Below are 72,089 nucleotides of genomic sequence, written 5' to 3' on the forward strand. Positions count from 1 at the left end.
CAATCAGTTTAATTGTAAGAAATCTCTCACTTTTTCTATTTATTAGTTTATAATAATATATTTAATTTCAACTTGATATCTTGGTAGGTACCACAATATTAATTGTTTTTATGTTTGACGGAGGTAGAACGATCTAATTTTCGTTTTTATTTTTGAATGACATGTCTCATTTTTAATATCTTCGCGTAATGAGTTAAACAATTCAGGAATTTTATGTCTTTTTGTTCTATCTCCGTATACATTTTGCGATATTTTAATATTAAACATTTGTGCTTCTCTATGCCTAGTAGGGTAGTTATGGTTTACAGGTTTTTTGAATTCTGTATTCCAGAATTCATCTAGCGTTAGTTGGTAATCTATCCTACTATGTATAGAGAGCACATTACACAAAGAAAACATTTTTTTATAATCGCCTTCACATAATTGTTTTTTTTTTTTGCCTGATATCAATTTTAGGAAACGGATTTGTAATTGTTCTATTTTATTTAAGTACGTTTTAAACGTTAATCCGTAACTATTTACTCCGTATCCTATAATTGATTCCGCTAATGCATTATATATACAGTATAATATATTTTTATTAACAAAGTTTTTTAGTTGATAAAATTTCCCTAATATGGATCTTAATCTATTACATACATTTTCAATGTGATTTGACCAGTTAAAATTGACATCTATTGTAAGACCAAGGTATGTATATTGGTAAACTTTTTCTATGTTTGGGCATTTATATGGCAGAGATCGGTTTTTTGTGTGAAAACAATCGTATGAATGACTTTTTATATGCAGTTCTTTATCCTGACAACTTGCATATGGAGAGTGTATAAGCATATATTTTGTTTTTTTTTTTGCGTTAATAATAATTCCATTGTCGTGGGACCATTTAATTATGTTATTTAGGTCTGTTTGTAAAAATTCCTCAATTTTCTGTAGATTTCTGTCAGCACATATAATGCAAGTATCATCTGCAAACATGTAACATTTACAACGTTTTATTACGTTAGGTAAACTGTTTACTTGCATTATATAACACGTAGGTCCCGATATCGACCCTGTTGCTACTCCAGTGTCTGTTAACATTTCATCACTGAAAATTCAGTCAATTTAAACTTTAATTTTTCTATTTAACAGATAATTTTTAAACATTTTATTTAAAGGACCTCTAATACCACATTCTTCCATTGCCTTTAGTAATGTTTGATGGTCCAATGTGTCAAAGGCCTTTTTAAAGTCTATAAAAATTATACCAACGTAATATTTTTCATTTAAATGACAATTTATGTGGTCAGTGAAATTAGAAAGTAATTGTGTAGTACTTTTTTCTTTTTGAAATCCGTACTGTATGGGATTTATGATTCTGTTTTTTTCTATAAAAAATTGTATTTGGTTAAAAATAGCTCTTTCAATAATTTTATCAATACACGAGAGAATCGCAATTGGTCGATAGTTTGTGAAATCTTTGTGATTTCCTGATTTATAAATAGGTCTGATGATGGATGTTTTAAGTTCGTCAGGCATGATGCTTTTATTTACACAAAGGTTAATTAATTTAGTAAGGACTGGAATTATATTATCAGCAATTAACTTCAGGTCTTTAATTCTTATTTGGTCGTTGCCTTCTGACTTTTTAACATCCATATCATTAATTATTATTTTTTAAATCTTTTTCTGTTACAGGTCTAAATCTCATTGACATAATAGCAGGAGTTGTATACATGTTACGATCTAAGAATTTTGTAGTACAATTGTGTCTAATGTCTTTTATTTCATTTACGAATGTTGTAGCAAATTTATCGCATAAAAATTTTGTGTCTCCTTGATTTCCCATATGTTGAAGGATTATTTTATCTAAATTTTGTTTAGGTTTTCCTATTAGTTTGTTTATTTCGTCCCAGAGTTTCCTCGGGTTTCCGTTTAAGCTATTTATTACATTTTTGTGGAATGCGTTTTTAGTAATATTAATATGTTTGTTTGTTTTGTTTCTATGTCTAGTATATTCTAAACGAAATACCGGGTTATTTGGGCTATTCTTACATTTTCGGTAAAGATAATCTCTTTTTTAATCATGTTCTTGATTTCTTCAGTAACCCACGGATTGCTGTGCCTAAGATTATTTACAAATGATATTTCTTTCTTCGAGGACGAATAAATATTATCAAATATATTTTTCAAACTATAGTACAGTTCTGAGGGACATTCAGTTTGTAATAGTTTTCCCCAATTTACTAGTTTTAATTTAGAATATACCATTTTACTATCAATGATTTCCCTTTTTTTATTTAAATCCTTTGTAAGTACCTCTTTCCCGATTGCTACTCCTGTTATATAATGGTCGGATATTTTGTTAGTTACAATACATGAAAATACAGTGTTACAACGGTTACGTATTGCAATATGGTCGATACATGAATAAACATTTTTACCGTTTAATATTTCATCCCGGGTCACATCTAATATTACACTTTCTAAACCATTTTCACTGAGTAGATTTTGATATTCTGTAATTACACTATTTTTGGTATCCAATAAGTTCAGGTTAATATCACCACAGTACAAGTAATTTGAATCAGATGAGGTCATTTGTAATATTTGCTTTAGTTCCTTCAGATATATATTCTTGTTGCTGCTCGGCGGACGATATATTGCAAGGATGTTTATGATATCTTGACAAACAGTGGTTATTTCCCCGCAGATTGTCTCGCAGCTTTTAAAAGAATTGTTTGTTTCTTTAAAAGTATGATGGTTTTTTAAGTACATGATAAGTCCTCCTCCTCTTCTTTTTTCTCGAGTATTTGCAATCGCGATGAAGTTTGGAATATTGAACATAGATATTGTTTCTTTTTTAGTATTTATTTCCGTTAGAAAGATTACGTCAATAAATTGCAGAACGTCATTAATTTGTGCAATAAATGAATTAAAATTCTTTTTTAGTGATCTTATATTTAGGTGAATAGCCACAAATCTCATTTTGATCTTTGTATCATTTATCCAGCTATCCAAATTATAGCATTTTATAAATTTAAGAGTTTGAAATAGTGTTGAATCTTCCATGACGTGAATTTATAACTGATAAAATAAGTGTTCCGGGTCATAAGGTGTTTTTATTTTATTGTTAAATATATCTGTTTATATCACTCTCATTTTTGATGTGGATGATTTTGCCTTCACCTTCACTTCTTACTAATATTTTTGCATTTTGAACCCATATATATTTAAATTTTGTTTTCATTTTTTGTTTTGTGATGTACAGGAGGTCTTTTTTTCTTTAGTGAGATTTTCGTTGATGTAAATTCGGCCATTATTTCCATTTTCGTATATATCATTGTTTGTCAGTATGATTTTCTTTTTTTGTAACCACTCGTCTCGGTATTTTTGACGTAAGAACTTCACTATTACATTAGCCGGTTTGGAGTCTGTTCTATTCGGAAGTCTCCAAATTTTTTCAATGTTGTCGCAATTGGTGTTTAGTTTTTCCGCAATTTTTTTAATGGGTATTTCAATGTTTTCATTTTTTTCATTTCCAGACCAAACAATTCAATATTACAGTTTTTTTCTGCTTGTTCAATCTCTTGAATCCTATATTCCAGTGCTTTGTTACATTTTTCTAGGTATGTATTTTTGTTTATAACTTCATTAAGTTTGTTCTCGTTTTCTTTTAGTTTTTTACCCAATTCCAAGTGTAGCGATATTAGCTCGTCGTATTTTTTGGATAGAAATTCAGTAGACTGTGTGAGGGTCTCCATATCTTTTTTCATACTGTACATAATACTAATTTTTTGATTTATTTCATTTAAAATATTCTTCATTTCTGGGATATTTTCTTGGTTTGAACCTTGTGACCCGCTGCCCTCGGCTCGTATGTTCACGACTGCGTTATCACCTGCGTTCATGTTTATCGATCGTTGTGTTTCACATATTTCGCAAATAAATTCCCTACCGACAGTGGTGTTATTTGAATTTATACATAATTTATGAAATTTTCCACTGCAGACGTTGCACTTACTTGATTCACTGTCTTTAGCGAGATATTTTTTGCATTTTTTGCACTGCACCATTTTTGATCACTTTGAGCGCTGCCCGTTTATTTATTTTACTTTTACAAGTTTTATTGTTCTCACTATGGTTTACACCGTACGTGTTCGCTGAGAGACGCGAGACATATTGACATATACATATATTCAGATGGCCCCTTTGAGAAAATGCATAGTTGCACTCAGAACATGAAAAATGTTTTTCTCCACTGTGAGTCAGCATGTGTATCGTCAGATTGCCCTTTTGAGAAAATGAGTATTTGCACTCGGAACATGAAAAAGGTTTTTCTCCACTGTGATTCAGTATGTGTATCGTCAGATGGCCCTTTCGAGAACATGAATAGTTGCACTCAGAACATGAAAAAGGTTTTTCTCCACTGTGAGTCAACATGTGTCTCGTCAGATGGACCTTTCGAGAACATGAGTAATTGCATATGGAACATGAAAAAGGTTTTTCTCCACTGTGAGTCAGCATGTGTATCGTCAGATGGCCCTTTCGAGAACATGAATAGTAGCACTCGGATCATGAAAAAGGTTTTTCTCCACTGTGAGTTAGCATGTGCCTCGTTAGAGAGCCCTTTTGAGAACATGAGTATTTGCACTCGGAACATGAAAAAGGTTTTTCTCCACTGTGAGTCAGCATGTGTATCGTCAGATGGCCCTTTCGAGAACATGAATAGTTGCACTCGGAACATGAAAAAGGTTTTTCACCACTGTGAGTCAGCATGTGGATCGTCAGATAGCCCTTTTGAGAACATGAGTATTTGCACTCGGAACATGAAAAAGGTTTTACTCGACTGTGAGTTAGTATGTGTCTCGTCAGATGGCCCCTTCGAGAACATGAATAGTTGCACTCGGAACATGAATAAAGTTTTTCACCACTGTGAGTCAGCATGTGCCTCTCTAGATCGACCTTTCGAGAAAATGAATAGTTGCACTCCGAACATGAAAAATGTTTTTTCCTGTAGGGTTGCATAGGGTCTTGATATCTGCCGAAAAAAAATTAATACGATTATAATAGCTTTATTCGACAAAATATCTACACTTACCATAATAAAGCACTAAAATTGATAAAAAATTTAACAAATTACGATGGCAGAAATTGTAAAATTTTAGGAAGCAAATTGTTTTTACCGGACTGGTAGATTCTTTATTTATTTATTTATTTACGGACAAATAGTCCATTAACAACATATTAATTACACGAATAAGTTTTATAAACAGAGATGACAGTGAAAGGAGAGCATATATAAATGAGGAGCGAAGACAATAACAATGACAATAATAATATAAAAGTAAGAATGGGAGATAATAATAAGTCAAAGCATGAAGATGGTTCAAAGGGCATTAGAAATTAGACATTGCGTATTGACTGTCGAAAGTCATTTAGGCATATACCACAAAATTCAATGCTTTGACTTGACAGTGAGTTGACAAGTCTCGACATTCTGGACAAAGGAGAATGGTATCCATAATTGGTAGAATGTTGATTGACAAACAGCAATTCATTATTTCGGAGTCTACGGGAAGGGATGTTGAATTGGATAAGTTGCAACAAAGCAGGTGAGTCTGTAATACCATTGATAATCTTAAATATGCAAATCAGATCAGTGTCCCTTCTACGTTTCTCCAAAGAAGAAATGTTTAAAGTTTGTTCAACTTCATCATATGAGTACTCTCCTCTTTCAAGACCCAACCTCCAAGCGATTCCTCGTAGGAAGCGATGTTGTACGGATTCTATGTTACAAATGTGGACAGCATAGAAAGGAGACCAAATAACACTAGCGTATTCAAGGTGAGGGCGAACTAACGAGCAGTAAAGAGTTTTAAGGGTACTTATATGTTTAAAGTCAGAGGTTATTCTATGAACGAAGCCAAGTAGTTTAAGTGATTTGTTAACAATGTTGTTAATGTGCTCACGGAAAGAAAGTTTGCAGTCTAGAGTGACCCCAAGATCCTTGATAGATGTTACAGTAGATAAACAAACATTGTTTAATTTATAATCAAACTGAATAGGTTTTTTGGTTCTATAAAAGGACAAAATTTTACATTTATCAACATTAAGTTCCATGCAGTTTATTTTGCACCAATTATTAAACGTGTCAATATCACGTTGAAAATGTAAGCAGTCAAGGTAGGATTTAATTATCTGAAGAATCTTATTATCATCCGCAAAAAGCCAGAAGCGTGTATGAGAAAAAACTTTGGTGATATCGTTAATAAAAAGGTTGAAGAGAAGCGGGGCCAAATGAGCTCCTTGGGGAACGCCGGACGTTACGTCAATGTTAAAGGATTCAAAGTTGTTTATTTTAACCCTTTGTTTTCTTTCTAAGCGTTCTTAGCATTCCTTTTTCACATCCGGCAAGTGTATGTCAATTTCCATACAATGAAGTCCCCCATTAATATCTTCTCGGCATCCGGGTTCCGCCTTAACGGTAACAGTCTGCACATTAATGCAAGCTATAAAACAACATGTACGTACATTGATAATCGATGATAAACAACACAAGTTTTCAAATTACAATATTTACGATAAAATACATCATTGATTAATCCTGCAGAATTGAAAATTAGATGAAGAGAGTTCAAGTTTAATTTAATCAAATCAATAAGGACAACCCCAGATGTCCGCTTCAGGAAGGAATAAACATTTGCTTTAGAGCACCTGAATTATGGAGTTGTTATAAGCCGACGAAATGTTGTTTTCTTCCAATAATATGTATTTTTAACTCATGAGGATAAAATGGAAAATTTGAGGAATCGAGCACTTATTGTGAGCATTGGCGGCTTCTGTGATCAAAGGGTATGGCTCTCGACTTGTAATCTGGAGGTCCCGGGATAAAATCCAAGCGTGCGCAAACAATTTTTTTGATTGATACATGATATTTCACAATATATTCTTGTGGCACGTTCCAGAGTAAGAGATACTATCGGTATCGCCTTGGTGTAATGTTAACAATTTTTCCATTTAAACATTGATTGAAATGATAATATATGAATAGACAGGAACTTCCCACCTTTCACCACTCTATATCCATTCCCTCCTTTTGACTTCTAGCCACACAACATACTATTACGCCAAGAGCTTGAGAGCAGTTGGAACACGCGTGGAGTATTCACAAAACTAAATAAAAATTATTTAGTTTAACTAATGTCGTAGATTGGCTGTTTCTGGCAAAGATAAAAACTAAAATAACTACGGCAAAAGAGGGCAGCGTTAAAAAACATGTTATGTTCTGTCGCCATGGCAATCCAAAATGGACTCGAATTAATAACATACAATTTATTTTACAAAAGCAATGCAACTAACTGGCTGTCTGAGTACTCTCCGCATATTGCGAACATTCCTTCTTTACATCTGGGAGATCTAAATCCATTTCACCTCCGCCTTCTTCCTGGGGCCCTGGTTCCGTCTTGATGGAAACAGTTTTTGGATTTACTAGATCCATGGCACCGCTGTCATAGGCTGCGGTAATTGGTACAAGCCCAAACAAATAAGTATACCTGAAACAGAATATAATTGTTACGGAACCCTATTTTAAATGAGCTTTTCATTTTGTTTGGTTAAATATTTTGTCAAAACAATGATACCTTATGCGAAACTTATATTGGGAAATAGGGATATACATATTGTGAATATCTTGACCTTGGAGTTGACATTTGAAATCTGTTGAAAGATTCGTCGGATAACTCAATATAACTATAACCATAAGTAATGTAAAGACCGGTAAAGCTTTTATTAAGTCCGCTAATGCGCTTTGAACAGAATATTTAAAACTAATTTTTAAAATATTTTAACTAAAATAAACAGACGTCTTGACAGGTTGAACGTTCCGCAAACAAAATGCCTATAGATTAGTTAAATTAGGTGTACCTACCGATAACGGCCGCTACCAAAATGATTATCGTGATTCATAAAAGCATTAGTACTTACTAATAAATATCACAAGCACGGGAAGATAAATTTAACTTCGTGGGTTCAACAGTGTTAGCGATATAAAGTAGAATTAGAGAGTAAAAACCGGGGGATGCGACTGGCCAACTGGCGATGAAAAAAGGATGAGTCATAAAATTAAGTTAGTTTTACACAGACAATCAGTGTTCCCGAACTCAAAAATTCAAAATCGGGAGAATTTACGCCTAAAAATCGGGAGAAATCGTGAGAAATCGGGAGATTTTCTTAGAAATCGGGAGATCACTAGAATTATTTTAACAAAATTTCTCCTTTGTCAATAATACGAATCCCTTTTATTATTCCGAAGCATAACCTTAACAACTAACGAAAAAACCCATAAGCAGCGCCGTCAATATGATTATTGTAGATGTTGCCCGTGGAATAACGCAATTTGCCCTAACGTTTAACGGGGACTTATTTTACGTCTGGCAACTCGGCGCAAATTTTTGTGAAACATCGACCTTGGACTGTCACCTGTCACTTTGCGAGACGTCAAAAATCGTCATCAAAAACGTCAAAATGAGTAGAAGATTTAAAACAAGAAAATTTGGATTATCCCTTTTCTTTATTATACCAACGTGTTTTAGACATAATAGACATCATATTTTTTTCAACGTCAAAGTCATAGCAGGTGTTTTTATTAATATGGCGTTTGCAATGCAAGAGGCCTTCAATGGACTTGGAAGATAGCCTATTCCTTTGATTGGTTTTAAGCAAATTAATTGCTGAAAAAATCCTTTCTACATTTGCAGATGAATGCGGTAATGTAAAAATGTGATAAACAAATTTTATTAGAGTTGGAAACATTTTGGAACCATCGCCATATTTCATATTACTTATGCTTTCCCAAAATAAATCTGACTTATCACTTAAATTTTCAAAATCGACATTGCGCAATAACCTCCATTCTGTGTCTACTGTTTGCAAATCACTAATGGCAATTAAATTTGGAAACGCCCTGCATATTGGGACAATAGACACTACTTCGCCAGTTTTTACCAGAGCTGGATGGAATGCACGTAAATCCTTTAAAATATTATTTTTTAGCGGGAATCGTTCAATAATTTGTTTGCAGGATTCAATATAAAAGTCTAAACACCTGACACGGAATAAATGAATGTGTTCATTTGTCAATTCTTCATTTAAATCTAATAGGGTATTTGTGACTAATGCCCCGTAATAAATATCATTTAGCTCTAAAAAATTTCTTGGGTTTTTATAATCAACATCCTCAATAGGAATACTTGCAATGTAAGTTCTCTTTAAATAACAATCGAATAAAGTCTTGAGAGTCCGTGTTATTTCGGAGTACAAGACATGAATTCTTGGATATTCCGCCTGCATCTCTTTATTGAGATTGTTAAAAATAGGTAGGACGAAATCCAAAAATTCTAAAAAGAGTTTAGTGACCGGATAATTAATTTTTTGAAGGATATTATCTGCAGCTAGAATATCATTATTTTGTGTAGCATCTATGAAAAAAAGTTTTAATGCTGAATATTGTTCCAGTACACGTTTTACAGCAGCGTGTACTGAAAGCCATCGGGTTTGGGAAGGGTGTAGAATTTTACTGACCTTTAAATGACAGAATGTCTGGAAATCTTTGTACTCCACTATCCTTTTTGGACTAGACGAAAAATAATTATAAATGTCCCTAACAAAGTCCTCTACAAAACGAGGCAATTTCTCACACGCATATGATGCGCACAAATGAAATGTATGGCAAATACATTTCATAACAAATAAATTTGGTATTTCTAATTTTAAAAGAGTCATGACAGAATGTTGATGACCCATCATGACGTTGGCCCCATCAGATGCAAAACCGATCATATTTAATTTATATGGTATCTCGTGTTTTAGAAAAAAATTATCAATAACTTCAAATAAAGTGGTGGCGTTTGCAGACGATAGTGGAATCAAGGCTAGAAAGTTATCTCTGTTGCAGCTCTTGCAGAATTCAAAAGTTGCGTTTTTTTTGCTAGGAGCAAGCCAACCTGCATAATCGGGAAAAATTTCCCACTCCTTTTTATATAATTGGGAATATTTATTTTTTTTAGCAATGCTCCTACTCGTACCTTCTCCTGCATCAGAGTCTGAGCTCGTCATAATTAAAGAAAAACGTTCGTAGAACAAAGCACTGAAAAACGCAAACGGAGAGGCAAGAGGAGTTGGCGTTACGTAATAAATTATAAATCACAGCACAGCTCGTAACTCGTAATTGATCGGTTCGTATTGGTCTATAATGGCGCGTTCTGACGTTTCGACTTTTGTTGGCCGACTTTTATTTTACGAAAAAAGTTGAACAAGATTTGGTTCACACGGATCGATTTAAGTTGAAGCGATTTTGACATTCAAAATGGCGTCAACTGAAAATTATAATTAATTAAATTAATTAATTAACCCATTCTAATCGGAACTATAGAATAAATGCCTAATTAATAACGTTCATAGCTTCTTTCAATTTGTTCCTCCTGTTATATTTTATTAGATTAAATTTAATTACAATAAAAATACTCCTCGCCGAAGGAGGTCCGTTTCAAATTTTACTTTTTCCCGCGAGTAACTAAAAAAGACAAGCGAGTTGAAACATGTGTTCACACGGGGCGATTCGGTGAAAAACTCGAACGACAAGTAAAACCAAAATGGCGATGGTCGTACTCGAACGTCAAAAGTAGACGGGCTTTCAACTTTTGCTAGGCAACAAAAAAAGTTGATAACTTTGTTGACAGAGTGTTCACACGTGGCGATTAGCTTTCAATTGTCCAACCAACAAAAGATGACCGACAAAAGTCGCCCCGTGTGAACCGCGTATAATAGAGATATGCTTAGATTGCAGTATTTTGTAAATATTCTGGTCAATTCCCGAATCCGGGGAATTTTTTAGTTTTTTTTTTTTAACCATAGACAATTATTTGCCTGTTGTGCGGACCATAAACAAAGAATGGACGAGAAACGATAAATCGCTGAGAACACCGAAAAATCGGTAGATTTTGGTGCCATTTCGGTAGATCGGGAGATGAAGTGAAAAATCGGTAGATCTCCCGAAAAATCGGGAGCTTCGGTAACACTGCAGACAATAATGAAGTCATAGACAAGTTTTATGCCATCATCAGTAATGCATGCATATTTAAATTGATAAAAAAAACGATACATGCAAAAGTTTCAAACGGGTAAAATAATTATTCCTCTTTGGCGGCCAAAATACGCATTTTTTTTAGATTTTGGTTAAGGTGGTTATCTCCAGCCATAGCCTGAAGAACAGTAAACATTGCGAATGTAGAATAAACGGTCGAATAAATGGTTCGATGCCAATAACTTATCATTAAACTCGGGAAAAACTTATTACTTAATATTAACACTGACACTAATATTAACACTTGCAACAACTATCGCAAAGTTTATCTTAAATATTATTTAACTAAACGAATTTAAGACCCTAAATACATTTAACTAAAATGCGTTTAGTTGCGTCCTGCACCACGGAGTTCGGTGGCAATTTTAGTTAAACATCATTAACGCGTCGGTTAAACAGTTAACGCCACAAATAAACCAATCACCGCCTAACTACCACCATTAGCGAGTTAATAAAACAGCTACGATGTTTCATTTTACTTGAAGTGTCAAAATATTTTGTGTGTGTGTGTTGTTTAAGAAAAAGTTAAAGCAAATAGACATAATGGTGAAATAAGACAAAAAAAGCTTCTGTTGTTGGAATTAACAATAAAACAATTATCTAAGTAATTCTGTTTTTTATTTATTTTGCATATTATATTGTTTTATAGTAATTATAAGAATGCTGTAGGTATGATAAGAAGTTTACAACCTTGCAAAGTACTCCTCGATAAGGAGTGTTCGCTCCAAGTAACGAGCAGCTCGCTGATGTTTTTATTGGTGTGGAATTTTAACTGAGGTTCAATAATGATGACGTTTCTTTACTGAGACGAAATCTTCTTTAAAACTTCTTGGCACCAAGTTACGAGCACCACGCTGTTTTTTTTATTGGTGTGGAATTTTAACTGAGGTTCAATAATGATGACGTTTCTTTACTGAGACGAAATCTTCTTTAAAACTTCTTGGCACCAAGTTACGACCACGCTGTTGTTTTTATTGGTGTGGAATTCTAACTGAGGTTCAATAATGATGACGTTTCTTTACTGAGACGAAATCTTCTTTAAAACTTCTTGGCACCAAGTTACGAGCACCACGCTGTTGTTTTTATTGGTGTGGAATTTTAACTGAGGTTCAATAATGATGACGTTTCTTTACTGAGACGAAATCTTCTTTAAAACTTCTTGGCACCAAGTTACGAGCACCACGCTGTTGTTTTTATTGGTGTGGAATTTTAACTGAGGTTCAATAATGATGACGTTTCTTTACTGAGACGAAATCTTCTTTAAAACTTCTTGGCACCAAGGTACGAGCACCACGCTGTTGTTTTTATTGGTATGGAATTTTAACTGAGGTTCAATAATGATGTCGTTTCTTTACTGAGACGAAATCTTCTTTGAAACTTCTTGGCACTGAATGTTTCAAATAAATTTGTTCTTGTGTATACTTCTCTTACTATAAACGGTCTACTTATATATATATTTTATAAAAAGAAAGACAAATAATCCCGGGTTACGAATAACCTGACAATATTTGAAAATCTCCTACTACCACCACAGTAAGCTGAAAATGTTGCTTTTGTTGTGATGGAGTGTCATAATAATATGGTGTCAAAAGTAAGTTTCAATATTCTCCTGACAAGGGAAGGGTGCTATCGTAACCGGTAGAGTGTGATTAAAATTAAAATAGTCATAAAATTATTAATTTTTATTGTAAATTATGGGCGAGCAAAAAAGTTTATGCTTATTAAAAATATGATTTAAATATTATTAAAGTATTGGTAGAAAAAGATTTCGTCTTAAAGCAAGACACAATTTTAAATTAAAAAAGTTTATTATTAGTCCCCTTCGGAAAATAATTATTCCTCACTAAGATCAGAAATTTTTAAATGTTGTTTGACTTTTGTAGAAATAAACCGGTACGTGAAACCGAATCCTGTGATGAGGAAGAGGGAGTCGAGAATTTCGCTGAGGAACTGGTTCCTCGCAGAAATTATTACGACGGTTCCAGTGACAACTATGGAACAGGTTCCTAATAACCGGGATTAAAATATCGATCACCTCTGGTGACGTTTCCATTTCTTTGTTCAGAGGCATATAACTCCGACCTGTCCTTGAAAGCCATTTGAAACCGACACGCCTATCTCAGTTTTCTTTTAGATAAAATAATTGTGGCAGAATGCTGAGATCTCATTGGCTTAGAGTTTGACATCTCGCTAGAGGCCACGTGGGACGTGAAAAACTATCATTTCGTGTCTAAAATATTGCTTGAATGTTTTTCGTGATAAAAATATAAAGCCAGTGTAGAATTAGCGAGTTACAAACATATATTTAAATCACCTAATTATACTACCTACGTAAGTTCAAGTTTAAAATGAATTGACAGTTCTAACGTTATTCCAACGTAAATTACGCGTCAGGTTTTTGCAATCGCAAAATACATTAAATGCCTTGTTAAAAGTGCTTCTTACCTACATATTTACATTATTACATATACATTCTTGGAAAATATGTCTACCTTCACATTGACTAAATTATTCACAATAAACTAATAATAAAATTTGGGTGATCACCTAAAGGGCGCTGTTATAGATCAATGATAATCCGGTTCTATCTTACTGTTATGGTGAAATTATTTTTTTTTGTAGATGTCACCATGAGTTTACTAATTTTTCTATTCAAAATAATAAAAAAAAGAATTCGACTGTCATAGATAAGCACAATCATATTTTGCAAATTCTTTTCGTTATTCATTTATTCAATTTTTTTTTTAACTTTTGGGTTTTTTGTATAAGATTAACAAGTTCCTCTGACAAAGTTTCCGATTGCGAAAGTTTGCTGTGAAAGTTAATTTACTTACGAAAATGCTTTGTCAGGTGAACCTCACCCTCAGGTAACATCATGGTATTATTCTGCTTCAAGGACGTTTCTATTTTGTGTTAAAATAGTTTTATGGACCACAGGACGAATGACTGTCACTGTTGTATTGTCTGTGGCCGCAGCTTTTTTTAAACGGGCTTGAGCTTTTCTACCGTGTCTATCATCACCGCTCCGTCAGTTTTATCTGTGGTTAAGTGGTGCATAAAACTTTTTCCATACAAAAAGCCCGACGGTATCGATCTAGTGCGTGGTTTATTTATCTCTTCGTGCATCTTGCATAGTAACACAAAACCATTGTTGTTCCTTTTTTCTGAAGTAGTATTGTATTCTGAATAATATTTGTGTTCCATTTATACAGTTTTGTATCACTTCAGTGAACATCACATTTCTATTCCGAAGTAAATCACCTTCTTGCACTTCTAATTTTCTAGTGACGTTTCTTCAATACATTCGAACTGTTGCCTTGAACTCGTGTAAGTAGGTTCATGTTATATTGACTATATAAGTCCTGAACAACAGAATTGATGCATGTTTATTGTAAGAATATATTTGGCAACATTCACAATATAATATATTGAGCTACCAAATACCAGACGAACGACGGACACCACTCGCGACAGACGGTACATGGGGTTGTTTACACTGAGTGGAAAACTTAAAATTATCCTAATTAGTCAATTTCATCAGGTATTATATTACATATTTTGTCTTGCGTGTACTCTTTGTCAGTAATAGACATCACCAAGTTTGTTTTACTTAGCACCCTGAAATTGAAACTAATAGCAAACATTTTGCTTTATACCGAATCTGGTCGCAAAACACGTCTAAAGCCATTAAAAAAAACCTCTCTTATCTGTATGGGGATTTAGGGTGATACTGAGAGTATCTACTACTTAGATAACATTAAAGCAACTGGTTCGACTTTTGCAAAACTATACCATAGTTAATTTGGCAGTTCTACACTTACGGTGACTATAATAACGCATTTACATCGGTTATATTAATCCAGTAAAGTATATTTACTGCCAGTCATGTTTGTAAAGTCAACACCGCTTTTAGTTCTCTGAATGGTCTCTCTTTTGTCGTGTTATTGGTGAAAGCAGATATTAAAAATTTATTAAAATTAAAAGTTTAATTTGTTGATGATTTTAAACATGAATCGAGTTTAAATTTAAATCGTGGTGACAAGTGTATCCATGAAATATATTTATTTTGATTTTGTTTCATTCCATGTTAGACTTATATACTAGGCGTAATAAACAAACTGTTAACAGGACACCTGTGATAAAAACGTTTCCTTGAAAGCATTCTTTACTTTATGCGATAAAAATTTACCTTAATCGTATAGCAGGCAAAATGTTTAGACATCTGCTCTCCATATTGAAATTGGACATCTTTGATGCTAGAGGTCAAAAAACGGTATATATTATTTATTATATGTGGTCCATTTCACCTTCGAGGTTTTGAGTATTTTGTTCGAACTGAAGGTGATCACTTTAAACTAATTATAACCTTCGTAAATATGATTAATTCATATTCCGTTTCAGCTCTAACATATTTTGAGTTTGGACCATTTACCAGAAGGCCATGGATCTTCCCGAAACAGAGAGTATTTCCATCAAGGTGGAACCAGGGTCGCAGGATCAGGACGGAGGTGAAATGCCGTATACTGACATAGATATCTACCTCCCGGATGTAAAGAAGGAATGTTTGCAGTATGCAGCGAGTAGTAAGTTGCATTGTAATGGTTAGGTTTTCAAAAAACTGCTCGTATTGTACAGGGCTAGCAGATTCTTCAATGTTGACCAGCTGCTAACCCTTTACAGATCTCAATAATGCCGAAATACTTGATTAACCTACATGACTGTGCAAATGAGGACGAAGCGTCAGACAATCCAATTTTATGTACCTGCTCTCTCGATATTTTACATCTTCGATGCATGAGGTCAAATAATCGTCCGTGATATTTACTGTAGGTGGTCCAGCTTACATCCGAGATCTTACATATTTCTTTCCAACTGAATGTGATCATTATGTTATTTATTTTTAGCTGGGACCATTTACCAGGAGGCAATGGGTCTTCCCAACAGTGTTTCCATCAAGGTGGAACCAGGGTCCCAGGAAGAGGTTGGATGTGAAATGTCGTATTCAAATATAGATATCTATCTCCCGGATGTAAAGACTGAGTGTTTGCAGTATGCGGAGAGTACTCCGAACACCTCCAAGTTGGGTTACAAAGGTATGTTGGTTTCAGATGTTCAGAATTCCTGCCTGTTTCATAGACAAGACGTTTATTCTTGTTAATTCAATCCTTGCCGTTCATTAGTTATTCTGTTGTCAAAAGACCTCTTCTTTTTAGTGATTTAAGTTACATACATATTTATTATATACTAGCTATACCCCGCCACGCATTGTTGTAGCTCATTATTTTTGTGCAGATAGAGAAACATTAGCGCGTGTTTCTTTTACGTCCAACAGATTGTTATGATGCAGGGCTAGACTCCTTTTGTTTTAATATTTAATTCATTAATTTATTCTGCATCATCACATTTATCCTCGCCGATTCTCTAACCTAGTTAGGAACTGGGCGATTGTCGCGGGTATTGGTTTTGGTAAAATTTCGAATCATAATTTAAAATTTAAAATCTGTACCGGGCGGAAACAAAAGAAAAAAAGAAAAACACTTGCTTGCCTGCAGAGAAACCGGGGAGTGGGCCTGATCTCTCGGCAGACGACAGTTTTCCGGAGTGAAATTGTTTGGGAATGGTTTCCCTTTAATCGGAGTGGCGAAGTCTAGTTTTATAGAGTCGTATAAATGGAGTAAAATACGAGGTTCCATAGTGGAATTGGTTCCGTGGCTCGTTCGGATATTGTAACCACGCGGCATCATGAATCGCAAACGGAGTCAGACGTATGATCTGCTTGAATCCGACCCATCCTTTATGGGATGAAGAAGCCAGTGGCTTAAAATATTGTGCCCGGTTACCGGAAACCTAAGGATAGTATTCTTTCTCGCGGTTTGGCACTACGCCAACCGTATTTTCACCAGGGCCGTAGGGAGGCCTATTTTTCCTTGCATAAAGGGAATCCTCGCCAGGATACACGGATGCGACCGCGGGCACCAGATTCCTCTTCCTCAGTCGCCAGATTGCCAGTTTCCTGCCACGAACAGTCGCCAGGAGGCGGAACTGACTCTTCCTCTTGCTCCGTCTGGAGCCCCCTGGAGCTCAGCCTGATGAGGTGCTGCTCCAGCTCGAGTGGGATGTTACTTAATTAGCTAGATAGATAAAGCGTGGTCGGAACCTTGGGGGTAAGCTTGTATCTGGCTTTTATTATATTGTTTTCATTATAACTCACACGGTAGAGTGTATAGACTTGTATAGTATTCGAAATAATATACATTAATGTTACTTTAAACCTTCTTTCCTTGACTCTAAATTACACATTGTAACCTGACACATTTCTGGTTTCGAACCCAACCCCCTGAGAACCCTGGGATCACAAACATTCTTGTGGGTATCTGACCCTCAAGAATTGGCGCTTCCAGTAATGGATAAAGTTTGTGATTCCACATTCATTATTATAACCTGAAATGTCTGGTGAGTATTGTAGGTTGCACGTAGCAGGTAACCATAGCAACTACTCTACGTAGCAAGATGGCACTATTAATGAAACAAGTTTGTCTAACGGACGGCTCTGGTTTTCAAAAAAACGTTTTTACCTGTCACAGGTGACATCTATATAAAATAGGTTTATAAAAACACCCGAGTATTCGAGTACAACGTTGTGTCAAAATATTAAAGCTATCGGTGAAGAACTTTCGGGGATTTAAGATTTTAAACAAACGATCATTTACATTTTTATTTATATAGGTTGTTACATATAGCGCTGTGAAAAAATTAAACAGACCACCGACACAGCCGATTTTTGTTTGTTAAATTTAACCATTTATGCTCATCTTATTTAAAAAATATATATTTACTGTACTTCACTAATTAAGCTTTATCCCCATTCTTTTCAGACATATTGGCGAACCTTAAGACGCATCCTGGGGAAAAACGATACTCTTATCCCAATTGTAACTATTCTTGCATTCGAAATTCTTCGTTAAAACAGCACTTGCGCACCCATACTGAAGAAAAACCCTTTTCATGTTCCGAATGTCGTTATTCATCTTTTCGAAAGAGTGATTTAAAAATTCACTTCTTTTCACACAGTGGTGAAAAACCCTTTTCATGTCCAGACTGCAACTATTCATGTTCAACAAAGGGACAACTAAAAATTCACATGTTTACCCACGGTGGAGAAAAACCTTTTTCATGTTCCGACTGCAACTATTCATGTTCAAAAAAGCAAAATCTGAAAGTTCACATGTTTACCCACAGTAGAGTAAAGCCTTTTCCATGTCCCGACTGCAATTATTCAAGTTCGACAAAGGGACAACTACAAATTCACATGTTTAACCACAGTGGAGAAAAACCTTTTCCATGTCCCGACTGCAATTATTCATGTTCAACAAAGGGACACCTAAAAATTCACATGTTTACTCACGGTGGAGAAAAACCTTTTTCATGTTCCGACTGCAACTATTCGTGTTCTACTAAGGGAAAACTAAATATTCACATGTTTACCCACAGTAGAGTAAAGCCTTTTCCATGTCCCGACTGCAATTATTCCTGTTCAACAAAGGGACAACTAAAAATTCACATGTTTACCCACAGTGGAGAAAAACCTTTTTCATGTTCCAAGTGCAACTATTCATTTTCTCGAAGTGGTACTCTGACGAGCCACATGCTGACTCACAGTGGAGAAAAACCTTTTTCATGTTCTGAGTGCAATTATTCATGTTCTCGAAGGGGCAATCTTACGAGCCACATGCTTACCCACAGTGGAGAAAAACCTTTTTCATGTCCCAACTGCAACTATTCATCTTCAACAAAGAAACGTCTAAAAGTTCACATGTTTACCCACAGTTGAGAAAAACCTTTTTCATGTTCCAAGTGCAACTATTCATTTTCTCGAAAGGATCATCTAAAGAGTCACATGCGGACTCACAGTGGAGAAAACCTTTTTTTTGTTCCGAGTGCAATTTTTCATGTTCTCAAAGTGGTACTCTGACGAGGCACAAGCTGACTCACAGTGGAAAAAAACATTTTTCATGTCCCGACTGCAACTATTCAAGTTATGAAAGGGGAAATTTAAATACTCACATACGCAAAACTCATCAGAGGCGGTTCTAGGGGCCCGGAATAATAAGTCGTTTGAAAACTATTATGTGCGACATGTTAAAAATATCCAGAGATCTTCCTCAGCTCAGGGAATATTTACTACCATTTAGCTATTCTATTTATCCAGATGCCTCTTCTTTATCTCGCTTCCGTGGTTTAATCTTGCTTCACCGTTGCTTTGATATTTATTTCAACTTATTAATTCAATGTTGAATTATTGTTAACTTTAATTTTATTCAAGTTCTTTACGTAAAATGTAATTTAGATCAAAATTAATCCATTGAATTTGCGTGAGACCTATTTAACGTCTAGAAATTTATAAGTAAAAATATCTAGCCTTGTATTACATGAATTTGATGTTTCTAGTGGGGAATTTCAAGTTTCTCATGTAGGTCCGATTCTGTGCTTACCATTTATCAATGATATATTTTCTTTTTTTTATAAGAATGTTTATCTTTCAAAAGTATCACTAATAAATAGATAGTGGAGCAGGAAAGTGGAGCTCCCATAAACAAATAAACTATTTTTTTAATGTTTGTATAATTATTATATCAACGTGCCTTTCTGAATGGAATTTTTCGATGAGGAATTACACAACCAAAACCTGTCTTACGCAACTTCAGATACTTATAAATGTAAACGCCTGATTGGAAACTCTGCCAATACAAAAATTATGCACCAAAACATAAGATCTATAAATAAAAACATTGACGAACTCTTAATACAACTTCACCATATAGATGTTGTTTTCGACATTATCATCCTGACCGAGTGCTGGTTGTCAAACACATACACACCTAAAATCATCAAAAATTACACATCACACAATTCAACTATGTTTGATAATCAGAACGATGGGATTGTTGTTTACACAAAAAATAATCAAAACTTCACAGTAACCGAACTATAAATTCAGGATGCAAGTTGCACACAAATAGAATACAACAATGATACAGTTATCCTCGCTATATACCGCTCGCCATCGACTCGTAACATCACGCCATTTCTAAACAGTAATGTGTGAATGAAAGAGTATGTGTGCAAGCGAGATGGAATGCTTGCATAGTTAATAAATACGTATGAAAGGTAGTTCTCGTCCTCTTTTACCTGTGACAATTCCCCGATTAAAAACCACAAGATACCAACCAAAGTGTTCTCCCTTCATACCCAACTTTGGCCTACACTTAAAGATATCACATTGGCGCAGCTGGTATTGGAAGTAAATATCAAGATCAAGGAGAAGCAAAATTGAAGACGTCAGATTGTAAGATCCAAGACGCAGAAATCGGGAGAAAAAAAAATCCGGAAGAAAGTACAACATACAACATATCGTACATTCTGGAGAATATTGTTGCAGAAATACGCAATAATCACAAACGTACAATCCGTGGAGGAGTTCAAGAAGAGAAGAGAAATCAAGGCAAGGGTTTGATTTCTGACGCCGCAACCAGTTCAAGAAAGCGGGAATCAAGGCAAGGGCTTTGTTTCTGCCAGTTCGAGAAAGCCGGTAATCAAGGCAAGGGCTTGGTTTTTGTCGCTGCAGCCAGTGGAGCTTGGACAAAAGGGCTAAGGATCCGCAAGCTGCAGGGAGACGGACGCGTGAGATCAGCGGTCGGACGGGGCTAGCTGGACGCGCGAAATCTGTTGCTGTCGCTGTACTGTCGCTGTGAGGCTTCGGTGTGGCGTGGTCGTCGGCCGTATCCTGAGATAAGTTCATTAATAAAATTTGTTTCAGCTTTTCTCCCATGGAGGGTTTGTGTAAAAACCTGGGGACGTTCTGCCATAGGATGGGAGATTGGTCTCTGTTCAGAGAGAGATTGGACCAGGCACTCATTTTATATGATGAGAAAATATTGTCACCGGAACGCAAAAGAGCGTTTTTGTTAAATAACCTAACAGAAGAAACTTTTTCTTTGTTAACTGATCTATGTTTTCCTGAGAAAGTTTCCGAAACTACTTTCGAGGAGCTATGTAAATTCTTAACCTCACATTGCAAACCTATTCATAATGTGTACGAGATATTTTATAGATGCAAGCAGTTTGCTTGCGAAACAGTTAAAGAATTCGCCGCAAAGTTAAAGAAAAATAGTTTACTATGTAATTTTGAACAACGATTAGAATCTTGTCTGAAAGATATTTTTGTTATTGGATTATTTAACGAGAAAATGAACCATAAATTATTTATGGAGGCTTTAAATAAACCTTTTTTAGAGTGTGTAAATTTGGCATCTACTTGGGAGTACGTATCAGCGATAGATAATTCAAATTCTAATTTAAACATTGTGCAAAAATTTAATACGAGTAAAAATAGATGTGAAAATCGATCAAGTGATAGAAACTCGCGTACTAAATCACCTTTTAAAAATAACAGTAATAAAGCATGTTTTATTTGTAATAAATCTAACCATTTTCAGAAAGATTGTTGGTATAAAAAGTTAAAACGTAACTTATGTAAAAAGTGGGGTCACCTCAGTAAAAATTGTGAAAATAAAAATATGCCAGGCATGACAAATCATAAAGAGCGTGTGAATACGATATACGCGGTAAATGAATTCTCTGATAGCGAGCCTATATACGTGAATTTATTTATAGACAACATTACGCTACGTTTTGTGGTCGACACAGGAGCTAGTGTAAATGCTATTTCTTACGAAACTTATATGGAAAACTTTGCTCATAATGTATTAGTGAATTACGAAAAAAAATTATTAAGCCATGATAATAATATTTTAAATGTTGTAGGTAAAATGTCGGTTAAGGTCGCGTTTAATTATAAATGTGTTGACACGGAATTCATCGTAATTAAAAACGGTAGTACAAGCATCGTAGGTAGAAATTTTTTGAAATGTTTTGGTGTTAAATTAAGTGGAATAAATCTAGTGAATAATGAGGAAGTTGATCATAATATTCCAAGTGTTTTAAAGTTAAAATTTCCTAAAGTTTTTTCTGATAAGCCGGGACGTTTCAAAAACTACGAGGCAAATATTGAGGTTAGGTCAGACTTCAGGCCAAAGTTTATTAACCCCAGACCGATTCCATATAGTTAACGTGATAAAGTCGAATGTGAATTATTAAAAATGTTAAAGGAGGGTATTATTGAAAAGTAGAAATTAGTGATATAGGTAGTCCGATTGTTAAAAAAAGGACGGTTCAATAAGAATATGTACTGATTTTAAAAATACGTTAAATCCAATGTTAGCACCTTTGAAATATCCTTTACCCAGAATTGAAGATTTAATCTCATCGGGCGAAATATTTTGCAAAGATTGATTTGCGTAATGCTTTTACACAGATTTCGTTGATCGAAAAGTCGAGAAAACTGTGTGTAATTTCAACTCATATTGGTTTGTTTGCATATAAGGTGTTACCTTTCGGACTAACAACAAGTCCGGCTATTTTTATGCAGATAATAGCATCTATTATGGGTGGTTTAAAAAATGTTCGTGTATTTCTAGACGATATATTGTTATTCGGTAACTCGAAAGAGGAATTAAATTCTGTTTGCGAAACGGTGCTAAAAAAATTAAATGGTTGTGGTTTGACCGTTAATGAACGTAAATGTTATTTTTATGAAACGGAAATTGAATATTTAGGCTTTAGAATTTATCAGGAAGGAATTATGCCGTTGGATAACAAAATCAAGGCGATTAAGCATTTAGCCGTGCCGAGAAATATCTCGGAACTACGAAGTCTATTAGGGGCAATATCATACTATAGACGGAATATCTCAGATATTTTGTCACCTCTCTACAGTTTGTTAAAGAAAGGAACCGAATTCATATGGTCGGAGGAATGTAATATTGCTTTTAATTTAGTGAAAGAACATTTAATGTCAGATAACATTTTAGTACATTTTAATCCTAATTTACCTATCAAACTTATTACTGACGCCAGCAATATAGGTATTTCAGCTATGCTCTGTCATGTTTATGAGAACGGGATAGAACGCTCTATTGCTTTTGCTAGTAGGACACTATCGGATACGGAGCGAAAGTATTCGATATTAGACAGAGAAGCGTGTGCCATCATATTTGGTTTAAGGAAATTTTTCCAATTCCTATATGGATAGAAATTTATTTTGTCATGCGACAATAAATCGTTGGTACATATTTTAGATACTAACAAGCAAGTACCTGTTTTGGCGGCTAACCGTTTGCAACGTTATGCGTTGATTTTACAGACATTTCATTAAACTATTGAGTACATTAGTTCGGGCGATAACAAAGCCTATTTTCTATCAAGATTGCCAATGCAGGGTAATGACCCCACGGTGGGGGAAGATTGTAGCAATTATTTTTTAGATTTAATTAGTGATTTAAATACTGAATGTATAGAATCTGATCATTTAAATACTATATCTACAGAAATGGAAATAAATGCGGAAGCCATTAAGATTAGTTCGGAAAAGGATATAATTATTTCAAGTATTATAAATTATTTAAATACAGGATGGCCAGAAAAGAAAAATTTAAATGCTGACTTATTAAAATTTTGGTATATGAGAGATAAATTGTCGGTTCATAATGCGTGTTTGTTTTATAATAACAAACTAGTGATTCCAGTGGAATTGAAGGAATCAGTTTTGAAATTTATTCATCAGTCGCATTTAGGTATAGTAAAATCGAAATGTTTGGCGAGAAATTATTTTTTCTGGTTAGGTATGAATGCGGATATAGAGGTAGTAGTCAGGCAATGTATGCGCTGTGCGGAATGTTTACCTACACCTACTAAAGTACAGTTAGCAAGTTGGCCGGTAAATAATTTAATATTTAACCGCGTACATATATATTTTCTAGGTCCTTTTGGAAATCAAAATTTTTTAATAGTGGTCGATGCTACCACAAAATGGATTGATTTTGTAATTGTACCGAAAGTTGATTCAGATTGTACAATTAAGGCGCTGAAAAAAATGTTCTCTATTTTTGGTATTCCAGAGAAGATTGTAAGTGATAATGGGACAGCTTTTACGTCAGCTACGTTTCAAAAATTTTGCCGTGATTTGAATATCGAGTCCGTGACTTCAGCAGTCCATCATCCAGCATCGAACGGTTTAGCGGAAAATGCCGTTAAAACAGTTAAAAATTTTTTGAAAAAGATATTATTAAATAATAAATTTCCTATTGATTTGGAAGATAGATTTTTTTTTTTTTTTTTTGTTATTAGTTTTTGTATACATACATATGTAACATAATCATGAGTAATTAAGCCTGCAACATTGATTAAAAAACTGTAAAACACATATATGTATACAATATATAACCTTTACGAGAGTTAAATTACTCGTGTGCAAAGGCGGGAACATAGAGAAGTTCATTAAAAATTAAAATTAAAAATTATAACACAATATATACGTGCATAGATAAAAAATAATTATATTTATAAATATATATAATAAAAAATAAATTAAAAAAAGAAACTGTCAATTAAGTATTCTTAATCAATTGCCAATGCGATTCTAGGTAGCCAAACTATTTAAGATATCATTGTTTAGTCTATTTTTGAATTTATTATAGTCAGATTCCAACCTCAGTTCCATTTCCAATTGATTAAACCACATCACTCCATTGTATGTGTAGAAGTGTTTAGTAAAACTGGTATGCATTAATGGTGTACTTAAGCGACCCACTGTGTTATGTCTATTGCTCTCTCTACGCGTACCATGGCGCGGTGTGACTTCTTAGAATCTTTGCGTATTTGAAGGAGCGTATTTTTTATATATGTTTTTTTTAGAGGTGGGACTTGAAAGTCTTGAAAAAGTTGAGAGGTTGAATAATCTGATGGTTTCCTAGTAATAATTTTGTATTTGCTTTTTGGCTACCTTTTCGAAAATTTTTGAGATATTTGATAGTACTGATATGGGTCGGTAGTTATTAATTTCTTTTGAGTCACCTGATTTATAAATCGGGGAAATAATAGTTTTTTTGTATATTGATGGAAAGATTCCCTTTTTAAGACTATTGTTTATAATATATGTAATAGGTTTTTTCAAAAAGTTAAGATGTGTTATTAGAATTTCAACAGTGATCCCATCAAAACCTGGTGCTGACTCAGTTTTTAGGTTTTTATTATATCAACAATTTCATGTTCAGTTACCATTTCGAATTTTCCTATTGTTTTTTTTGATGATGCCACTTCATTCTCTACGGCAGATGTGATATTAACTACGTTATTAGTTATTTTGTTTGCCAGATTTTTTCCGACATTATAAAAAAAATTATTGAAAGCATTTGCACATTGTTTAGGGTTATCCGAAACTTGTACCAAATTATTATTAATATGTAGCTTTAAAATGTCATTGGTTTTCCTTTTTTTATCAATATTCTCATTTATTGTTTTCCAAATTTGTTTATTGTTGTTTCCTGAATTCAATACCTTTTGTTTATAAAATTCCTCTTTAGTGGTTTTAATTAGTGCCGTTAGTTTGTTTCTGTATTTTTTGAAGTGTGAGATGATCGGATTATTTAGTGGATATTTTTTTGTTAGTTTAAATAATGTTTCTTTTTCTCTTATAGAAACCACGATGCCATGAGTGATCCATGGCTTAAGTTTACGAAATTTATTTTTATATGTTTTGTTCGGTATTTCATAGCTTGAATCTTTTATATGTTTTTGAAAGGTGTCATGAAATTGTGATGCACTTATATTCACATCTTCTGTGGTAAGTACAGATTCCCACATTTCGTGAGACAGTTTTTCATATAGTTCTTGGTGATTTATTTTTATTTTAGGAATGGCAGAGTCATTATTATTATTATTTATTTTTTGTTTTTCTATGTTGAGGTTTAGTATACATGTATGATGATCCGTTATGTTGTTTTTCCATATTATTGTTTGGAGATTATCAGTATAGTTGGAATTACACCATATATGATCAATACATAATGGCATCTGATTGTTAAATTCTCTAGTATAACTAGTTATACAGGGTTTAAAGTTTAAAGCGGTCATCATGTTGATATAATTTTCTTTTTCAATAGTATGGTTATTTTCAGCAATGTTTATATTAATATCACCAATCAGAAATTTTTTTGCACATTTATGGTTTAGGATAATATTATTCAGTTCTGTTATAAATGTTGGTATTATAGCTGAGTGTGTCCTGTAGACTGTCATTATTTGAATAGGTATTTTATTATTAATATTCATGTTTATAATAATACAGTTTGCTTTTGTCATATTTATTTCAGTAAAGCGTACGTCTTTATATATTGTTTTAGTGTATACTACAATACCACTATTCTGATTAATATAATGTGAGCTTTAATTGTTGATGTAATTGGGGAGAGTTGGAATGGTTGAGTTAATGTTTAAATAGGCTTCAGTAAGTATGATTACGTCCGGATTTTTTTTAATAAATTTAGATTTACTAGAAAATGGTCAAAATTTTTTTTTATAGATCGTTTGTTTAAATGTATTACGGTAAATGAATTTGGAGTCATTTCAAGTATTGTGTTACAGTCACTAGTGTTGTCACAAATTAAATTTTGAACGTAGCATTTTTTTTCTAGTTGTTGAATAATGTAATCATCCATTTCTATTTAGTATATTAATTGTATCGTTGTGTGTAAAACGTATTTTTTATGGTTACAAGTTAGTTTTATGGTTACAAGAGACACTGATAGTGGTAGTCTCGTATAGAAACATTCGATGCAGATGATAATTATGAAAATAGCTATCTTGAAGGCTATAAATATAATAATAAACCATAAAACGGCCAATAGCAAGGTAAGTAGGTACTGATTATGAAGAGAGATTGATGCGAAGAATAACATGAAATAATATACTTACATACAATTATATAGAGAACTGACTAAAATAGTGCATAAGCATTTGCATTGAGATTTTTTCTCCCACATATAAATAATTGTTATAAGTATGCTGTTATCTATTGACAAAGTATGTGTGATAACAACAGATAAGGCTAATAAATAAATATGGAATACAATACATTTCTTATATAATATCCTGTTGAAATTTTCAAATGACTTTTAAATAAACAAATAATGAATATAATAATTACTGATTTATGCATTTTAAATGATATTAACACAATAATGTAACTCAGGGCACTGTGAATAATTATGCTTTAAATAGGTTGGTACAAAAAATAAGTTTGAGTAGAATAAGCAGCTACGATAAACTGCGATGTATACAAATATATGCCTACTAACAGAATATATAGATACATTCATTAAGTTTTTTCCCAGATTTATATAGATTTCCTGTAAGTAGGTATGAGATTACATAAAAACTCACTGAATGTGTTTAAAATATATAGGCTTAAATATAATACTTTTTTATACATGTTGCTGTTGGTGGTGTGACTCATAAAACAAAAGCAAATAATATGCGATGTAATTAATAATAATAATAAGAATAATAATGGGTGTAGGTATATTAATTTGAGCCCGCGAAAACTTGTCGAAAATGTAGGTATATCCCGTGAAGGTACAAGCGAAGGAAATTATGTTTACATAATTATCAATCTTAAAGTATATATTTATAATAAAGTGAATACTAGCAATAAAAGTGGTTATAGAGTGGTAATAGATCTTTTGGTGGTAATAGATTGGTAAGATAAATAAGTTAGCATCAAGGACGCAACTAAATTGACAAATACATTCAATAACATTAGAAATACACAGAATGTGACTAAAATAGTGCGCAGGTATTTGCAATGATTTTTTTTTCTGATATATGAACAGTTGTTGTTAGTATGTTGTTCCCTAATGTCAAATTATATGTGATAACAACAGCTAAAAGTGGTAAAATATAGAACCCATTACATTGCTTACATAAAATTCTGTGAAAAATGATGAAATAATTCATGAATGAGCATGTAATAAATATAATAATTACCGAAATTTCAATCTTAAATGATATTAACAAAAAAATATAGCTCAGAGCATGGAGCGTACTTAAGTTGTAAAGATGTTGCAGAGAATATGTTGACATAAAATAAATACATACAAAAACATTTGAAATACACAGCGATGTGGCCAAAATAGTGCGTAGGTATTTGCAATGAAATTTTTTTTCTGATATATGCACAGTTGTCATTAGTATGTTATTACCTAATGACAAATTATATGTGATAACAACAGCTAAGGGTGGTAGGTAAATATAGAAAACATCACATTGCTTATTCATTATCTTATTGAAAATTATGAAATGAGTCTTAAATGAACAAGTAATGAATTTCATAATTACCGACTTATTAATCTTAATCAGAGAACGGTGAGTACTCAATCTGTAAATATGTTGGTGCGACGGGTGTGTTGCAATAGAAAAAGAAGTTACAATTACCTTAGTTAATAATAATATTCAATGCCCAGAGTTGCTAAACAAGATTCCATTCAATGTACCTACGCGTTCAACACGCACTTATGTCCTGTTCAGGGTTGATCAAAGTAAAACGAACTCTAAGCAGAATTCTTGCCTGAACAGACAATGCAATAATTACAATAGCGTATTATCTAAGGTTGATATTTTCACTTGCGAACTTACCAAATACAAGAGGTCCATAAAATAATATTTCTCTGATGGTTTGTGAATAATGTTTATGTCTCTATTGTTAATATCTCTGATATGATTTTATTAATACCTTCAACTTCTCTCTATGGCTATAAATGTATTGTTTTGTAAATTTTTCGTTTAATGTAATCTTTTGTTTGGTTTAATTTTTTTTAAATTCATATTCCTTTCTCACAAATTTAAATTATGCTGTCTTAGTTAAGGTCACAAGGAGGAAATCCATAATTGGTTTTATTTTACTCAATAACACTTATGTACCTACAAACTGATTAAATGTAAACTGTCGATTTAGCAAAAAATGAATAAATAAATAAAGTGTGCAATTAAGAAAAAAGACATTTTGTTGATCGGTTACAAATAGGTATTCTAATATATTGTTTTTAAGTTTGGTCACTGAGTGGTGGCGGTAAACATCGAATGAACTATATAATTATTACCTGGTTTGTGTAGCCTCTGAATTGGTGAATTTTACAATTAATTATTAGCACACTTTAGAATATTATAGAGAGCAGTCTGTCTTGTATAACGCGTGGGTACGCAATAAATAATATGGTCTAATCTGTCATTCGCTATTTTGAAAAGACAAACTAAATCAGTCACTGTGCGCCTTGTTGATAAGTCGGTCGGTCTAATTTATCTCTAAATAGTATAAAACAGTCACTATTCGCGTCTGTTTGTTTTTTGCGCTTCCTTTTAAAATAAGCAAAGGATTTTGATTGGATTTTCATTTTCATTTAGAAAATTTCTTCTGAAAGGATTTTGAATATATCAAATTAGTAATATATGAATTTCACATTCCTTGATCTAATAAGTAGTCTATGTTTTTTATGTAATTTCGAAGCCTCATATGCCCTGCATAATGTATCACTCGTGCGATTGTGGAATATGTCAAACGGCACTCCTACTCTGGTAAAATGATCTCATCATCATTTATTACCAGAACTGTGGTGGTATTAGGACCAAAACCCAGGAGCTACTAATTAATGTATTATCGAATAACTACGACGTTATAGTTCTAGTTGAAACATGGCTTGTAGCAAGTATAAATACGGCTGAATTCATAGATTCGCGTTACACGGTGTTCCGACGTGATAGGGACCGTACACTCACTGGTAAAATGGACGGAGGCGGTGTGTTGGTAGCAGTGCGCAAGGAGCTTGCATCTTCCCGGCTCGATGACTGGGAAAATGGTCAAATCGAACAAATCTTCATTTCTATTCCGGTAAGGTCTTTCAATCTCATCATATGTGCAGTATACATACCTCCTGCCTCACAACCTACGGTCTATGATACGTTCTCCGAAAACCTGGAATCTGTATATTCATCACAACCAAATAATACTTTTTGTGTACTAGGAGATATGAATCTACCAACTCTGACTTGGTCATTTTCCGAAGACAGCAGTCAAGGTCTCGCCTCCTCAAATACGGCTGCATCGAAAACTTTGCTTCAAGCAATGTCATTGATGGACTTACTCCAATATAATTGTATACCAAACCATAATGAAAAATACTTAGACCTCGTATTCTACAGTCGCGAAACAAATGTTAAACGTAGCAACAACCCTCTCCTCTCAGAGGATAGACACCACCCAGCCCTTGAATTTGATATATCCTTCGTAATTCAACCAAAAATCAAAAACAAAATACAGCGTAGGCGCAATTTCAGGAAAGCTAATTATGCTCAGATTAATGAGGACATTAATTGTATTGATTGGTTATCTGAAATCGCAAATTTACCAGCCGAAAAAGCAGTAGATCGATTCTATTTAAAAATAAACAGTGTAATTGATAAGCTTATTCCAGTATTGGCACGACGAAATGACAAATTCCCCATATGGTTTACTCCAGAACTTATTAGGTTATCAAGGAAAAAAGATAAAGTCTGGCTCAAATGGAAGACATATAAAGGTCTTTCTGACTATCGTGAATTTTCCTTCTTACGTGCTACATACAAAAAATTGACTTATGAAACCCGAAGGTTATTTTTTGACAACATCGAAAGTTCATTCCAAAATAATATCAAAAGCTTTTGGTCATACATATCCTCATTAAAATCGTCTGATGGATACCCTGCTGTAATGTCCTTCGAAGGGCGCAAATCTAACGATGCCCAGGAAATTTGTGATATGTTCTCTGAATTCTTTAAGTCAACATTTGAACCTTCCTCTATCAATGACCCAATTATTAACATTGACCAACTTGAGGAAGTTCAGGACTCTGGACTTGCGCACATTCACACAATTAAACTACCGGAAAAAGAAGTGCAATCGAGTTTAAAATCGATAGACATAAACAAGGGTGCGGGTCACGATGGAATACCGGCGTTTTTCCTTAGATCTGCTGCGTCGTCACTGTGTGTGCCGCTTACCATAATATTTAATAAATGCCTGAGTGATGGGGTTTTCCCTGATAGGTGGAAGTTGGCCTATATTATACCGGTCCACAAGGGTGACTCGCGTCAAAGAGTGGAAAACTATAGGCCAATATCCATTCTCTCGGCGATCCCTAACTATTGGAAAGACTTGTCCATGACAATATATATCCCCAGCTTGCTGCCAAAATTACTGAACAACAACACGGGTTTGTAAAAGGCAAATCTACCACGAGTAATTTACTTATTTACTCAAATTTCTTATTTACTAGCATGGATCGAGGCCACCAGGTAGATGCAATATATTGCGATTTCAAAAAAGCTTTCGACAAGGTTGACCACCTTATTCTTATTAAAAAAATTATGTACAACGGAATTAGAGGAAATTTATTACGTTGGTTTATCTCATATTTAACAAAAAGACAACAAGCCGTATCATTACGAGGACAGACTTCTAGATGGGAACCAGTTACTTCTGGCGTGCCACAGGGGTCAATCCTGGGTCCGCTGTTGTTTATTCTTTTTATTAACACTGTTACTAAATATTTCATGCATTGTTTATATCTTTTGTACGCTGACGACATAAAAATATTTGCCATTGTTCGAAATTTAAACGATTGTCTTCTCATACAAAGCGACTTAGTAAGGTTCGAAACGTTTTGCAATGAAAACAAAATTTACCTAAGTTACAATAAATGTAAACAAATAAGTTTTACTAAAAATCACAACGCTATCAAACACAATTATTGTATTGGTAATTATTTACTCGAGCGCGTTTACTGTATAAGAGATCTAGGCGTACTTTTTGATTCCAAACTCCACTTCGATGCGCACATAGATAATATTGTGAATAAAGCTTACAGCATGCTAGGATTTGTCATCAGAAACAGCCGTGAATTTCGAAAACCTGAAACATATCTTCTTCTTTACCACACTCTGGTCCGTTCTCAACTTGAATACTGCACCTCCATATGGAATCCACTTTACGATATCTATAAAGAAAATATTGAAAATATTCAAAAGAAATTTCTGCGATGCCTCAATTACAGAATGAGCGCACCCAAACGTGGGTACATAAATATGCTCTCGAGTTATAACGTCTCCACTCTATCTAACCGGCGAACATACCTTGATCTCATGACTCTGTATAAAATCTGTAACAACATTATTGACTGTCCCGACTTACTGAAATTGATAAACTTCAAAGTACCACCCAGAGTAACAAGGCTTAACGACTTATTCCACATTAGCAGGACGCGTACAAATGCTGGTGTCAGGGATCCAATCAGAAGAATGTGCGAATCACTTAATCAGAATCAAAACCTCAAGGACTCTGACTTATTTTTTGATACACGCACTACTTTTAGCAGAAAAATGAAGACTGTTTTCCTAAAAAGTTCAAAGTAAACAACTTAGACATATTTCGTTTAAATATATTTATATATTTTTTACTTTCTGTTTAACATTGTTTATCTATTTATATATATATTTTTTGTTTTTGTTTTACCCTCTAAATTTTTTCAAAAATAATTTGTAAATTCTTAAAAGGATATTGCGCATTTCTTTCATATCTCTATTTGTAAAATAATATTCTTATGTATATATTTTTCCCCTATTTATAAGTGAAAATATTTGTAAATGTTTTCTGCTGTTTAAGTTAATTCGTGAGAAATAGTTTGGATGCAGGTGAATTCTCTAGTTGATGTTTCGTATATATTTTTGTCAATTGATATCTGTATCTGTTTTTTCTCCTTAATAAAAAAAAATAAATAAATAAATAAATAAAGTAAAGAAAAGTCGAAATTTTGTAGTCTAGTCGTAAAAAAATATTTTCTGGAGCTTAAATTACTAACGCTGTTTAAAACTTATGAGATACCTAGATCAAAATAATCTGCTTCGGAATTGTATTTCTTTAAAAGGCCTACAAAAAAGTCCGGGATGGCAAATGTCTATTACCTAAGTCCAGGATGGCAAATGTCTATTACCTAAGTCCAGGATGGCAAATGTCTATTACCTAAGTCCAGGATGGCAAATGTCTTTTACCTAAGTCCAGGATGGCAAATGTCTATTACCTAAGTCCAGGATGGCAAATGTCTATTACCTAAGTCCAGGATGGCAAATGTCTATTACCTAAGCCCAGGATGGCAAATGTCTATTACCTAAGTCCAGGATGGCAAATGTCTATTACCTAAGTCCAGGATGGCAAATGTCTATTACCTAAGTCCAGGATGGCAAATGTCTATTACCTAAGTCCAGGATGGCAAATGTCTATTACCTAAGTCCAGGATCGCAAATGTCTATTACCTAAGTCCAGGATGGCAAATGTCTATTACCTAAGTCCAGGATCGCAAATGTCTATTACCTAAGTCCAGGATGGCAAATGTCTATTACCTAAGTCCAGGATGGCAAATGTCTATTACCTAAGTCCAGGATGGCAAATGTCTATTACCTAAGTCCAGGATGGCAAATGTCTATTACCTAAGTCCAGGATCGCAAATGTCTATTACCTAAGTCCAGGATGGCAAATGTCTATTACCTAAGTCCAGGATCGCAAATGTCTATTACCTAAGTCCAGGATGGCAAATGTCTATTACCTAAGTCCAGGATGGCAAATGTCTATTACCTAAGTCCAGGATGGCAAATGTCTATTACCTAAGTCCAGGATGGCAAATGTCTATTACCTAAGTCCAGGATGGCAAATGTCTATTACCTAAGTCCAAGATGGCAAATGTCTATTACCTAAGTCCAGGATGGCAAATGTCTATTACCTAAGTCCAGGATGGCAAATGTCTATTACCTAAGTCCAGGATGGCAAATGTCTATTACCTAAGTCCAGGATGGCAAATGTCTATTACCTAAGTCCAGGATCGCAAATGTCTATTACCTAAGTCCAGGATGGCAAATGTCTATTACCTAAGTCCAGGATGGCAAATGTCTATTACCTAAGTCCAGGATGGCAAATGTCTATTAACTAAGTCCAGGATGGCAAATGTCTATTACCTAAGTCCAGGATGGCAAATGTCTATTACCTAAGTCCAGGATGGCAAATGTCTATTACCTAAGTCCAGGATGGCAAATGTCTATTACCTAAGTCCAGGATGGCAAATGTCTATTACCTAAGTCCAGGATCGCAAATGTCTATTACCTAAGTCCAGGATGGCAAATGTCTATTACCTAAGTCCAGGATCGCAAATGTCTATTACCTAAGTCCAGGATGGCAAATGTCTATTACCTAAGTCCAGGATGGCAAATGTCTATTACCTAAGCCCAGGATGGCAAATGTCTATTACCTAAGTCCAGGATGGCAAATGTCTATTACCTAAGTCCAGGATGGCAAATGTCTATTACCTAAGTCCAGGATGGCAAATGTCTATTACCTAAGTCCAGGATGGCAAATGTCTATTACCTAAGTCCAGGATGGCAAATGTCTATTACCTAAGTCCAGGATGGCAAATGTCTATTACCTAAGTCCAAGATGGCAAATGTCTATTACCTAAGTCCAGGATGGCAAATGTCTATTACCTAAGTCCAGGATGGCAAATGTCTATTACCTAAGTCCAGGATGGCAAATGTCTATTACCTAAGTCCAGGATGGCAAATGTCTATTACCTAAGTCCAGGATCGCAAATGTCTATTACCTAAGTCCAGGATGGCAAATGTCTATTACCTAAGTCCAGGATGGCAAATGTCTATTACCTAAGTCCAGGATGGCAAATGTCTATTAACTAAGTCCAGGATGGCAAATGTCTATTACCTAAGTCCAGGATCGCAAATGTCTATTACCTAAGTCCAGGATGGCAAATGTCTATTACCTAAGTCCAGGATCGCAAATGTCTATTACCTAAGTCCAGGATGGCAAATGTCTATTACCTAAGTCCAGGATGGCAAATGTCTATTACCTAAGCCCAGGATGGCAAATGTCTATTACCTAAGTCCAGGATGGCAAATGTCTATTACCTAAGTCCAGGATGGCAAATGTCTATTACCTAAGTCCAGGATGGCAAATGTCTATTACCTAAGTCCAGGATGGCAAATGTCTATTACCTAAGTCCAGGATGGCAAATGTCTATTACCTAAGTCCAGGATCGCAAATGTCTATTACCTAAGTCCAGGATGGCAAATGTCTATTACCTAAGTCCAGGATCGCAAATGTCTATTACCTAAGTCCAGGATGGCAAATGTCTATTACCTAAGTCCAGGATCGCAAATGTCTATTACCTAAGTCCAGGATGGCAAATGTCTATTACCTAAGTCCAGGATCGCAAATGTCTATTACCTAAGTCCAGGATGGCAAATGTCTATTACCTAAGTCCAGGATGGCAAATGTCTATTACCTAAGTCCAGGATGGCAAATGTCTATTACCTAAGTCCAAGATGGCAAATGTCTATTACCTAAGTCCAGGATCGCAAATGTCTATTACCTAAGTCCAGGATGGCAAATGTCTATTACCTAAGTCCAGGATGGCAAATGTCTATTACCTAAGTCCAAGATGGCAAATGTCTATTACCTAAGTCCAGGATGGCAAATGTCTATTACCTAAGTCCAGGATGGCAAATGTCTATTACCTAAGTCCAGGATGGCAAATGTCTATTACCTAAGTCCAGGATGGCAAATGTCTATTACCTAAGTCCAGGATGGCAAATGTCTATTACCTAAGTCCAGGATGGCAAATGTCTATTACCTAAGTCCAGGATGGCAAATGTCTATTACCTAAGTCCAGGATGGCAAATGTCTATTACCTAAGTCCAGGATGGCAAATGTCTATTACCTAAGTCCAGGATGGCAAATGTCTATTACCTAAGTCCAGGATGGCAAATGTCTATTACCTAAGTCCAGGATCGCAAATGTCTATTACCTAAGTCCAGGATGGCAAATGTCTATTACCTTAGTCCAGGATGGCAAATGTCTATTACCTAAGTCCAGGATGGCAAATGTCTATTACCTAAGTCCAAGATGGCAAATGTCTATTACCTAAGTCCAGGATGGCAAATGTCTATTACCTAAGTCCAGGATGGCAAATGTCTATTACCTAAGTCCAGGATGGCAAATGTCTATTACCTAAGTCCAGGATGGCAAATGTCTATTACCTAAGTCCAGGATGGCAAATGTCTATTACCTAAGTCCAGGATGGCAAATGTCTATTACCTAAGTCCAGGATGGCAAATGTCTATTACCTAAGTCCAGGATGGCAAATGTCTATTACCTAAGTCCAGGATGGCAAATGTCTATTACCTAAGTCCAGGATGGCAAATGTCTATTACCTAAGTCCAGGATGGCAAATGTCTATTACCTAAGTCCAGGATGGCAAATGTCTATTACCTAAGTCCAGGATGGCAAATGTCTATTACCTAAGTCCAGGATGGCAAATGTCTATTACCTTAGTCCAGGATGGCAAATGTCTATTACCTAAGTCCAGGATGGCAAATGTCTATTAACTAAGTCCAGGATGGCAAATGTCTATTACCTAAGTCCAGGATGGCAAATGTCTATTACCTAAGTCCAGGATGGCAAATGTCTATTACCTAAGTCCAGGATGGCAAATGTCTATTACCTAAGTCCAGGATGGCAAATGTCTATTACCTAAGTCCAGGATGGCAAATGTCTATTACCTAAGTCCAGGATGGCAAATGTCTATTACCTAAGTCCAGGATCGCAAATGTCTATTACCTAAGTCCAGGATGGCAAATGTCTATTACCTAAGTCCAGGATCGCAAATGTCTATTACCTAAGTCCAGGATGGCAAATGTCTATTACCTAAGTCCAGGATCGCAAATGTCTATTACCTAAGTCCAGGATGGCAAATGTCTATTACCTAAGTCCAGGATGGCAAATGTCTATTACCTAAGTCCAGGATGGCAAATGTCTATTACCTAAGTCCAAGATGGCAAATGTCTATTACCTAAGTCCAGGATCGCAAATGTCTATTACCTAAGTCCAGGATGGCAAATGTCTATTACCTAAGTCCAGGATGGCAAATGTCTATTACCTAAGTCCAAGATGGCAAATGTCTATTACCTAAGTCCAGGATGGCAAATGTCTATTACCTAAGTCCAGGATGGCAAATGTCTATTACCTAAGTCCAGGATGGCAAATGTCTATTACCTAAGTCCAGGATGGCAAATGTCTATTACCTAAGTCCAGGATGGCAAATGTCTATTACCTAAGTCCAGGATGGCAAATGTCTATTACCTAAGTCCAGGATGGCAAATGTCTATTACCTAAGTCCAGGATGGCAAATGTCTATTACCTAAGTCCAGGATGGCAAATGTCTATTACCTAAGTCCAGGATGGCAAATGTCTATTACCTAAGTCCAGGATGGCAAATGTCTATTACCTAAGTCCAGGATCGCAAATGTCTATTACCTAAGTCCAGGATGGCAAATGTCTATTACCTTAGTCCAGGATGGCAAATGTCTATTACCTAAGTCCAGGATGGCAAATGTCTATTACCTAAGTCCAAGATGGCAAATGTCTATTACCTAAGTCCAGGATGGCAAATGTCTATTACCTAAGTCCAGGATGGCAAATGTCTATTACCTAAGTCCAGGATGGCAAATGTCTATTACCTAAGTCCAGGATGGCAAATGTCTATTACCTAAGTCCAGGATGGCAAATGTCTATTACCTAAGTCCAGGATGGCAAATGTCTATTACCTAAGTCCAGGATGGCAAATGTCTATTACCTAAGTCCAGGATGGCAAATGTCTATTACCTAAGTCCAGGATGGCAAATGTCTATTACCTAAGTCCAGGATGGCAAATGTCTATTACCTAAGTCCAGGATGGCAAATGTCTATTACCTAAGTCCAGGATGGCAAATGTCTATTACCTAAGTCCAGGATGGCAAATGTCTATTACCTAAGTCCAGGATGGCAAATGTCTATTACCTTAGTCCAGGATGGCAAATGTCTATTACCTAAGTCCAGGATGGCAAATGTCTATTAACTAAGTCCAGGATGGCAAATGTCTATTACCTAAGTCCAGGATGGCAAATGTCTATTACCTAAGTCCAGGATGGCAAATGTCTATTACCTAAGTCCAGGATGGCAAATGTCTATTACCTAAGTCCAGGATGGCAAATGTCTATTACCTAAGTCCAGGATGGCAAATGTCTATTACCTAAGTCCAGGATGGCAAATGTCTATTACCTAAGTCCAGGATCGCAAATGTCTATTACCTAAGTCCAGGATGGCAAATGTCTATTACCTAAGTCCAGGATCGCAAATGTCTATTACCTAAGTCCAGGATGGCAAATGTCTATTACCTAAGTCCAGGATCGCAAATGTCTATTACCTAAGTCCAGGATGGCAAATGTCTATTACCTAAGTCCAGGATGGCAAATGTCTATTACCTAAGTCCAGGATGGCAAATGTCTATTACCTAAGTCCAAGATGGCAAATGTCTATTACCTAAGTCCAGGATGGCAAATGTCTATTACCTAAGTCCAGGATGGCAAATGTCTATTACCTAAGTCCAGGATGGCAAATGTCTATTACCTAAGTCCAGGATGGCAAATGTCTATTACCTAAGTCCAGGATGGCAAATGTCTATTACCTAAGTCCAGGATGGCAAATGTCTATTACCTAAGTCCAGGATGGCAAATGTCTTTTACCTAAGTCCAGGATGGCAAATGTCTATTACCTAAGTCCAGGATGGCAAATGTCTATTACCTAAGTCCAGGATGGCAAATGTCTATTACCTAAGTCCAGGATCGCAAATGTCTATTACCTAAGTCCAGGATGGCAAATGTCTATTACCTAAGTCCAGGATCGCAAATGTCTATTACCTAAGTCCAGGATGGCAAATGTCTATTACCTAAGTCCAGGATGGCAAATGTCTATTACCTAAGTCCAGGATGGCAAATGTCTATTACCTAAGTCCAGGATGGCAAATGTCTATTACCTAAGTCCAGGATGGCAAATGTCTATTACCTAAGTCCAGGATGGCAAATGTCTATTACCTAAGTCCAGGATGGCAAATGTCTATTACCTAAGTCCAGGATGGCAAATGTCTATTACCTAAGTCCAGGATCGCAAATGTCTATTACCTAAGTCCAGGATGGCAAATGTCTATTACCTAAGTCCAGGATGGCAAATGTCTATTACCTAAGTCCAGGATGGCAAATGTCTATTACCTAAGTCCAGGATGGCAAATGTCTATTACCTAAGTCCAGGATGGCAAATGTCTATTACCTAAGTCCAGGATGGCAAATGTCTATTACCTAAGTCCAAGATGGCAAATGTCTATTACCTAAGTCCAGGATGGCAAATGTCTATTACCTAAGTCCAGGATGGCAAATGTCTATTACCTAAGTCCAGGATGGCAAATGTCTATTACCTAAGTCCAGGATGGCAAATGTCTATTACCTAAGTCCAGGATGGCAAATGTCTATTACCTAAGTCCAGGATGGCAAATGTCTATTACCTAAGTCCAGGATGGCAAATGTCTATTACCTAAGTCCAGGATGGCAAATGTCTATTACCTAAGTCCAGGATGGCAAATGTCTATTACCTAAGTCCAGGATGGCAAATGTCTATTACCTAAGTCCAGGATGGCAAATGTCTATTACCTAAGTCCAGGATGGCAAATGTCTATTACCTAAGTCCAGGATGGCAAATGTCTATTACCTAAGTCCAGGATGGCAAATGTCTATTACCTTAGTCCAGGATGGCAAATGTCTATTACCTAAGTCCAGGATGGCAAATGTCTATTAACTAAGTCCAGGATGGCAAATGTCTATTACCTAAGTCCAGGATGGCAAATGTCTATTACCTAAGTCCAGGATGGCAAATGTCTATTACCTAAGTCCAGGATGGCAAATGTCTATTACCTAAGTCCAGGATGGCAAATGTCTATTACCTAAGTCCAGGATGGCAAATGTCTATTACCTAAGTCCAGGATGGCAAATGTCTATTACCTAAGTCCAGGATGGCAAATGTCTATTACCTAAGTCCAGGATGGCAAATGTCTATTACCTAAGTCCAGGATGGCAAATGTCTATTACCTAAGTCCAGGATGGCAAATGTCTATTACCTAAGTCCAGGATGGCAAATGTCTATTACCTAAGTCCAGGATGGCAAATGTCTATTACCTAAGTCCAGGATGGCAAATGTCTATTACCTAAGTCCAGGATGGCAAATGTCTATTACCTAAGTCCAGGATGGCAAATGTCTATTACCTAAGTCCAGGATCGCAAATGTCTATTACCTAAGTCCAGGATGGCAAATGTCTATTACCTAAGTCCAGGATCGCAAATGTCTATTACCTAAGTCCAGGATGGCAAATGTCTATTACCTAAGTCCAGGATCGCAAATGTCTATTACCTAAGTCCAGGATGGCAAATGTCTATTACCTAAGTCCAGGATGGCAAATGTCTATTACCTAAGTCCAGGATGGCAAATGTCTATTACCTAAGTCCAAGATGGCAAATGTCTATTACCTAAGTCCAGGATGGCAAATGTCTATTACCTAAGTCCAGGATGGCAAATGTCTATTACCTAAGTCCAGGATGGCAAATGTCTATTACCTAAGTCCAGGATGGCAAATGTCTATTACCTAAGTCCAGGATGGCAAATGTCTATTACCTAAGTCCAGGATGGCAAATGTCTATTACCTAAGTCCAGGATGGCAAATGTCTTTTACCTAAGTCCAGGATGGCAAATGTCTATTACCTAAGTCCAGGATGGCAAATGTCTATTACCTAAGTCCAGGATGGCAAATGTCTATTACCTAAGTCCAGGATCGCAAATGTCTATTACCTAAGTCCAGGATGGCAAATGTCTATTACCTAAGTCCAGGATCGCAAATGTCTATTACCTAAGTCCAGGATGGCAAATGTCTATTACCTAAGTCCAGGATGGCAAATGTCTATTACCTAAGTCCAGGATGGCAAATGTCTATTACCTAAGTCCAGGATGGCAAATGTCTATTACCTAAGTCCAAGATGGCAAATGTCTATTACCTAAGTCCAGGATGGCAAATGTCTATTACCTAAGTCCAGGATGGCAAATGTCTATTACCTAAGTCCAGGATGGCAAATGTCTATTACCTAAGTCCAGGATGGCAAATGTCTATTACCTAAGTCCAGGATCGCAAATGTCTATTACCTAAGTCCAGGATGGCAAATGTCTATTACCTAAGTCCAGGATGGCAAATGTCTATTACCTAAGTCCAGGATGGCAAATGTCTATTAACTAAGTCCAGGATGGCAAATGTCTATTACCTAAGTCCAGGATGGCAAATGTCTATTACCTAAGTCCAGGATGGCAAATGTCTATTACCTAAGTCCAGGATGGCAAATGTCTATTACCTAAGTCCAGGATGGCAAATGTCTATTACCTAAGTCCAGGATCGCAAATGTCTATTACCTAAGTCCAGGATGGCAAATGTCTATTACCTAAGTCCAGGATCGCAAATGTCTATTACCTAAGTCCAGGATGGCAAATGTCTATTACCTAAGTCCAGGATCGCAAATGTCTATTACCTAAGTCCAGGATGGCAAATGTCTATTACCTAAGTCCAGGATCGCAAATGTCTATTACCTAAGTCCAGGATGGCAAATGTCTATTTCCTAAGTCCAGGATGGCAAATGTCTATTACCTAAGTCCAGGATGGCAAATGTCTATTACCTAAGTCCAAGATGGCAAATGTCTATTACCTAAGTCCAGGATCGCAAATGTCTATTACCTAAGTCCAGGATGGCAAATGTCTATTACCTAAGTCCAGGATGGCAAATGTCTATTACCTAAGTCCAGGATGGCAAATGTCTATTACCTAAGTCCAAGATGGCAAATGTCTATTACCTAAGTCCAGGATGGCAAATGTCTATTACCTAAGTCCAGGATGGCAAATGTCTATTACCTAAGTCCAGGATGGCAAATGTCTATTACCTAAGTCCAGGATGGCAAATGTCTATTACCTAAGTCCAGGATGGCAAATGTCTATTACCTAAGTCCAGGATGGCAAATGTCTATTACCTAAGTCCAGGATGGCAAATGTCTTTTACCTAAGTCCAGGATGGCAAATGTCTATTACCTAAGTCCAGGATGGCAAATGTCTATTACCTTAGTCCAGGATGGCAAATGTCTATTACCTAAGTCCAGGATGGCAAATGTCTATTACCTAAGTCCAGGATCGCAAATGTCTATTACCTAAGTCCAGGATGGCAAATGTCTATTACCTTAGTCCAGGATGGCAAATGTCTATTACCTAAGTCCAGGATGGCAAATGTCTATTACCTAAGTCCAAGATGGCAAATGTCTATTACCTAAGTCCAGGATGGCAAATGTCTATTACCTAAGTCCAGGATGGCAAATGTCTATTACCTAAGTCCAGGATGGCAAATGTCTATTACCTAAGTCCAGGATGGCAAATGTCTATTACCTAAGTCCAGGATGGCAAATGTCTATTACCTAAGTCCAGGATGGCAAATGTCTATTACCTAAGTCCAGGATGGCAAATGTCTATTACCTAAGTCCAGGATGGCAAATGTCTATTACCTAAGTCCAGGATCGCAAATGTCTATTACCTAAGTCCAGGATGGCAAATGTCTATTACCTAAGTCCAGGATGGCAAATGTCTATTACCTAAGTCCAGGATCGCAAATGTCTATTACCTAAGTCCAGGATGGCAAATGTCTATTACCTAAGTCCAGGATGGCAAATGTCTATAACCTTAGTCCAGGATGGCAAATGTCTATTACCTAAGTCCAAGATGGCAAATGTCTATTACCTAAGTCCAGGATGGCAAATGTCTATTACCTAAGTCCAGGATGGCAAATGTCTTTTACCTAAGTCCAGGATGGCAAATGTCTATTACCTAAGTCCAGGATGGCAAATGTCTATTACCTAAGTCCAGGATGGCAAATGTCTATTACCTAAGTCCAGGATGGCAAATGTCTATTACCTAAGTCCAAGATGGCAAATGTCTATTACCTAAGTCCAGGATGGCAAATGTCTATTACCTAAGTCCAGGATGGCAAATGTCTATTACCTAAGTCCAGGATGGCAAATGTCTATTACCTAAGTCCAGGATGGCAAATGTCTATTACCTAAGTCCAGGATGGCAAATGTCTATTACCTAAGTCCAGGATGGCAAATGTCTATTACCTAAGTCCAGGATGGCAAATGTCTATTACCTAAGTCCAGGATGGCAAATGTCTATTACCTAAGTCCAGGATGGCAAATGTCTATTACCTAAGTCCAGGATGGCAAATGTCTATTACCTAAGTCCAGGATCGCAAATGTCTATTACCTAAGTCCAGGATGGCAAATGTCTATTACCTAAGTCCAGGATCGCAAATGTCTATTACCTAAGTCCAGGATGGCAAATGTCTATTACCTAAGTCCAGGATGGCAAATGTCTATTACCTAAGTCCAGGATGGCAAATGTCTATTACCTAAGTCCAGGATGGCAAATGTCTATTACCTAAGTCCAGGATGGCAAATGTCTAGTACCTAAGTCCAGGATGGCAAATGTCTATTACCTAAGTCCAGGATGGCAAATGTCTATTACCTAAGTCCAGGATGGCAAATGTCTATTACCTAAGTCCAGGATGGCAAATGTCTATTACCTAAGTCCAGGATCGCAAATGTCTATTACCTAAGTCCAGGATGGCAAATGTCTATTACCTAAGTCCAGGATCGCAAATGTCTATTACCTAAGTCCAGGATGGCAAATGTCTATTACCTAAGTCCAGGATGGCAAATGTCTATTACCTAAGTCCAGGATGGCAAATGTCTATTACCTAAGTCCAGGATGGCAAATGTCTATTACCTAAGTCCAAGATGGCAAATGTCTATTACCTAAGTCCAGGATGGCAAATGTCTATTACCTAAGTCCAGGATGGCAAATGTCTATTACCTAAGTCCAGGATGGCAAATGTCTATTACCTTAGTCCAGGATGGCAAATGTCTATTACCTAAGTCCAGGATGGCAAATGTCTATTACCTAAGTCCAGGATGGCAAATGTCTATTACCTAAGTCCAGGATGGCAAATGTCTATTACCTAAGTCCAGGATGGCAAATGTCTATTACCTAAGTCCAGGATGGCAAATGTCTATTACCTAAGTCCAGGATGGCAAATGTCTATTACCTAAGTCCAGGATGGCAAATGTCTATTACCTTAGTCCAGGATGGCAAATGTCTATTACCTAAGTCCAGGATGGCAAATGTCTATTACCTAAGTCCAGGATGGCAAATGTCTATTACCTAAGTCCAGGATCGCAAATGTCTATTACCTAAGTCCAGAATGGCAAATGTCTATTACCTAAGTCCAGGATCGCAAATGTCTATTACCTAAGTCCAGGATGGCAAATGTCTATTACCTAAGTCCAGGATGGCAAATGTCTATTACCTAAGAATAACCCCCAGCAACGCCGGGTACACGTCAGCTAGTAATTAATAAATGTTACAAAATTACGCTGCCCTCTCTTTATATTTAGTTGTTGAATCTTATTCAGTGGAGCCCGGACTGTCGAATTATACTCTAGATTGCTTCTCACCAACCTAAAATAAACACCAAACATATCATTGCACTGTTATTTATTTCATTTATTTTCGGAGCAAAGGTTAATTTATTATCAAAAATAATACCAAGGTCAATTTTGCTTCTTTTAAGAATAATGTTTTGATGCATGATAGGATTTTCGATACGGGCATTTTTAAAAATTTAGGAATACTTCATTATTGTTTATTTAAATCAAACAATCCATCACGTGAATAGTTCACCTGCCGCAAAGTCTGGAAAATGCCGCACGGCCCTCCGGAAGATGCCGACTTCGCAGCAGATGGAGTAACCGCGCCTCATGTCGCGTGGCTGCCAGGTCAGCCAGCGAAAGGCGGAATTGCCTGCGCAGACATCGCGACACGGCTCCAGCTCCTGCTCAGCCTGCTCTGCCGTGACGTAAGGATTGTTCAGGCCGAGGAATACGACCGACTTGTTGTTGGCACGGTCGTACACCAACTGAAAAGAAATATCAATATTGGTAGCATTATAAAAAACTTCGACAATATGTGCGTGCCGCTAAACGCAGAAACGAGTCCCCGTACGATCAAGGGAGTTATATGGTGTGGTAGCCCTCTATCCCCCATCCGCGAAGAAGGTCCATTCTGGAACATCCCGAATCATGATGAACTGAAAACATGATTACAAGCTGGTTTCCTGATAAGCTTTTAGTAAATTCGTAACCATGACAATACATTGGTATCTTTAAATAGTATAAAACAAAGTCACTACCCGCATCTGTCTGTTCTTCCGCTTAGTTTTTCTAAACCAGAGGTTCCCAAACATTTTTTCCCCGTAGACCACTTGCCAAATATATTTTTTTCCATAGACCCCCCCTGTCTGCCGAATATTGAATTTTCCAAAAACTATTAACGTCCCATGAGATAATCATTTCTCTTTTTCGTTAGAAGATTCCCATCCCCTGACTGTCCAACAACCGGGTGGCGGTATAGTTTCTCTACCTTTACACTGTGCCGACAGGGGTGCCCTTGTGAAGTATTACACCAAATGAAAATGAAGCAGGATAAGAAACGGGAATTTATTTCTGTAGCTAGCCCCACAGAACTGCTCCTTAAGTTCTTTGTCGATGCTTATACCGGTCAGTTCTTCTTGTCACATGATATGCGATTCTTTAACGTTCCATTTCCAGTCATTTAATCAAAATGTCCTCAAACTTAGTTTTGAATTCTGTGTGAAGTGCATTTAAATGTTAAACGTCCTGGACGTTTTTCAAAAACAAGTTGGGGAACTAGGAAAATTCGTGGCTTCCAATGTGCAATGTTTTGCTTGAATATATTAATTCTGACGAGAAAAAGAACGTAGACTATATTTATATACCTCAATTGACAACCTTACGAAATATAAAAATACAAATATCAAATAAGTAATTTCTCACTCTATTATATTTGTGTTAGGTTTATTGTGTCATTTACGGAACTACTAAATGTTGACTTGAGGTAAATGGGTAATATGTACCCCCATTTGAATCTCGTGTACCCCCAAGTTTTATTCTCGCTGACATAGACCCCCCGCAAGCCGATATCGACCCCTGGGGTCCATATAGACCTCTTTGGGAAACTCTGTTCTAAAGTATGCAACGGAGTTTGATATGGTTTTCACTATCATTTAGAGAATATCTTCCTACAGGTTATGGATATTATATTTACAGATAGTAGATAAAAGTCAAGCAACGCCGGGTTCACGTCAGTTAGTAACTAATAAAATGCATTATTTTCCATATAGAACACTTTGGGAACCTCTGTTCTAAAGTATGCAACGGAGTTTGATAGGGTTTTCACTATCATTTAGAGAATATCTTCCTACAGGTTATGGATATTATATTTACAGATAGTAGATAAAAGTCAAGCAACGCCGGGTTCACGTCAGTTAGTAATTAATAAAATGCATTATTTTCCATTTCCGGAAACTGAAATATTTACTTCTCATTATTATCTTAGTCATAAGTCACTAGATATAAGTCTTAGATGTAAGTCACTAGTTTTAAGTCAGTAGTTCTAGTATTAATTATTTAATTATTTATTTTTTTGTGTTTTTTTATTCATAAAAATTTAAATGATTACGGTTTTTCTGTTTCTACAACCACCATACTAGGCACATGCACGTATTACGGTAGCCATATTTCTTTAGATTTCAATGTTAGGATATACAGAAATAAGAGAGAGAATATATTTATACAGTGCCCTTGAAAAGTATTTTAAAAATAAAAAGTGCATATTTAGCGTCCATGTTTTCTGTATACCAAGGTAGTGTTTATATGGAAAAGAAATGACTTGCTGTAAAGTTTGATGTTACCTTATAGAACCAGAGAGGAATGGGCACCTTCATATCTTCCAGACTGAGGTACATATTCTGCAGATTACCTCTGTCGTCCCGCAACTTCAGTATCCTCAGGGTGCCGGTATAGATCTTCGTCCTGGCGCCTTGGCGAGCAATCCTCCTCTTCAGGTCCTGGAAAAGATGAAAGTGAAGTCGTTTTAATAAATAGGCAAAACTGTGCTTAACCATGATTACGAAATTCAAATGGGATGATGATATTTAAGGTCAGGCTAAATGACCCGCAAGAGAGACTAAAATGGATAAGAACCAAAAGTCAATGGCGACAAATGTTACAATTTTTAATTTGAATGGAAGGCAAGACTACTTTTTTATTTATTCTATGAATAGAACATTAAAGAAAAGTAAAGATAAATGAAGGAAAAAACCAAAACCTTTAGTATTCGTTTATCATGTTACAAGGTGCTACATTGAAACAAAAGTAACCTACTATAGAATGTTCAATTTCCCCTCTTGAAGTTCACCAAGGGACTAGGCACATTGAAAGAGAAATCATCTGCTCTAGAGTGTTCCAATTGACCACGTTAAGGTTCCAATTACCCCTGTTGAAGTTCACAAAGGGAATACATTGAAAGAGAAGTCACATGCTTTAGGGTGTTCTAATTGCCCGCATTGAAGTTCACCAAGAGACTACAATGAAAGAGAAATTACCTGCTCTAGAGTATTCCAATTACCCCCGTTGAAGTTCTCCCACTGCGGTGCCACGTTGAGGAAGGAGAAAGTGGCTCTCTGCCCGGCGGCCAGGGAGAAGTCCGTCTTAGCCGCCAGGTGGCCACGGTTGATAAAGTTGGAATTGCTGATGTACTGGTTACCCATGCCAGAGCCAAGCGTGTAGTCGAAGGCGGCTAGCTGAGAGCCGCGCGAAAAGAGGCGGTTCATGTCGAGGTCTGTGAAGAACTTCTGGTCTGAAAGAAAAAATATATCTTTCTAAGTGTGATTTGTTTTATTCTGATTTCCTAGTATTATTGTAGAAAATTTTAAAACAAATTCTTCCCTTCCCTCTTTGACCTTGCCCTTCCCACCTCACCTTGGATGAAGAATGGCCGCGGCACCTTTATCATGAAGTCCGAGTTCTCGGGCTCCTGCCTGTACGTCACGTACGACGGCTGGGCTTCTCGGCGCTGGAAGCAGCTCGAGTACAGCTCGTGGAGTGAGCCGGATACGTTTAGCCCGACGCTGACGGCAAAGTCCCCGCCGTCACATGCACCGGCTTGAATCTCCAAGGCAGACGGGTCGGCGAAGCAGGACAAGGAGTTGAAATCGGCTGGCGAGGGAAGCCAGCTGGGACTGGAGAACAACGTCCCTCCAGTGCAAAGGAAGACCTGAACAAGTGCTACTAATTACATGTTGGGGTCAGCACGGAACACTCACTAAATATTTAGACACTTTGTACAGGCAATACTTATTACTACAAATAATAATAACATACATCTGTCAACTATTTGAATTCCTGGGCTTTATTAATTTTTTTTAGAAATCTAATGTAGACAGTGACTTTCCTCTTGTTTTGAAAGTCAAGTGTGCAAAATTTCAGAATGTCGGAATAAAATGATATCAACATGTTTAAATAAATTTGAATAAAATAAAGGTTTTCGGCGACAAAATTAAAATTCTTAAGCTGCAAACTTTTGGACATATTTTGGTTAGGTTAAATGAGGTTAGATTGGATTTATTTTCGCTGAAATTCGTCTTCTGCACGGTGCATTATTTTTAGGTAACGTTAGGTGGTGTTATGTAATGTTTGGGATGTGTCTTCCACCGCCCCCAAGTCACTTACTGCTTCCATCTTTAGCAATGGATCTCAGGAACACCAGGAAATCGTTGGAGACATGGTATTCTTTATGTTAAGTGATACTAGGATAGTTTCGTTTGGGTGAGGTTGTAAGGTTATGTGATATCATGTTAAGTTAGGTTGGGATGTGTCTTTCACCGCCCACCAAGACACTTACTGCTTCCGTCTTTAGCAATGGGTGCATCAGGAAAGCGCTGGAGACATGGTAATCTTAAGGTTAAGTGAAGCTAGGATAGTTTAGTTTATGTTATATTATGTAATATTAATTTTGGTGAGGTTGGATTGAGTGTCTCACCGCCTCCGTCTTCAGCACGGTGGCACTGGGGTGCACTAGGTAGCTTCCTGGACAAGCAACGGTGACTGCACCACCGTACGGGAACACCAGATACCCGTTGCCGTTGGTAGTTAGCAGAGAACCGTTGGAGACGTAAACAGGTTGCGGCCGGGACGGATTGAAGCTATGAAGTGGTACGGAGCATCGGGCTGGAACCGTCAACAAATTATGGTGTTGGAGAGGCACAAAAAATTAAGTAGGAACACACTGAGAGAAATTTATTCCTTAGGGCCTATGTCATCAATGCCGTGTGGAGAGTTTTTTGGAGGAGAGGAAGGAGCGAACGTGGGTCTTAAAAATATCCATGTTGTAGAAGGGAGGAAACACAGAAGCAGGCAAATCGTTCCTCAGCCAAGTTGTTGAACTCAAGAACGAGTCGTAGAAGCGACCCGTTCTCATGTAACAAATGGCAATGTGTTGGCCGCGGGTGATGAAGAGATCATCAGCGCTAGATCCTCAGAGCATTTTCAATTGTAATTCCGGTAGAACGAGGACAGCATGCCTACTTAACGCCTTTGCTCTAAAGGTTGCGATCAGTTTTTTAAGATAGGGGAATCTATGACCGAATCTACGGACCGCCCGTTTCAGCAGTCTAGGGTTTTTTTTAGGTATTTTGGTGCTCCAGACCAGAGGTAACTGCCAAATTCAACAGTGGGGGGCACTTGATAGGGTTTCCTCATGCGGTAAGAATACCTTTGTCTGGAGGGTCTTTCAAAGAAAGAAGGAGTGGAGCTTCTGAGAAGGAAAAACATATAATGTCAAGTGATCAGCTCAGCCACGGGGGCTCCATCTAGTTTTCATAAAGTGTAAAGGGCCCGGGTATTATGGCGTGTTGCGCTACCTCCTTCTTTAGCCAACGTTTCGGACAGAATTGCAGTGTTCATCATAAGGGCAGATGTTTAATCAAATTACAAGATTACTAAATAAGGAAGTAGCGCAACACGGCACAATACCCCAAAAACAAATCACTCTAAACCTTTGCCGTAGGTCCACACCAAGTGGTTCGTTGCGTTTAGTGATTTGACGAGGTGTGTTTAGGTCTTGGCGGCGGATGCGCCTGGGATCGGGAGAGGCTGGTTCAGGGAGACCCTTGTCTTACACCGCAGCGGGGGGTATTGATTTAAATGTTCGTCACTCTTGGACGCACTGATCCCTAGATTCTTACCCACCCCTTTTTCCTTTCATTAAAAGACCCCCCCACAGACCACCCTCAAAGATGACGTAGCCCCTGAGTGAAATTATTTTCTTCAGGACCTCCTGAAAAACCAACTTATCAATCACGTTATTGCTACCAACCTCGAACGTGTGGCAAACCCGTCGTGCTCTGCCTTTTGAGGTGCATCCAAAACTCGAAATAGTCTTGAAATTCCTCCTCTGACAAGCGAAACATCTGTTCTTCGGGTGTCGGAAGGTTCTCGAATGGAACTCCTTCCAGCTCCAAGGACCTGACAATTTCTGGCACATCGTATGTTCTCACCGATACCAGAAATGCCAATAAACATACCAAAATCAAAATACTCCTCGGCCACATTTTGTTAAAGTTTACCAATTTTAAATTTAATTTCTAATTTTAATTAATGAATGGATAATTTTCAAATGTTTTTAACAAGTTTCTGATATTTTCTATTGATAACCGATTTTCTTTTTTCATTTAAATTTTTTGCTAAAAATCACTTGTTATTTTAATATTTAGTTTAATTTTGTATTTGTCTTTGTCTTATTACAAATGATATTTTTTGAATTCACAACAAAATATTATACTTAGTTAATTTTGCTTTCAAATATTGCGATTTAAATAATTTAGATAGAAACAATCCTCTGTACAACTGTCAATTTTGGGAAAATTATTGGACTTAAAAAACTTAAACGTCATCACATATTTAATTTTGAATAAAGAAAACCATAATTTACTTAAAAAAACGTTTTCTACTTTATGGCTACTAGCAGACTTTACCTAACTTTGGAAACATTTAGAAAATAACGTTTTCTCATTCATTGGTTCCACCTACACGATCATATTGAGATATCAGATCTGGCAAAGGGAGATTTCATTACTAATCCTGATTCCTACTTGTACATGGATCTGATTGTTTTTACTTTAATTTTTACTCTCTGACTTGTACCCGGCGTTCTGGGGGTTAACTTTTGGAGAAAGACACATGCCATCGCGGACTTCCAGACCTTTTTAAGATATACAATTCCGTTGTACATTATTTTGATGTATCTCACAAGGTTTAGCCAGAGTTAGCAATGTAGCGCCTGATAATATAGATTTTTACGACTTGATTAAAAAACATCGAGTTTTCTCTACTTTCTACAAATAATAATAATATTGGACAATTTTTGTAGCGCCGCTTTTGTGAGCTATCACCTCAGGGGCGCAATATAATATGCATGTTTTATGTACATACATTTTCCGGAAGAAATTCTCTAAATGATAGTGAAAACGTCGCTCTAGTTCGTTTTTATCCAACAGACCATTTTTAGCGAAATTGAGTTAAGTATGCAGTTGTACTCAGAAAGCATTTATTTATGCGATACAAGTGAATAAAATCAATATTTATTTTTAATGTGTTTTTGAAACGCAGTTTGTCTTAAGTCCACCAAAATTAAACAATACTTCGAGCGTGTTTATCCAACATCCGCACGTTGACCAAAATGACCCTCATTTTTAAACCGGCCGTTAAATTACATTTCATATAAATGTATCCAACATCCAAGCCATATCTTAGCCTATGTGTGAAATGCTAACTCTCCGTTACGGGCGTATTACTCTAACAGACCAAACAGCCAATGGCAGCACAGCGGGATGATCACGTGATTGCTTTTATACCATACATTCGTTCGTTAGCGTTAACAAAAGTAAATATCTTCACTTGTGATTCTGCTTTTCACAAAGTTATTTTAGTGTCTTTCCGGGAGATTTCAACACAAAGAGTGCGTAAAGATGTACACTGTAGAGAACGATACAAATTTTTCTTGGAAAATGCAACAGATAAATAATATTTCAATCTTTTATCAGCAAATTGTATCAACTTATCGTCCGTTACAACAAACTATATACAGGGTGGTCATAATAAGATTTGGGTTTTTCGAATGTTTTTTTATGTAACATTTTGTAATACATGCCAATTTCTAAATTATGGTAAAATATCGTTTTAAACTAAAATTTAATCGCGCAGTCATTGAATTAATTGAAATCAAATAAATGAATTGAAATAAATGAAAAACAGTGAGGTATGTTTCTGAGAGTAGGACGAAATTAAACTTGAATTGAAAATGAGATCCCTGAGGCGTATGTACGGTAAAGGATCATGATAAAAGATGTAATTATGAAAGAGTATCTGAGATGATGTTCGAATGCATCGTTCGTTGCTTGCGATGTAGTAAGGTTTGCTCGTTTCAGGATAGCTTGGACTGGATTTCGGCGGCCAATTGGCCGGTACCATTGTTCTTCAACATTATTATTATTTTTTCTTCAAAATTTAGATTAACTTTTAACGTCCTCAGATGTACGAGCTGTGAGAGAGAAGGAGCTGCTTCCGAGAATATTATTACTGTCATTTTTCCTTTTTTCATGTTTACCATTACCGTGCATCTCATTGAAATAACATTTTGTGAGAATAACTGTGTAGTTGAAATCTTTAATTACAAATGTTTTCCGGAATTTTTTTATTGCAAGTCAGCATGTGGTTCGTCAGAAAACTTTTTCGAGGCTATAAATTATTGCACTAAGATCATGAAAACTCTTTTCCCCACTCTTCTGTGAATTACAACTTGTGTCAAAAAACCTTTCGAAATTTTATTTGTTTCACTCGTACCATGACAAAGGTGGACCTTCACGGTTAGTCAGTATGTGATTTGTCAGATTACCCTTTTGAGAACATGCACTCAGAACATGAAAATGGTGTTTCTCCACTATGAGTCCTCATGTGTTTTGTCAAACATCTTTTCGAAAAACATGAATAGTTGCACTCAGAACAGGAACACGGTTTTTCTCCACTGTGTCACAACCTGTGTTTCGTCAAACATAACTAACTAACTTACTAACCATCAAGCTTTTTCCCCGCAGGGGGAAGCAGAGAGGACGGACCGCCAAACAACTCAGTCTTGGCCACTTCTATAATTCTTTAATTTCTCTTCTTCACTTCTCTCTTCTATAATTCTGACTCTTAACATGGCCCGACTCAAGTACCTGATTCACTTGATCGTGTCATGTCTTCCTCGGGCGTCCCCAACTTCTGCTACCATTCACATTTGCATATATTCTACTAACATGCCTTTTTTCGTTCATTCGCTCTACATGCCCAAACCATCTAATCATCACTTTCTTAATCTTACTCATTACGCTTACTTCAGCCTTGCACTCTTTGCGGATCTCCACATTTCTTATACAATCATTCATGGTTTTATTATACATGCGCCTTAGGAATTTCAATTCTACAACATTCAGTCTACACTTCCCTTCCAAAAACATGAATTGTTGAACTCAGCACATACAAAAGGTTTTTTCCACTGTGAGTCAGCATGTGGCTCGTCAGACTGCCCTCAAGAGAAGAAGAATAGTTGTACTAAAAACATGAAAACGGTTTTTCTCCAATGTGAGTCAGCACGTGTCTGGTCAGAGATCCTCATTTGTACTCGGCAACATAATGTAGCGATAGTAACTAAAATGTTCGGGAACGTTCTTTGGTGCAAATTGAATAGTATGGGAATGTACTAGAGCACACCTTAGGTACTGCCCATCTACCTACCCCCTGGATGATTCTTGATGCATTCGCAACTGATATAACACTGGCAGTCTACTACATATATTATCTTTAATGAGCTAATCAAAAAACTTAATCCTTTCGCGTTGCGATTAATTAAGTAATGCTTGCTGTGTCTGTTATGATTTATTACTTGGGTGATATATAAAATATTGTCATAATGTAGCAGTGCGTACTTCTGGACGGGCAGTTCCTTCATTTGTAACATTTATTGCCAATGGGTGGGTGATGAAGAGATTCATTGTATAAATTAATGATGGGTCTTTCGATTGTGACATTAATTGGTAAATTACCGAATACAATTATCTAGTCATCTACGCACACGCACTAACTCAATGTAGGTAGGTAGTGATGAGAACTGATAAGGATGATTAAATAATAGAATATTTTAAATATCAACAGACGCTAATTTATTAAAACAATTATTAAAATAATTAATCAAATAAAATAAACATGAGACTCTATCAAACAACTTATCTCAGGGCGTGTCAAGAATGTACATGAATTTAACGCCATCTTGATAAAATTTTTGACTAACGAACATGTGACATTAATAAATTTAAAACACTTAAATCTTGTAAGGAATGTCTGAGCGGGCGCCAGCGAGTTATAAAATAACTACGCAAGAAGTTAAAATGAGTAATCCCTATTTGAATTATAAGTACATTGTTAAAAAGTTATAAGTGAAAAAGACCTTTCGTAGTTTGCACAGTAGACCCTAATTGTTCCAGCGTCGCACGAACACACCGTAGGCTACCGAGTCCAGCAAGCAACTGAGCTCGACGAAGTGCTCTCCGCACTCATAGCTCGAAACAGTAGTGCCAATTGTAGAATGTTGACCAATGTTTATAATAATCGGGTAGGAACTGCCCGTCCAGAAGTACGCACTGCTACAATAATTTATTCACAACAGTTTTATCCCCGCATTTAAAATTCCCCGCATTTATAATATTATTATTTTATTAGTTGAAATATGTGCACTTATAAGTTATAACATTAATTTATTATTTTTCGCTGACTATCATAGGAAGGTGGGTACGTGGAATAATAATTAGATTTTTTTGTACAATTTCGAAAACTGATGTAGTATTATTATTGTCACAATAATTATCTGAAAGGCTCGAAGGTACAAAGAATAAAGCATTAAAAAATCAAAGACAACAAACACAAATGAAATAATATAACCATATTCCAAAAATCAAATTCACAATGTTAATAACAATTCACCCATTTTGCTTTACTTTCAGAAGATGTCTTAAAAAACGAATATGAATACAATATTTAGTGAGAATAATGGGTATGTTTCAGTTTTATGTACCTTCGGTTACAGCGCATCCGTTGTCGTTAAGCGAAACTTTGATGATGAATAAATATATTTGTTTGAGAGATCAGTTTCATCATTCAACATCCCCGGCTCGAGTTCACTGCGAGAGTCAGCTAATTGATTGCGATGTAGTAGAGTTTTATCATTTCTGGCTATTAAACAAGGATAGCTTGGTCTGGGTATTGAGTATCTTTTTTGCGAAATGTCAGTCATTTGTAGCCGGCATTATCGTTCTTCAACACATCCATAGTTTCGTTCTTGTTGGCCGTATTTTCACTTTCTCTTCAAAATGGAGATACACTTTTAACGTTCTCAGATGAACGAGCTGTGTGAGTCGGAGCTGCTTCCAAAAAATATTAAATAAAATTAAGCTTCTTAACCTTAGCTTTACTAACGATTGTAAATTATTTCGTGTGTAGTTCGTTTTACTCCATGGTGTTTAAGATTGTGTCTCGTCAGAGAGACTATTTTACAAAATGAAACTGCTTTCGAAATTTTAGATTTTAAAACAGCAAATGCAATTAAATTAACATTTAACCATAACAATTATAATTACCTGCTAATATCTATCTATAGATCACCTTCACTAAATGAATCTCTCTTCACTAACGAACTTAATTCGCTTTTAAAAATGACTAACAGAAATAACTTCAACTTTGCAATATTAACCGGTGATGTCAATATAAACATTAATGAAAATAACAAAAGAACAAACTGAATAAATGAGTACTTAGATTGTTTGTCGTGTGCTGGATATCAGTCATACATAAACTCACCAACTAGAGAAAATCTGAATAACTCCACGACTCTAGATCACATATTTGTTAAATCACACAAACACTTTAAAACAACATCTTCAACTCTAATAACATACATTACTGATCATTACCCAACATTTTACGGACACAACATCTTAACTGAAAAATTTAAAAGAAAATTCTGAAACAGTTGAAAAAAATAATATTAATTACCTCGCATTAAATAATCTACTTCTTTTGGAAAATTGGGACCAAATTCTATCAATATCAAACCCACATTCAGCATTAGAATCGTTTTATAAAACTCTCCAAGAATATATTTCAAAAAGTACAAATAAAATTGTTATATTTAAGAGAAAAAAAATAATTAAGCCTTGGAAAACTGTAGGAATAATAGTCTCCATCAAACAAAGAGATAAACTATACAGAGAGATGCTAAATTATCAAAGAGCCTGTCAAAAAAACAATGTCAGAACAATGTCCTTCATGAAAACAAAATATTTACTGTATAGAAATTTACTAAATAGGTTAATAAGAAGTTGTAAAAAAAAATACTATGGTGAAAAAATTGATAATGCAAATAATGATACCAAAAAAAACGTGGAATATTATTAACGAAATAACGAATAAAAAAAGAATAGCATCAACTGAGGTGAAGAAGATTAAAATAAATAACAATATTATAACTGACAAATCTGACATTGCAAAGACCTTTAACAACTTCTTCACAAATGTAGTAGACCAAGTACTTGAATCATCCAGTAGGATTGCTAATACAGCGCCCGTTGACTTATCTCTGCTTTTGGTACCAACAAACAATTCAATTAACTCATTAGAATATTTTACACCTATTACAGCAAATGAAATTGAAAAACACATTGACAGCCTAAAACCAACTAATTCTTCAGGAATTGATAATTTATCTAAAAAAAATATATTTTAACTCCTTTGCAAAATATTTATAATATATCCCTAAAAGAGGGGTATTTCCCAGAACAATTTAAAATCTCCACTATAATACCAATTCACAAATCGGGTGACACGCACATAGAAGACAATTACAAACCTATCTCCTTAGTTTCAAACCTTTCAAAAATATTTGAAAAATGTATCAAAAATAGAGTTATGAAATACCTTGAACAATACAATATTCTGTCCGAAAATCAATATGGCTTCAGAAGTAAATTAAGCACTCAAGATGCAATATTCGATCTGACAAAAAATTTATACGCATCTGCTGATCAAAATAAAAAAAGTCTAGCGATATTTCTAGACTTAAGAAAAGCGTTTGATACTATAAATCACAATCTACTCATAAACAAAATTAATCAAATAGGTTTCAAAAAAGATGCACTAAAAGTTCTCACTAACTATCTCAAAGACAGATTACAAAAAAACAAAAATAGGGAATTTTTATAGCACAGAAACAGTGATAAAAAATGGAGTACCACAGGGGACTGTGCTTGGCCCAATTGTGTTTCTAATATATATTAATGATTTATGTAATGTTGTAATCCCTGGTAAAATTGTATCTTACGCTGATGATACAGCAATAATAGTAAATGGAAAATCCTGGCCTGAAATTTTTTTAAATGCAACAAAATGTATTTCATATGTTTTATCATGGCTAACTTGTAATAGACTTTTCTTAAACTATAATAAAACATTTTATCTAACTTTTTATAAAAACAGTAAAAACAAACCTCCCAATACCCTTAAAATTAGATAACATAATGCTAACTGTAATAAAGTAACATGCACCTCTTGCTTTGAACTTGGAAAAATTGAAAAGATAAAATACTTGGGTATATATATTGACACAAATTTAAACTGGCAACCACAAATAAATAACACCGTTTCTAAATTAAGATATCTGACATACATATTTTATAGACTTAAGGAAGTACTCAATGTTGACAAATTGAAAATGATTTAATTTTCTCTAGTGCAATCCTCAATTATGTACGGTATATTAGGTTGGGGTGGCGCACTAGATACATTTATAACACCACTACAAATAGTACAAAATCATATTATCAAGGTTATATATAATAAAAAAGGACATTTTCAACTGATAAATTGTACAAGGAATCTCAACTATTCAATCTCCGTAAACTATTTTTACTTCAAAGCCTGAAATATGTCCTGAAAAATCAAAACAAATTTCAAAAATATGAATCCAAAATCAAATTAGAAGAAATAATGTTTTTTTTATTTTTTTTTATTACTTTATTTATTTGCATTTCTTTACACATATTATACATATTAATAGATAGTATATAATAACACAATATATAATACCAAATAGTATACACAAGAAATGAAAACCCACTAAAGCACTGCCTGAGTGTGGGTAATATAAAACGATTACTATATTTCAAGTACCTAAAGTATAATATACATTAGTAGAAAAGTTTTTTTTTGTTTATAGTTATTATAAAAGTAAAGAGAAAACATTATGTACAATAGTTTATAAAGTTTCAGCAAGTGAGTTGTAGAAAGGATCAATAAATTTATAGTAAAAGCGTTTCAATATATCGTCAACGGCAATCCATCACCGCGTAAATCATATTTGGCCACTTTTCAGGAGAGACATAAAACCACTTTTCTTAATATATTTACATCGAGAAATCGAGGCAAATCATTTTATTTTTCATGTTCAATTGTCTTTACAATTATGTATTTAAACACATATACGTTTTTAACCGAAAATAAAATAATAAATGACTTAAGCGGTGATGTTCAGTAAAATACGGCAAAAGTTTAGACTTACGCGGAAATTTATTCTTGTTGGGAGTTAGGTATATAATATCATTATAGTAATTGAATCGTATAAAAAAGTAGTTTTTTGTGCATAATTCAAAAAGAATTCGAATGTCAGTATTTGAACGTCGTATGGTTTATTAGGAGTTTTTCTTTAGTGACTTGAGCATACTGACTTGGTAGGTATATTTCTTGTTTTTTTTTAATTTATTTTCGATTCTACTATGTACTGAATCACATTCCATGTAGGTATGTCCCTTCTCTAAGAATTTTTGTGTAATGATGATGTTGAATTTCATGGAGAGACGAAGCAAAGCATTACTGAGGATGACATTCCTATTTTGATAGCCGCATCCATCGCTATAAATTATAACTGGACGAGCAGGGGCTTTGTTTAATCCCCCTACAATGTAATCAATAATGCAGGAGGTGAATACAGATTCCTCCAGTCCGGCGTGGGTTTCGTCAAACCAATATGTCATTACAGCCTTACTTGCCAAATTAAAGACGGTAAAATTATGCACACATAATTTCGTCTTGTAATAAATTGCACTTGCGTTTAAATTTGGCGCCAATTTGACTGCTTGCAAATCGTGAGTAAAAACGAGGCACTTTCCTTCCTTTGCCAGCTGCTTATCTTTAACTTTTTCTTCATGTGCCTTATTTTTACGTACGATGTGTCTTTTCCAAACCGCATCGCTAATATTCCCAACGTCGTGACCACAACATGTGTCACACCGATCTTTTTTAAACACATTTTCGAAAGTTCTGCGACTCATGGGACTTCCTACATTTTCCTTACAATAATCTAAATAAATATCATACAGTTGAGCCAAGCTTTTGATTATTGGTTCTAAGTACAGCTTTTTTGTAGATTTACGACAATAGTGCGATTCGAGTTTTGGAAGATCGTGAAAAAACTTCAGTAATAACATTTTTTTAGAATTTTCTCCTGTTGTTCATCGCCTGTTCTGATTCGTCATGGATGACATCGGAATCATTGCAGATTCTGATTTTTCTGCCCAATACCTCACGGTCCATTCTTTAATCCCCAGGGTATTCAAAAACGACATTTTGCAAACTTGGGCTGTAATATTTTCAATGGGCAAAAAATACACCAACGTGCCTTGTCTAAGAGAAGCACTTGTTTCCGATCTTCTTTGTTTGGGTTCTTTTTTCATTATATTAGATGCAACAAATTGTTTTCTCTGATCCCAATTTAGTTTTGACCAAAAAATTTGGAAAATAGATTCTCTAAAACCTTGGTTAAGTTTGGGACAGTTTGGTAGTTTTGATCGAATGCACATTTTGGATTTGCAAGCTGGACCCATTTGACGAGCTTCTTTAGGCACATTGTGTACCATGTTGAATTTCCCATCTTGCAGTAAACTTCTTCTGTAACCTAAATAATCTTTCCCTTGCATCCTCAATTTTTTGTTTAATAATCTTGATGAATCTGCGTGTATGTCGCCATCACTCGGCCGATTTGATGGGGATGCTATTGTTTCCGAAGGAGAAATCAACTCCGCACTGTCTTCTGTTGTTGGTGGCTGATTTTGGGAATAATCAACGATAGAAAATTCCAAATTATTTATATCAACGTTTTCTATATTTTCATTTGTAGAACATTCACCAACTTTTTTTCCACTGCCCTGTTTGTCAGATAATGTATTTATTCCGAGTTCTTTGCACATGGCATCAACAAATAACTCGTCATCGCTAGAATCGAACATTTTGTTACAGAAATAAAAAATAAATTAATATATTTGTTTCGCCATATACTATTAGTAAAGTAATAGTAAAGTATAATATATAATTATTAGTAAAGTCACAAAAATTAAAAAGGACAAATCAAAAAAGAATGAATCAGCGCGTATCTCACGTTTTCCGATACAATGAAACGAATCATTGCGAAGTGTATCAACGCGTAAGTTCATAATGATTAATAATAACGTCTACCGTGTGCACAAAACAATGTTTGCAATATATAATTACTTAGTCTCATAATACATACCTTTTGTAAGATATCCGATGAACAGAAAACACATAAATTTAAAAAAAAACTGTTGTAATCAGCGAAATAACGCGTTGCGGCAATGACGGTTGGTCAACGACTGAGATAGGCGATGATTTTACCCAAACGGAAGGCAAATGAGATGCGCGGTGATACTATTTTCGTTGTAGGACTATTTCCTTACATTGAAAAAATCCTATAATAATCCCAACGATGTAGGTTTATGACCGCCGTCGAATGGCATTTCAGGATGACTTACGCGGTGATGTTACATACGCGGTGATGGATTGCCGTCGACGATATGCCTCATTTAGCCATAATTTTACCTCTTTAATATATTCTATCTTTTTATTTATCATTTGAGTTTGTAGTGGTAGAAGGTTAAATGTACGAGGACCAATGAAACTGCTATGTGTCTGCATTAATTTAGTATTGGTTTGGGGGGTGTAAAATATATTATTTGTTCTTTTGCTCATTCTGTTTTCATTTATTTTGAAATTATTTTTGTTTTTATATAAATATTTCATAGTTTGTAATATAAATAATTTACGAATGTTAAATAATTTAGATTCCTTGTATAATAGGTCGGTCGAGAATGTTTTATTTTTGTTATATATGACTTTAATTATGTGTTTTTGAATTATTTGTAGAGGCTTAGTAATAATAATAATAATAATAATTTATTCCAGAATGTATGCAGGGGTAGTGCAATGCAATACATTCCATATTTGAAATAATATACATAATAAGTAATAAAAATAATAATAAGGTTGTTAATAACGTGGCGATTCCGATAGGCACAAAAAAGCGGAATTTAAGTGAAAAAAGATAAAATATAAACACAAAAATGAGCGTGAACAGCCGTTTATGGGGGATATTTGCACATCTCCCGTCTCCAGAGGGCCATCAGAGGGGACTCCATCCAGGCAGCCATGGCAGCGATGATTTTGTTACTAGATTGGCGCAGTCTGCGCCATAAACTTCCCATGTGATGGCGGAGAAGCGCTCTGAAAGAGGGTACTCGTCCCTCCAGGAACATTTCCGTGGCGCTGCAGTATCTCGGTAGGCAGAATAGTTGGCGATATGCATTATTGTATGCAACTTTTATCTTATGCCATTGGGATGAAGTGTAATTCACCCACAGCTCTGACGTATACAGCGAAGTGCAAAATGCATTGAAAAGTATCTTTTTCACGTTTGTACTGCAGAGATAAAAACGCCTTGACAGCATACGTGCTCTAACGGATATCGCTCTTCTTTGCCTTTCCATATCCTCGATGTCTTTCAGGTCGTCTGTGATAATATGTCCCAGGTATTTGACGCTACGACTAACATCCATTTTCCTTCCATCTAGCCATACTGAAGGTGTTAGCATGTTTTCGTTTTTGCATTTGGAAACCATAACTATTGATTTGGACGTATTATATACAAGGTTATGATAATTTGCAAAATCTTCACATATTTGGAGTAGTTTCATCAGTGCGCTAAGTGACGGTGCTAGAAGAACCATATCATCTGCGTAGTTAATATTGTTTACACATACTCCTTGAATATGGCAACCTATCTTACTGTTATTAAGTCTTTGAATTAGTTCATCAGTATATATATTAAACAGTGCTGGAGACATGAAACGACAAAGAAGAGCAATCAATATACGGGCCGGAATGCTCTCAAGGCGGTTCTACAACTGTAGCGGTGATTTCAGAAAATTACTTTTCAAGGCATCTGCACTGCACTGTGGTGACACATCTGAGCTGTGGAAACAATACCCAGCAGCGCAATGGGACAAGCTGAGGGTGTGCTACAATAATGCATACAGGCAGCTCATGCAACTACCGAGGTTCTGCAGTGCCTCCACAATGTTTACTGAAGGGAGGGTGCACTCATTCCCCGCTTTACTTCGCCACCGACTAGCCAGCTTCTGGGGTAGGACTCAACCAACATCTGCTGCATCCGAGTGGCTCAGTTCCCCACTCAATGAGCGATGGATGCAGATGATGCGGCGACCTCCCTGATGGACGGTTTAATTTAATTTAATCTAATTGTTTTTAATTGTATTAACTATTTATATGACTATTTAATTTTTGATTTATATTTGAATTTTATGTTTAGGTACCTGCCTAATATATATATATATATTTATTTTTTTCTCTCTTTGTTTCATCTTATTTCCATTTTTATAATTTTTTACTTTATTTTATTGTTTTCCTGTTTTACTGCATTTCATGTAATATGGCAGACTGAGATTGCACTATCCTCCCAGTCCTGCTGGATTAAAACTTAAATAAATAAAATAATAAATATTAATGATTTAAGGAAATATGATTTTTAATAAAATACATGTAAATAAACAAATAAAAATTTATATTTATTAATAAAATGAGAATAAATAATGAAGTTAGTAAAATGACATGGTTCACAATGCTACAACTGGGCCACTCGGCCTACTTCTATTTTACAGGGGTAATTATAATGTTTATTTAATCGAGTTGAAATATGTACATTTAAAAGGTATAACATTAATTTATTATTAATAGCTGGCTATCATAGGAGTTACAAATAAAGGAATGTAGGTAAGAGGAATAATGTTATAAATTGATCAAGAATTAGATGTTTTTTGTACAATTTCACACCGATGGAGTTTTATTATTGTCACAATAATATTTAGAAATACTCAAGTGGATCGAAGGTACATAAAGAATAAAGGGGTCCAAATATCACATTAAAAATTTAATAATCATTCGCCAATTTTGCATGACTTTCATAAGATGTTTTTAAAAAACGTTATGATTAAAAAATTAAAGTGAGAATAATGGGTAAGTTTCAGTTTTCGGTACCATCGGTTACAGTGCATCCGCTGTCGTTACCAAGACTTTGGTGATGAATGTGTATATTTGTTTGTGAGATCATTTACATCGTTCAATATCCCCGTCCCGAGTTTACTCCGAGAGACAGCTAATTGCTTGCGAAGTAGTAAAGTTTATTTTTTTTCGAAACCAGGTATTTCATATTCATGGAGGTGTCTGCATTTACTTAAACGAAAACATTGTATTTAAAGAACTAGAATTTGTTAAACAAATAACAAAAGAATTTGTATTTGAATGTGTTGGTATAGAAATTCCAAAACTTAAAATGATAATTTGTACAATCTACTATAATGACTCTGATATTAATATTTTTTTTGAACAACTTGAACTTTTACTAAACAAAATTTGCAAAAACAACAAAAAACAAATAATACTCTGCGGTGACTTAAATATTGATACAAGCTACAAGAACAAAAACGCAGATTCACTCAAAAACACACTAAAATCTCACAACATACGCTTGATTATTGATAAACCTACTCGTATACAAGGAAATAAAAAAAAGTATAATTGATCATATAGGTACAAATATATCAAAAAACTCTTACACATGGGAAGTCACAGAATTAGCTGTATCAGATCATATGGCACAATTAATGCACGTAAAAACAGAATATAATATAAACCAAACGTGGTATACAAAAGACAAAATCCCCATAAAAATTATAAAAGCATGTGCAGAAGCGTTAAGTTACCCGTTGGAAATATTAATTAACAAATCTTTTGAATCAGGAACCTTCCCAGAAAAAAAAAAAAAAAAAAAAAAATATCCTTATTACCAAACTTTTCAAAAATATTTGAATGAGCCATGTACAATCGCATTTATAACCATGCGGATTATAGATGCTAATTTAATTTTAATTTTAATATTTAATATTATTTTTATTTTCATTGTTATTTTTTTAACATTACTGTCTATTGACTGTTCTTTTTGTAATAAATCTCGTTAAGTATTGGTTTTAGTTGTTATCCCAAAATATCATTATTCCATTCGTCCATAAGGCCATAGTGCTCATCAACATATGTTCCGTTGAACTTTGTTATAAAATATACGCTTAAGTAGGGATATACAAAGATTATTTTACGAAAGATGTGTTGCGAAGGTTAAAGATGTGTTCGGTGATAACCCTTTAAATATTAGGAAACCAAATTCGTGGATGCTTGTGACCAAATTTGGTCTCCTAATAATTAACGGGTTGAAATTAAACTGTGTAACATTTTGTAATAGATTCATTCTGTTGCGGGGATAAAACTGTTGTGAATAAATTTTGACAATATTTTATATATCACTCAAATATGTAATCATAACAGACACAGCAAGCATTACTTAATTAATCGTGGCGCGGAAGGATTAAGTTTTTTTGATTGCCTCGTTAAAGATAATATATGTAGTAGACTGCCTGAGTTATATCAGTTGCGAATGCATCGAGAATCATCCAGGGGGTAGGTAGATGGGCAGTACCTACGGTGTGCTCTAGTACATTCCCATGCTATTCAATTTGCACCAAAGAACGTTGCCGAACATTTTAGTTACTATCGCTACAATATGTTTCCGAGTAGGACTTAAAACCGTTGACGAACTGGCAACGTCGCTTTTCAACCGTTTACCTCCGCCTGCTGGCTCGTCAGTTTGCTTCGGTGCCGATAGTCGAGCGGTTGTGGAGTTGTGCGTGCCGTGTCTCAAAAATCGTCAAAAGTAAGTTTTTAACGTTTTTTTACGATGCCTATATTTTGATAATGGTTTTGTATTTTGCTTTAATTAAATGTGTTTCGAAAGCTCATTAACTAACGATTTATTACATATGTTTGGTACAATTGATTTTTGTGTATTTGCTTCTTGATTGTTGATTAAATAAAAAATGGGAGGTTTTTTCGGACTGAGGAGATTTGAAACAGACTGTTTCAACTCTCCTCGTTTTCAATTTTATTTGTTTATTATTTTACGGGCACAAAATAAAATGTTTTTTTTGTTGATTCAATTTGTTTATTTTGTTTCAGAATGCCTACTTTTTATAAAAGAAAGACTGCCAGAGGTATGACGAGTCTCGAAATATATGATCTCTCAGAAAAAGAAGTAACTTTGCGACAAAAAAGTCTCCGTGACGCGGCTTCGAGTTACAACCTGAACCATACCTCCGTCTACAGGTATATTACAAAAAAACTGCTTATGAAACTAAGGAAATGCTGCTTCAACGATTGGATATCCGAAAAGACCGTTTTTTAAATCTTCAATTTACCGGCTACTCCTCCTCAAATCAGCTACGAAACAGAAGACGTACCCAAGTCTGCAAAAAACTCTGATAAGAATTCACCTGATCTGGCGATATCTGAAGTAATGCTTAATACTTTCACGATGCCTTCAACCACTGAGGATATAATACCTATAGCATCTACATCACGAGATACTTCAGTTACCGTGACAGCAATTCCATTCTCACCTGAAACTCTTAGACCCTTGCCAAAAGCTCCACCAAGGAAAGGAAATCAAACAAACAGACGCAAAGTGAAATCCGCTGTGTTAACCGACACTCCCGTAAAGAATGAACCAGCTGCAATCGAAGCAGCTAGAACGACTAAGAAAAAGGTGAAAAAACCTAGCTTTAAAGAAACAAAAACAAAAAAGAGATCAAAACCAGGCACTAAAATTAAAAAGGTCAAGGTTGTCAAGAAACGAAGAGGAAACGAAGACAATGCAGAAGAATAAGAATCCATTTGCCTTTATTGTTTAGAGCCATATTCAAATAGCAGAGCCAAAGAAAACTGGGTGCAATGTCTGGAATGCAGCAACTGGGCTCATGAAGCTTGCACTAGTGGGGAACTTTCTTATGTTTGCCACAACTGCTTTTCAGACTGACGTTTTTTATTTTCATAATATTTTTATTTCTGTTAGTTTGTTTTGTACTTGAAAAGTTTAATTTTTATTAGTAGGAATGAGGAACTTTCTTATGTTTGCCACAACTGCTTTTCAGATTGGCGTTTTTTATTTTCATAATATTTTTATTTTTGTCAGTTTGTTTTGTACCTTCTTGAAAAGTTTAATTTTAATAAATACCTTTAAATTATATCATCATTTTTATTTTACAGCATTTAATACTTCTCAAAAATCATATGTTTCAACTCTCCTCGACCCCTGTTTCATCTTACCTCGGTATGAGGGGAGTTGAAACAAGTTGACTTGTTACGGTTAAGTCGATTTTTAACCACAATATTTAACGCTTACAATTTCTTTATGTTAGTCATTCGTAAGTGTAAAGAATGACCTATCGATTGGTACTAATATCATACGATTTCTGTCTATAGTATTTGGTGTATGAAACAAAATGTGAAAATTGTTTCAACTCCCCTCGGTCTCCCCTACAAATAAGGATCTCTGAACAGACACGTGATGACTCACAGTGGAAAAAACCTTTTTTATGTGCTGAGTTTAACAATTCATGTTTTTGGAAGGGAAGTGTAGACTGAATGCTGTAGAATTGAAATTCCTAAGGCAAATTTATAGTAAAACCATGAATGATTGTATAAGAAATGTGGAGATCCGCAAAGAGTACAAGGCTGAAGTAAGCGTAATGAGTAAGATCAAGAAAGTGACGATTAGATGGTTTCGGCATGTAGAGTGAATGAACGAAAAAAGGCATTTAAGTAGAATATATGCAAATGTGAATGGTAGCAGAAGTTGGGGACACCCGAGGAAGACATGACACGACCAAGTCGGGCCATGTTAAGAGTCAGAATTATAGAAGAGTATCATATGCCAGGACATGGAAATGTGCAAGAAGTCGACTGTCCTCATAGTCTGATTGAAAGACATCTACGACACACATTTAGTCCATTATCACTGCTGAGATCGCTGATGAAAACGAAATCCAAATCTTTCGAATGAAAAATTAAATTTTCTAAAGTAAGTAAACTTAAAAATTACATTTATCAAATGTAGGTAATGAAACAATAAAAAAAAAACAAAATTTTCGACTTATTCACAAAATTGAACTTCAATAATTTTACGCATCAATTTTTTTTTATGGAATACCGCACACAGTCTCAACTGCTCCCAACTATCTGACGCCAGTGAGACTATGGAATCCTCAATTGGGGTATATTAGTATATTGTGAGGCTGAAGGTAGTGTGGAGGAAGGCGAAGAGAGACGGTATGTGAGTATCTATTCAGATCTGGTCACCGAACACGGCTAAAGCCATTTCAATTCTGATGGTGGTCCTTACACCATATCTTCCTGTCTGGAACATGCCGCAAATGCACTATATGTTATTTTAAATTATAAATTTGTGAAATAAAATAAATTATTCAAATAAAATTTACTTGCGCACGCCGGGGTTTGAGCCCGCGACCTCCGGATTTCTAGTCAAGAGTACCCCTAGACCACGGAGGCCGTAATACGTACGATGTAAGAATATTTCACATCACGCATGCACCGACAACCGATAGTAGTATATTAGCGGTAGGTACCTTTGTACTTGTTCATTGTTTTCAAACTTAAATAATATTTGGATGATTTATGTAGAGCAGTTTTTGTGAAAAATCACCCCAAGGACGCTGTTTGTATATTTTAAAATGATACTTTAAGTCAACTACTAACTAAGATAAAAGTAAAGTGTTTGAAATCTAAAAATCATTCTGTATATACAATTTACCACTAATTGGCTAATTGAACAAAAAATACCTCAAACGTATGGGAGCCGAATTGTTCAATCTCCAGACGATGTGTTCAATATCCAAAATAATCATTCATCATTTTCATGCCATGTTCAACGTCCACTTTTAAAATCATAATATGGGCATATTATAGCTTCAATCTTCGAAAAATTATTTAATAAACAGTTATTCACAAAGTTCTCAATGAGATGCACGGTAATGGTAAACATGAAAATAGTAACAAAGACAGTAATAATATTCTCGGAAGTCGCTCCTACTCTCTCACAGCTCGTACATCTGAGAACGTTAAAAGTTGATCTAAATTTTGTAGAAAAAATAATAATACGGCTAACGAGAAAGAAGATATTGATGTGTTGAAGAACAATGGTACCGGCATCTTCTTCTTCTTCGATGGCGCTACAGCCCATATCGAGCTTTGGCCTCCTGCAACAGTCGCCTCCAACTCCTCCTGTCCTCAGCGGCTGACTTCCAGTTTGTCACCTGGAGAAGCTGTGCCGGAATGAATGGTACCGGCATAGACATATGAATATTAGTAGACCTGCCCTAAGTGATTATAAGCGTATTATTCCCCACTCCCCATACCGGTTCCATTGGAGCCGGCTGGGCTCGCGTATGGCTTCCCGTGAATCTTGAGAATGTGACGTCATCATTCTTGTTCGAATTAGCGTCGAGCTATGGTCGAGGCATTTTATGAAATAACACGGCAAAATAGTGGCTTGTGATATGAAAACTTGTAAAAATAGATGTGAAAAAGAGAATAAATCACGTCGTATAATATGAATCAGTTGAAGAAACATATACTATCACATCGAGCCAACATTGGTCGAATGTAGCGATTCTCAAGTGTGCGCATCGTTGTTACTGGGAAGTAAATTATGAACACTAAAAGTGTCTTAACTAAATACGTAAACAAAATATTCGACTCTGAACATAGAATAAAATTTTTTTTGCCGAATATGGACTTCGTAAATTTGTTCATAACGTGGCGAGTAATTTGCGCTCCCATGTAAAAATGTCTATTCATTCAAAAGCAGATTTTACTTTTAAGAACTAAATAATGGTGATATTATAATGCGAAATGCCTAAATACTGTCAGATTAATTTATTGACGAATCACAGTCAGCTTTACCCCCTTCGTTCTTCAACAGTTGATTTTACCCCTCACCTTTAATTTCTAGTCTATATATTCATATGTCTGTGGGTACCGGCCAATTGGCCGACAAAGTCAAGTCCAAGCTATACTGAAACGATCAAACCTTACTACATTATCTCAGATACTCTTTCATAATTACATCTTTTATCATGATCCTTTTACCGTACATACGCCTCAGGAATCTCATTTTCAATTCAAGATTAATTTCGTCCTACTCTCAGAAACATAACCCCACTGTTTGTCATTTATTTCATATAATTTATTTGATTTCAATAATTCAATGACTGCGCGATTAATTTTTAGTTCAAAACGATATTTTAAAATAATTTAGAAATTGGCATGTATTACAAAATGTTATATAAATAACATTCGAAATACCCAAATGTTATTATGACCACCCTGTATCTGTAGCTGTAGCTGTAACGGACGATAAGTTGATACAATTTGCTGATAAAAGGATGAAATATTATTTATCTGTTCCATTTTCCATTAAAATTTTGTATTGTTCTCTGCAGTGTACATCTTTAGGCACTGTGTGTGTTGAAATCTCCCGGAAAGACACTAAAATAACTTTGTAAAAAGCAAAATCACAAGTGCAGATATTTACTTTTGTTGCGCTAACGAACGAATGTATGGTATAAAAGCAATAACGCGGTCATACGGCTAGATATGTTTTCTCTATTTGATATAATATGGTCTAAAAGAGAACTGGTGGTTTCCGTAACTCTCGTGGGATGTGTATTATTACACATTATGAAATAATCATATGAAAATAAAGTGTTGATATATTTTTTTGTTGTATCATTTTTTTAAGAACATTAATGTTGAAATCCCCGAAGATGAGTGTTATGTTTGCGCGCATGCATAACCGAGCGTGTGTGGCGGCCGCTCATGCTTGCATGCAGAGTTCTCAGTCATTCTCAGTTCTCAGTGTCCAATATTCTGTGGTAGTGGATGTAAATCTCAGTTCATTCATCAAATTTATATGAGAGAACTGTTTTCTTTTCAAAAGCCAGTGTTTACACCACTCAGTGCGATCTCTTTTTCTTGTCCTTTTCTTTGTTACAAGTACTAAGCCAAGTACAGCTATCACATCGTCGTCGTCCATTGTTGGCGATACAGTGCACAGCAGATTAGGAAAATGTCCTACAAAACACCGTCACTTAGCTGCAACTACCTTTAACTGAGAGTTTATAGGATATTGTACATGCAAACCCTAACGTGTAGGTGTTTTATTAAACTCGGTTATGCATGATGGTTATGCATGTACATGCATAACCATCATGCAAACCCTAACGTGTATGGCTACCATAATGGTGGTAATCAGGCGGTGATTGGTTTATTTGTGGCGGTAACTGTTTTACCGACGCGTTAATGACGTTTAACTAAAATTGCCACCGAGCTGCGTGGTGCAGGACGCAACTAAACGCATTTAAATTAAATGTATTTAGGGTCATAAATTCGTTTAGTTAAATAATATTTAAGTTAAACTTTGCGATAGTTGGTGCAAGCCGCCCAGTGTTAATATTAAGTAATAAGTTTACCCCGAGTTTAATGATAAGTTATTGGCATCGAACCATTTATTCAACCGTTTATTCTACATTCGCAATGTTTACTGTTCTTCAGGCTATGGCTGGAGATAACCACTTTAACCAAAATCTAAATAAATGCGTATTTTGGCCGCCAAAGAGAAATAATTATTTTACCCGTATGAAACTTATGCATGTATCGTTTTTTTATCAATTTAAATATGCAAGCATTACTGCTGATGGAGTAAAACTTGTCTATGACTTCATTATTGTCTGTGTAAAACAAACCCGATTTGTTGACTCATCCTTTTTTCATCGCCAGTTGGCCAGTCGCATCCCCCGGTTTTTACTCTCTAATTCTACTTTATATCGCTAACACTGTTGAACCCACGAAGTTAAATTTATCTTCCCGTGCTTGTGATATTTATTAGTAAGTACTAATGCTTTTATGAATCACGATAATAATTTTGGTAGCGGCCGTTATCGGTACACCTAATTTAACTAATCTATTGGCGTTTTGTTTGCGGAACGTTCAACCTGTCAATTAGACGTCTGTTTATTTTAGTAAAAATATTTTAAAAATTAATTTTAAATATTCTGTTAAAAGCGCATTAGCGGACTTAATAAAAAGCTTTACCGGTCTTTACATTACTTATGGTTATAGTTATATTGAGTTATCCGACGAATCTTTCAACAGATTTCAAATGTCAACTTCAAGGTCAAGATATTCACAATATGTATAATTGTATATCCCCCTTTCCCAATATAAGTTTTGCATAAGATATCATTGTTTTGACAAAAGATGTAACCAAAAAAATGAAAAGCTCATTTAAAATAGGGTTCCGTCACAATTATGTTCTGTTTCAGGTATACATATTTGTTTGGGCTTGTACCAATTACCGCAGCCTATGACAGCGGTGCCATGGATCTAGTAAATCCAGAAACTGTTTCAATCAAGACGGAACCAGGGCCCCAGGAAGAAGGCGGAGGTGAAATGGATTTAGATCTCCCAGATGTAAAGAAGGAATGTTCGCAATATGCGGAGAGTACTCAGACAGCCAGTTAGTTGCATTGCTTTTGTAAAATAAATTGTATGTTATTAATTCAAGTCCATTTTGGATTGCCATGGCGACAGAACATAATATGT

At 35.5% G+C, this 72,089-nt stretch overlaps 2 protein-coding genes across 2 annotated transcripts in view; both read right to left on the reverse strand.

Annotated features, from left to right (window-relative positions):
• The window catches only part of LOC149409284 (salivary endonuclease-like), a 19,366-nt gene extending 9,271 nt beyond the window's left edge, over positions 1-10,095 (reverse strand). The window contains exons 1-2 of the mRNA XM_089649989.1: positions 9,896-10,095; positions 9,397-9,613 (exon numbers count right to left, since the gene is read on the reverse strand). Coding sequence (XP_089506115.1) covers positions 9,397-9,613; positions 9,896-10,095 — 417 coding nt within the window. The remainder of the gene's footprint in view (positions 1-9,396; positions 9,614-9,895) is intronic.
• Positions 10,096-20,826: 10,731 nt separating this feature from the next.
• LOC149409285 (salivary endonuclease-like) lies at positions 20,827-50,626 on the reverse strand. The gene is made up of 7 exons (XM_089649991.1): positions 50,392-50,626; positions 49,057-49,244; positions 47,997-48,291; positions 47,621-47,874; positions 46,928-47,083; positions 44,839-45,073; positions 20,827-20,906 (listed from the first exon to the last, which is right to left on the reverse strand). Exons 1-7 carry the CDS (start codon positions 50,624-50,626, stop codon positions 20,827-20,829), a joined length of 1,443 nt encoding a protein of 480 aa, XP_089506117.1.
• Positions 50,627-72,089: the final 21,463 nt, after the last annotated feature.

Source organism: Hesperophylax consimilis, unplaced genomic scaffold (assembly GCF_061612785.1).
Source record: "Hesperophylax consimilis isolate HC1 unplaced genomic scaffold, BYU_Hcon_1.0 scaffold_32, whole genome shotgun sequence".
NCBI classification, from domain to species: Eukaryota; Metazoa; Arthropoda; class Insecta; order Trichoptera; family Limnephilidae; genus Hesperophylax; species Hesperophylax consimilis.

Bases quoted from the DNA above. Each gene is read 5' to 3' on its own strand.
- LOC149409285 (XM_089649991.1), bottom strand. From the start codon at position 50,626: ATGTGGCCGAGGAGTATTTTGATTTTGGTATGTTTATTGGCATTTCTG. The intron at 49,245-50,391 runs GTTGGTAGCAAT...TGACGGTTCCAG, and splicing joins GGGTTTGCCACACGTTCGAG to CCCGATGCTCCGTACCACTT. The intron at 45,074-46,927 runs GTAACATCAAAC...ATTTCTTTTCAG, and splicing joins TTCCTCTCTGGTTCTATAAG to TTGGTGTACGACCGTGCCAA.